This window comes from Bidens hawaiensis, unplaced genomic scaffold (genome assembly GCF_021521415.1).
Source record: "Bidens hawaiensis isolate Kalapana, Puna unplaced genomic scaffold, B.hawaiensis_p1.1 tig00050616_1, whole genome shotgun sequence".
NCBI lineage: Eukaryota > Viridiplantae > Streptophyta > Magnoliopsida > Asterales > Asteraceae > Bidens > Bidens hawaiensis.
In genome coordinates, this window is record NW_027499069.1 from 9,402 (window position 1) to 81,490 (window position 72,089).

General features: G+C 35.4%; 3 protein-coding genes and 3 pseudogenes across 4 annotated transcripts; 2 read left to right on the top strand and 4 right to left on the bottom strand.

Moving 5' to 3' along the window:
* Nucleotides 1-2,653: 2,653 nt before the first annotated feature.
* On the top strand, nucleotides 2,654-10,445 carry LOC143598642 (uncharacterized; annotated as a pseudogene).
* A 2,325-nt stretch (nucleotides 10,446-12,770) lies between these two features.
* LOC143598639 (uncharacterized) lies at nucleotides 12,771-15,561 on the bottom strand (annotated as a pseudogene).
* Nucleotides 15,562-29,471: 13,910 nt separating this feature from the next.
* On the bottom strand, nucleotides 29,472-36,081 carry LOC143598643 (uncharacterized). Its single transcript, XM_077076808.1, has 6 exons — nucleotides 35,779-36,081; nucleotides 35,218-35,321; nucleotides 34,127-34,385; nucleotides 30,464-30,773; nucleotides 29,755-29,832; nucleotides 29,472-29,643 (listed from the first exon to the last, which is right to left on the bottom strand). The coding sequence occupies exons 3-6, from the start codon at nucleotides 34,366-34,368 to the stop codon at nucleotides 29,593-29,595; spliced, it is 681 nt and encodes a 226-aa protein (XP_076932923.1). The 5' UTR covers nucleotides 34,369-34,385; nucleotides 35,218-35,321; nucleotides 35,779-36,081; the 3' UTR covers nucleotides 29,472-29,592.
* Nucleotides 36,082-38,152: 2,071 nt separating this feature from the next.
* LOC143598644 (vacuolar-processing enzyme-like) lies at nucleotides 38,153-41,317 on the bottom strand. The gene is made up of 8 exons (XM_077076809.1): nucleotides 41,150-41,317; nucleotides 39,903-40,067; nucleotides 39,661-39,817; nucleotides 39,498-39,583; nucleotides 39,227-39,426; nucleotides 39,097-39,145; nucleotides 38,591-39,007; nucleotides 38,153-38,516 (listed from the first exon to the last, which is right to left on the bottom strand). The coding sequence occupies exons 1-8, from the start codon at nucleotides 41,315-41,317 to the stop codon at nucleotides 38,334-38,336; spliced, it is 1,425 nt and encodes a 474-aa protein (XP_076932924.1). The 3' UTR covers nucleotides 38,153-38,333.
* A 3,190-nt stretch (nucleotides 41,318-44,507) lies between these two features.
* On the top strand, nucleotides 44,508-45,938 carry LOC143598640 (short-chain dehydrogenase reductase ATA1-like). The gene is made up of 3 exons (XM_077076807.1): nucleotides 44,508-44,796; nucleotides 44,919-45,178; nucleotides 45,379-45,938. Exons 1-3 carry the CDS (start codon nucleotides 44,612-44,614, stop codon nucleotides 45,927-45,929), a joined length of 996 nt encoding a protein of 331 aa, XP_076932922.1. The 5' UTR covers nucleotides 44,508-44,611; the 3' UTR covers nucleotides 45,930-45,938.
* Nucleotides 45,939-46,148: 210 nt separating this feature from the next.
* On the bottom strand, nucleotides 46,149-47,970 carry LOC143598641 (putative protein phosphatase 2C 61; annotated as a pseudogene). Its single transcript, XR_013147150.1, has 4 exons — nucleotides 47,660-47,970; nucleotides 47,352-47,487; nucleotides 47,005-47,227; nucleotides 46,149-46,361 (listed from the first exon to the last, which is right to left on the bottom strand). The product of XR_013147150.1 is annotated as a putative protein phosphatase 2C 61 (transcript).
* Nucleotides 47,971-72,089: the final 24,119 nt, after the last annotated feature.

Sequence of the window (72,089 nt, forward strand, 5' to 3'; positions counted from 1 at the left end):
TAAAGATTGGGTCGGTTCTTAAACGGGTTTGATTCTCCAAAGTGTGAACTGGTATACGAATGTACGGGTTGGGTCTGTTTAGAAACTAGCTTGGCCCAAACCAATTTAGTGATGCGATTACCGGTTTCGACTTGGTTGTTTTCAAGACCTCTATCGACAGACACTTTACCGAAGATAAGTAAAACTATTTACTAAGCGGGTGTTTGGCCTAGCTTTTTTAGCAAAGCTTATACTCCCTCCGTCCCATTATAAGTGTCATAGTTTTATATTTTAAGTCTCTCTTGCTTAACTTTGACCGACAATATTTTTGTTTGTGTTATATAATACTTTATGTAAAATATATGAATGGATTGAGTTTTAAATGTATTTTACATTGTTATAATTTTCATCAAGTATTATATGACACAAACAAAACTATTTACGGTCAAGGTTGCGAAAGAAAGACTTGAAAAGTCAAATTGGGACACTTATAATGGGACGGAGGGAGTAGCTTTTTTAGCTTTTTTTATAAAATAAGCTTCATTTGGTGTTTGGTTTAGCTTTTTTAGCTTAGGCTTATAAGCTTATATAAGCTAATTTGTATAAGCTTATTTGAAGATAGTTTTTTAGCTTATTTGAAGAAGCTTATTTGTTTAAGGGGGTAAATTACTCATTTGTCTTCAAATGGTGATGGATTAATAATATTGAAGTAACTTATTACTATAACAAATTAAAAATGATGGATTTAACAACTTTTTAAGATGTATAATCAACTTGTAGAATATAAGCTAATCCAAACACTTAAAAAAAGCTTTTCAAATGATATAAAATAAGCTATAAGCTTCAAAAAGATATAAACATAAGCACAAAAATATAAGCTAGGCTAAACACCCCCAAATACCGTACCGGTTTTTTGGGTCCATTACCGCGACCACTTAAACTAAATTATTACGATACCGACACCGAAAATATGAAAAACTGAACACAATTACAGACATAGATTGTTCATTCCTAAATTGAACCGCATAGACCTCCTTTCTTCATCATCTTCATCTTCCCGAAAACAACACCGATCGCCTCAAACCCTAGGGGTTCCAATGGCTCTCCTAGCTCGACTATCCCACCGCCTGGCCCTACTCGCGTCATCCCAACGCGCCGCCGCATCGATCCACACCACCCTCCCGTCATTATCACACCTTCAATATTGAGTTCCTTTAAGTTCATTTATGTTTGTTTGTTCATTAAAGGTTTTTAATCTTTTTATTTACTTTTCTAATCTTATCATATAAGATTTAAGTAATTTTATTAACCATAAACAAAAATATATATGAGTATTATGTAATTAGTTTATATGTAAATATAACATATCAATATGAATGTTAAAAAGAGACACCAACACAAACTTGGTAGCTGGACCGAAGCGCTACTGACCTTGACCAATTTAGGTTAGCCAAATTAAATAAAATATTGCTTGTGTTTGTTCGTTTGCGTTTATGAACAAGTTCATATCCTTGATGAACGAACACAAACAAGAAATTTTGTTTGGTTAGCTGTTTGGGAACCATTCATTTACAGCACTAGCTCGTAATGTAAGTCGTAGTTTGCTAATTGTTTTGAAAGGCAATTAGTAGGCTGTAGAGATAAAGTTTCTGAATTGTATTGTGTATACTTGTTGTATAGGGTTTCAGGACTATGGACTGTATACTGTTTTATGTTTGTGGGTCTTTTTTAAAAAAAGATGCTACAAATATAGGAGATTTTAAAGGAAACTGGTAGCAAGTTAGAAACTTTTGACCGGTAAGCTTTGTTTGTGGTGCTTGAATTATGTGTTTTGGTGTCTTTTAAGAGCAGATTAGTGGTTTGACGTGATTGACAATGCCTTTAGGACTTAGGAGTGAGGAGGACTTTACTCACAGTAGTCATAGTTGAGTGCTTTTTAGTCGAGGTCCTGTTTGCAGTTTTGATTTTTGGTTATGTTTGCAGTTTTGTTCATGTCCTGTTGTTGATTCTGATCCTGTTTTGATGATTGTTTTTGGTTCCATACTTCCAGTGATTCCACTCATGTTTCACATCTTACACATTTTTACTACGTGTTTTAAGGAGAAGGCCTGGGAGAATGATTTTAAATTGTTAAGGTGAATATTTTTATGATGAATATTGGAGGTTCTGTATAATGATTAGGCATTTACATCATTTGAATTATGTAGCTGTAAATCTGTGAACTTTCATTTCAACATATGATATTTAGGTGGTTCTTTGTATATGTTTATATAATTATTATGTGTTATTGATAATTGAATAATCAAAACAGACCATTAGTGTAATAAGATGTGCTGCATGAGATATAGGCATATAGCTTAGATGTGCTTCTGTAGGTTGGAGTTGCATTATTGCCTCTAGTGATCCTGAATTGTTAAGAGTGTTTGGATGATTTTCGTTATTTAAGCATGTAGTAGATAAAATGACCTAAAAGACTATCTTATATTCACAAGTATATTATGTTGAAATATCAAAAAGCTTTTCTATCATCTAGTCTTTTTTTTTTCATTATATATCATTAATACGAGCATTGTTGCAAGGGGGTATGACTAGATGCCTGAGCCAAGGTGGGTGATCTCAATGGGTAGCTGTGCAAATGGCGGTGGGTACTAGTGTACTACCACTACTCCTTTTGTATTTAAGAAAAAGGTAAATCATGTATTAAAAAAATGCATTATTATAATCTTCTATTATCTTCAAACTGTTAATCAAATCTTCATGTAACATGTGAAAGTGAGAATGTTGTAAATATGTTTGTTTGTGTTGGAAATTATTAAAAAGTTTTAAGTGATCACAATTTCATAGACATATACTAGGGATGAGCTTGGTACCGCACAGGTACCGAAAATATCGATCCTGAAAATCACAAATGCTTGGTACTTGTGTTGAAATTTTTAGTTTGGTACCGGTATTGAAGGTAAAAATTCGGGAAATACCGGTACCATATCGATCCCGAAACTCAAAACTTTGGTACCGGTCGAATTTGCTCATCCCTAGCATATACCCCATTACACTATCTGAACTCTTACCAATTGCTCTGGTGTTTGTGAAATGTATTACGTAAGATGATCGGTCAAATTTTTTTACTAGGACCACTGTTGACTAAAGGCTCCTTTTTGTCGTTGACTTCCAAAGTTAACAACACGGCTTTGGGAGCATTTATATATAATTATATATCCAATAACACTTGAGAATCCATAAAGCCACACTCGTTCAGTTTGTTGATAAATAAGCAATAAACAATATTAATATTTATATAATGTGGCATACTAATACTATTGCCCATCTTTTTCTTATGATCCTCTTTTTCATGTTATCACAAACCACCGCCACCCATTTCAACAGTTCATCATTAGAAGGAAAAGCTTTGGTTGCAACTAATTGGTGGCCACAATATGTAAATGCTTCCAATCATTGTACTTGGTATGGAATCTATTGCAATGAAGCAGGAAGTGTCATCGAGATAAACATTTACAGTCGTGAGAAGCAGCTTGAAGGTAATCTGGGAAGCCTTGACATGTCTTCATTTCCAAACCTTGTTAGCCTCACTTTAGGCAACTGTAGTCTTGAAGGAAGCATCCCACAGCAGATTGGTTTGCTCTCAAATCTCACCCAACTTTCACTTTGGGGGAATCAACTCTCAGGTAACTTACCTGCTTCCCTTGTCAATCTCACCCATTTAAAATTCCTTGATCTTAGTAATAACCAACTTACGGGCCCAATCCCACCATCTTATGGTTCCATGCTCAATCTCACAGTCCTAGGCTTGAGCACAAACCATCTCAATGCATCCATCCCAAACGAAATTGGTAATTTGCAAAACCTAATAACATTGAATCTGGGTGACAACAATTTCCAAGGTCCAATTCCCTCAAGTTTTGGTAACCTAAGCCAGTTGGAGTATCTGAACCTTGGCAAGAATTCCATTAGTGGTCCCATACCTCTAGATATCGCAAATTTGAGGAAATTACAACAAGTCGACCTTAATCATAATAGTCTTGTGGGCCCTGTTCATCCTGAATTTGGAAATCTTTCTTACCTTGATTTTTCATCAAACCGGTTGACGGGAAACGTGTCATTTCAATATCCTTGTCATCTACTGCATCTAGACCTCTCTATGAATCTGATGACAGGAGATATCACTAATCTAAGTAGTGAATGCGTTGACTTGAACTACTTGGACATTAGTATGAACAAACTTACTGGTCCAATACCAAAGGAAATTACTAATTTACAAAACCTACAAATGTTGAATCTGGGTGTCAACAGTCTTGACGGTCCACTTCCCTCAAGCTTTCGTAATCTATGTCCACTGAAAATTTTAAACCTTAGCATGAATTCCATAAGTGGCCACATACCTCCAGATTTAGCAAGTTTATGGAACTTACAACATGTTGACCTTAATCATAATAGACTTGTGGGTCCTGTTCATCCTGAACTTGGACGGCTTTCTTACCTTGATCTTTCATCAAACAAGTTGTCAGGAAATGTATCGTTTCAGTGCAATGCTTGTTATTTAAGGTATCTAAACCTCTCTATGAATCATATGACTAGAGCTATCACAAGTTTGCTTGTTTGCAATGACCTTAGAGGACTTGGACCTTAGTAATAATAACTTTGTTGGAGAAGAACTTCATACTTTTGATTTCGGGCATTTGAAGTTCTTAAATCTGTCTCTGAATAATCTGACTGCAATCATGCCTGATCCTTCTTCAGTACATGATAGAAATATTGGATGGCCATGCAATGCTTTATATGGACAATCAACCTCGGAAGAACATATTCTAAAAAGCAAACAAGTCCACCATTGGACCACTTTTGTTCCCATAATCGTGGGACTTTGCTTATTGCTTCTTGTTTACATGTTCTACAAAATCTACATGGCTAGCGGAAAACATATCCAGCCTAAAAGAAAGAAACATGGAAATGTTTGTTCAATATTGAATTATGATGGTACGATTGCGTATGAAGACTTCATCACTGCTACAGAGGATTTTGACCTCAAATACTGCATTGGAACCGGTGGCTATGGTAGTGTTTATGAAGCCAAGCTGCCTAATGGTAAAACATTTGCTTTGAAAAAACTACATCGTTTTGAAGCCGAGCAACCTGCATTCGACCGGAGTTTCAAGAATGAAGTCCAAGTGTTGACCAACCTAAGGCACAAAAACATTGTCAAGCTCTATGGTTTTTGTTTGCATAACAAATGCAACTTCCTTGTATACGAATACATGGAAAAGGGAAGCCTATTTTGTGCCTTGAGCAACAGTGAATTGGCTGTTTTAGTAGACTGGATGAAGAGGGTGAACATTATCAAAGGTGTAGCTCATGCTTTAGCATACATGCATCATGATTGCAGCCCGCCTATTGTTCATAGAGACATATCAACAAACAACATTCTCTTGAACTCAGACATGGAAGGATTTGTTGGTGACTTTGGAGCAGCCAGATTGCTAGACCCGGATTCCTCCAACCAAACGGTAATCGTAGGAACTTTGGGATACATTGCTCCAGGTATATTTCTGTTTGATCTTACCCCTCTTATTATGTTTTGAAAATTTTGTAACAATGCTTTGGTATATATGATCTGCAGAACTTGCATATAACATGATTGTAACGGAGAAATGTGACGTGTATAGCTTTGGGGTGGTGGCACTTGAGACAATTGGAGGGAAGCATCCCGGAGACCTCTTGTCATCGCTGAACCATTCAACTAGTCCTGGTATAGTGATGGAAAAAATTCTGGACAATCGACTCCCTTACCCAACCAACATGTCAATATTAAAAGAAATCACGCGCGTTTGCAATGTTGCATTAGCATGCATTCTCACAGATCCAAAGTGTCGACCGACAATGAGAAATGTGTCTCAGGAATTATCATGTGAGAATTAGCATGCATTCTCACAGATCACTAACTATATATATATATATATATATATATATATATATATATATATATATAATTTTATCACGAATGTACTTACATGTGCTACTCAATCTATGGCATTCCATATTTAGCATATTGTAGGGCCCAAATATATGTATGTTATAGAGACAAAGTGATGGTAGCAGTTTATAGAATCAAGAACACATTGAAAAAGGGCTGACCTAAAGCTTAGATGACTAGTAGCTATTGCACTTTAACATTGATTACTAAGTAGATCAAATACTATAAAGACACTAAACATATATTTGGTATGCAAATTTTGCACCACATCATATGTTTTAAAATATTTTAACCCCTAGTGGAACCCAGCCTATGTAATATAGAATTGATGATGATCATAGAATTGATGATGATCATATACATGTCTGCACCAATTGTAAAGCTTTTACAAATAAATATTACCTTTTTGTCCCTGGAGATTTGTTTTAAGACCATTCTATATGCTAGGGGGCATCGAAGCCCCTCCACAGTGTCACGTCAGCGTCACGTAAGCACTGCGGGTATCGAAACCCTAACCAATAATGCCTCACTGTGGTTTAAAGCCCATTGACGCCTCTATATGTATACACACATGGATGTGTGTGAGAGGTGTTGAGAGAAAGGCGCCCAACGTTCCCCTACCCACTTCGCCCAACCTTCCGCGCCCCCTTCCCGACGGTGTTTCGCGCCCTCCGCGCCCCAAGGCCGCCCTCCACCGCGCCCATAGCTGATGGTCTAATAAAGAAAGCCTATCAATTGTTACCTGGACACATTTGACCTGATGTAAAATGACTCATTTGGACCAATAGTTAATTTCCCACATCGTCCATTAAGTACAGCTACAACATGGTTAATAGAAGTTGTTAGTTATTTTAGTGTCACTGGCCATTTTGTGTAGTTGGAACTTATACAAGCCGGTCAGTGCATAGTGCACACATGTATTGTATGTACTACTAGTTTAATTCTAATAAAGTTACGGGTCAAATGATATTGTTTTTCATTATTTTATATTAATATTATGTATATTAATTTAAAGTTTATATAACAGATAGTTTTGTAACCAACGGAAATCGGTTGACTTCTGAAAAATTGATTTGTGCATTTATCCTAATAAAATGTCCACATATTTGATTAATCAATTTTGAAGTGAACAGAAACTTTGAACGTAAATTTTGATTGATACTCTGGATCAAATTAAATGGAAGAGATTAGCACTTTCAGGGAACACGGAAAAATTCATACATATATTTTCGTTCGTGACTTCGATTTGGTGCCTGGAATCAAAGTTTTGTTTGATAAATTATCCGAGATTAAAATTAATGAAACCCAGGCAATTAGGGTCGAATTGTTAATCCAGGAAAGTGTCTCTAACACGATCTATCAAATTATCCAGGTTCGGTTTGTCATCTGTGTAAAGGTGGTTCAAGAACCATCCCATTAGGTACTGTATCAAGATAATACCTTGATGATCCATTAAGTTCAAGCACCATCCAAAACTGACCAGAGTGGGTTTTCAGTGAACAATCATTTAGAATTGGAATTAAATTTGATGAAATGAAATTGCCTATTCGGGGTAAGTTTAAATAAAAGGGATAAAGCCCATGACTAAAAGTGCATACATGCATGTAGACAAATCGGGTTCTCTAATACCCAGTTTCTGGTATGAAACCGGGTATTGGCAATATCTGTCCGGGTTAGATTCAAGTTAGGGTCCAGGTATGGTATCTAAAAATAATACCTTATGTGCCGGGTTCGGGTCGGATGTAGAACGGGTATTTGAATACCATATTTCCGGGTAGTGAAAAAAAACTTATTTTTGGGTTTTTTTCGGGTTTTTTCCGGATATTTTTCGGGGTAGATTTTTAAGGGGCTGCAATTTTTTGGTGCATTGTTCGGGTATTTTTTAAGTATTTTTTGTGTATAGATCGACTATTTAAAAACTCGGTTTCAGGTATTGAAAAACCCAGTTCCGGGTATGGAACCGGTTATGATTTTCGGGTATTACTGGGTACAAACCATGTCCGGTTCCAGGTACAAGTTTTAGTACAAAAATGCATACCATGTATGTACCATACGGGTAGGGTTGGGTACAGGTTCGGATAGTAAAAGTCCGGTTCCGAGTTTTTTTCGATTCCGGTTCCGAGTTTTTTTCGCTAAAAATATTAAAATCTTTTCGTTGTTTAATTGAACACATTATTTGATCGGTGCTGCCATCGCCCATTAGCTAGAGTAAGTAATAGCATCTATACAATTTTTTGTGCACCTCTGCATGTTATATTACTATGTAACTATGTATGTGAGTGTGAAAGCCCAAATAATGGCCCAGTAGGAATGAATTCTATAATCTATACAGTGTTTACTCTAGCTCACGGCAGCACCGATTAAATGTGTCTCAATTAAACGACGAATTTTTTTAGCGATAGAGCAGACTTTCATTATTCTTATAAGAGAGGGCAGGCCTTGGAGCAATTGTTTAAGATGGCTACTTTGCGACCATGAGGTCATGGTTAATTTCAAGTCGTGGAAAACAACACATTTAATAAAGTCGATGTAAGGTTGCGCGCATACATTAAATCATAAGCGATCCTGCCACGCGGAAATGCAGGAGCTTAGTCAAGATACACCCCTTTTTCAGTATTCTTTTATGAATACACTTATGTCATCTACCTATGCTATTAAAGCAAAACCATTCCACATATCATTCAACTATAGTACCCAACTAGGATGTCAACTAATATTACTATCATATATAGAATTACTAACAAAATTACAAATGTAACTTTAAATGTTGTATTAAATGAGGTTTTCTAAATATTTATGAATATAAAAGATATTATCATTATTTATATCTTATGAATCCATAAGATATGTTATTACATATATTATTAAATTTAACCTTTTTTGTATTTTTTTTAACCACCTGTGTATTACGCGGGCTATATCCTAGTTATTTTATAAATTAAAACTAACAATATCACAAATCATACAAAGATATTCATGATCATCTAAATTTGCTTTGTATTTCACCAATATTGATTAACTTAGTGGGGAAGGGACACTCATGAGTACTACCCATATACCGCATAATCTTGCATTGACACTTCAATTCTACCCTCAAATACCAACAAACCACAAAATTATTGGTAATATCTACCCACAAATACCCTAAAACGTTTTTTGTTTTCCAAGTACAATAAATACCAAGAGTGAATCAATTTTATGTGGCAAATATATATATATATATATATATATATATATATATAGAGAGAGAGAGAGAGAGAGAGAGAGAGAATTTGATAAGGTAAGGAAGTTGAAATTTGTATTCATCAAACCCTAAGGATTTGATGACATGGCAAATTTTATATATAATTGTATTTTTTATTTTGTTTTATTATACCCTGTATTACAATATATAAAATTAAATATTATAAATTAATAATGTAAAACAAACTCGTAATATGACAGAATGAAAGCTAGTTTATAAATGAAAAAAAACAATCAAGTGAATACAAATTTGAAAGTTTCAAAAATGATTGGTCAATTATTTTCGTAATAAAGACACCCTTTAGGGATTTCCAAAATAAAAGTAGAATCTTGTTGAGTAAAATATCCTCTTTGCCGTTGACTCCCACTTTACACGGCTTTGGGGATATTATAATGGCGAAGGGAAGCTTATTTTGTGCGATGAGGGACAATGAATTAGCTGTTGAAGTGGACTGGATGAAGAGGGTGAACATTGTCAAAGATGTAGCCCATGCTCTAGCGTACATGCATCATGATTGCAGCCCTCCAATCGTTCATAGAGACATATCAAGCAATAACATTCTCTTGAACTCAGTAATGGAAGGTTTTGTTGGTGACTTTGGAGCAGCCAAATTGCTCGACCCGGATTCGTCCAACCAAACAGCCATTGTAGGGACTGTGGGATACATCGCTCCTGGTATTTCTACGTAATCTTAAACCTCTTTTATGTCTATTATCATAAGAATTTTGCTAATGATCGATTCTTTGGTGTATATAATAATGTAGAACTTGCCTATAACATGATTATGACCGAAAAATGTGACGTGTATAGCTTTGGGGTGGTGGCACTTGAGACAATCGGAGGGAAGCATCCTGGAGACTTCCTGTCATCACTGAACCATTCAACTTGTCATGGTATAATGCTGGAAAATATCTTGGACGAGCGACTCCCTTATCCAACTAACAGGTCAATCGAAAAGGAAATCATGCGTGTTTGTAATGTGGCATTAGCATGCATTCTCACAAATCCAAAGTGTCGACCGACAATGAGAAATGTATCCCAAGAATTATCGCGTTGAGAGCATCATTTGGGCTACCTTCCAACTTTACCATATTGAGAATAAACCACAACCATACTCGTATGATGATTGTATTTATATATCTCACTTGCATACTGTATCTCTCTCATTGCCACATTCACCAAAATTATGTAGGTTCCAAGTGTATGTTTCTATATCATTCCACATCTTTAGAACTACTCAATGTCTTCTTCAAAGCTTTTATCACCCCCAACATGATAAAAGAAAATTCCTTAACTCACTCACGAGATATAAATAAGCTTCAAATTATTTATATGTGGCTAACAAATAGGGTTCACGAAATGATAATAATCAGCCCGGCTAGGAGGTGGACCAACAGTGGGTGCAGCCTAGGGCCCATTATAGAAGTTTCTTTTTCCATATATTTATAAAAAGTTGTAAAATAACAACCTTTAGTTAAGTTTAAACTTAAATCCAATCATACACACGTAACCCAACAAGTTTTTACCCCCATATAGTTTTTGTTTATTGTTAACTAGATTTTCATCCCGGCGCGTTGCGCCGGGTCAAATAATAAAACCTTAACATTGAAACTTAGGTGTTGGTAAAACCCAAGCGTTACCGGTGAGTTAACGTGAATTCAGTTAGTATCGATTACATTCTTTATAGTATAGGCACCACTGGTAAAATTTTAGCGTCCAAATATATATACGTTCATCAAATTAAAATATACAAAAAATAAATTATTTAAAACGAAGTTTGTTTCTTATGTAAACCCGGGCGATGGTAAAATCCAAACATTGTCAATCCCGAGCATTAAAGCAGTAACTGGACACGAATTCGATCGGTTTCGGCTATGTTTGTTATGGTAACAGAGCTACAAACGAAAATAAATATAAAACTTGAGTGGACTATAGTGGGGTGGTGTAAGGCTGTCAGCCGGTAAATTCGGGTGTTGGTAAAATCGAGCGTTGTCGGTCCGGGACGTTGAGACGTTGAGTCTATGCGAATTGGGTCGGTTTTCGTCACGTTCGTTATAATACCAGAATTAAAACAAAAAAAATAAAAATAAATTATCATTCGGTCAACGTCCATTATGTTCGTCACGATACCAAAACGAAAAAAAAAAATTGTACGGACAAGTAAGGTGCCGCGGCCCAGTGCCGGCTTAGCGACACCAAACTTGTAGTTTATATATATTAGATAATGCAATAAGTGCCTATATATCATGAAAACTATATATAAGGACCCATTTTTAAAGTAACAGAGTAACATGACACTCAACATCTCGAAGACGGCTCTAGTATTAATTAGAGTTTGTACCAGTCTTGCCAACATTGAGCGATTTAATTTATTAAACCTAAATATTGCTACATAAAAACTTAACTAACTTACTTTTTTTTGGAAGGTAAATTTCATTAAGAACAACCACGAGCGTCCTCAAAGAAAGGAACCCCGGGCCACAAACCGAAAATTACACCATGTCTAACGGATATTTACACCAATCAACCCAAAGTAAACTTTTCAACTTAGATCTATGAGCAATAACTTACTTGATCTTACCAACTTACTTAGATTTACTTGATCTATGTAGTAAACTTTTCAACTTAGATTTACACGAGTTATTTCATTAAATAACTTACTTGATCTTACCAAATGAAATTCAATATTAAATTGCATTATCTTATTTATTTTACAAAAGTAAGAGTTTTAAAGTATAAGGCACCAGCAACACATGTGCAAGCCAAGCTACATGTATTTAAACATGTATACTTCAATTTAATGATGTTTCTTGTTTAAACATGAGAATTCGGGTGACCCAAATTTGACATTTTCACAATTTATTAAATAAAGTCCACACCAGCTGCTCGATGAATTGACTACTCGAAAAACTTTTAGGCTATCAGCTGGCTTTGTTAACTTGGGCTACACTTATAAGTTATAACTTAATTTTGTAAATTCCTGTTCCAGGTATGAGCTTATAGCTATAATGCTATATAGCCATTGTGAATAATTACTAAATATATAATACTTTGTATTCCGTTAGCAATTTACTACATTTATAATATATACTTTGTATCACCAATTTCTGATATAAAATGTATCTAGTTTTTGTGAATATTGACTTTCTATGGGAAACAAAATCACGGATTTTCTTTATGGAAAATAAACCAATTTAAGGATCTTTTTTGTTAAATATTGTATGAAACTAACCAATATATTAAAAAGAACTTAGCTGTTGATTTTTATAGCTACGAAATAATAAATTTTTATAGCAGATTGATTTATCCAGGATTAAATGGGATGCCACCTATCTGTATTTGACACTAACGCATAATACTATCTCTATACGGAATGAAGATACTACTCCGTATTGCTTAAAAAACTAGAAATTAAAGATGTCATTAACCCAAATTTCAAAGGAGGAAGTGACTTGCGATTGTTAAATGTTTCAAGTTTACAGCTTTATTTGTTGATGACACGAGTGTTATTAAGGGTTGTTCTCGATGTGATTAAGTTTAGAGATGACCCAAATAACGCCCTCAACACGATAACTCCTGACACACTTCTCTCATTGTTGGTCGACACTTTGGATCTGTGAGAATGCATGCCAGGGCTACATTATAAGCCCGCATGATGTTCTTTTCAATTGTCTTATCGGCCGGATAAGGGAGTCGCTTGTCCAATATATTTTCCAATCTTGTACCATGACCTATCGAATAGTTGTTTAGTGATGACAGGAGGTCTCCATGATTCTTTCCTCCGATTATCTCAAGTGCCACCACCCCAAAGCTATACACGTCACATTTCTCAGTCACAATCATGTTATATGCTAGTTCTGCATGACAAATATATACACCAAAGAATTATTAGAAAACTTTCAACTGTATTAGACATAAAAGAAAGGCAAGATTACCTGGAGCAATATATCCCGTAGTTCCTACAGTTACTGTTTGGTTGGAGGAATCAGGGTCAAGCAATTTGGCAACTCCAAAGTCAGCAACAAACCCTTCCATTTCTGAGTTCAAGAGAATGTTGTTGCTTGATATCTCTATGAACGATAGGCGGGCTGCAATCATGATGCATGTATGCCAAAGCAAAAGCTACATCTTTGATGATGTTCACCCTCTTCATCCAGCCCACTTCAATAGCTAGTTTACTGTCACTCAAGGCACAAAACAGGCTCCCGTTTTCCATGTATTCATATACAAGGAAGTTACATTTGTTATGCAAACAAAAGCCATAGAGTTTGACAATGTTTTTATGCCTTAGGTTGGTTAACACTTGGATTTCATTCTTGAAACTCTGGTCGAAAGTTGGTTGCTCGGCTTCAAAACGATGGAGTTTTTTCAAAGCAAATATTTTACCGTCAGGCAGTTTTGCTTCATAAACGCTACCATGGCCACCTGTTCCAATGCAGTATTTGAGGCCAAAATCCTCTGTGGCAGTGATGAAGTCTTCATATGCAACTGTTCCATCATAATTCAAAATCGTGCATACATTTCCATGTCTATATATTTCTGGCTGAATAGTTTTTTGGGTACCCTTGCGGTTGATGTAGCACACGTAACCAAGAAGCAAGAAGCACAATAGCATGATGATGGGCAGAAAAATAGCCAAATAGTGAACTAGTTTGTTTCTTGGAATATGTTCTTTGCAGGTTGATTGTCCACTCAGCGCATTGCATGACAAGCCAACTCCTCCATCCTGGACTGAAGGACCAGTTGGGCCGACATCAGTCAGATTGTTATTCAAAAACTGATTTAACGTCTTCAACTCTGGGAACACCAACTTGCTAAGTCCCTTTCCAACAAAATTATTACTAGTAAGGTCCAAGAACTGTAAGTGATGGCAAACAACAAGGCTTGTGATAGCTCCAGTCATGCGATTCATAGAAAGGTCTAGATGTTGTAGACTACAGGAATTTTGAAAGGACAAATTACCCGACAGCTGGTTTGATGAAACATCAAGGTAAGAAAGTCTTGACATGTTTCCATGAACAGGGCCCACAAGACTATTACGACTAAGGTCTAGTTGTTGTAAGTTCATCGAATTGGCTATATCTGGAGATATTGAACCACTTATGGAATTCCTGCTAAGGTTCAAAAGGTTCAGTCGGCTTAGATTACCAAAAATTGAGGGAATTGGACCGTCAAAATTGTTGTCAGCCAGATTCAAGGTTTCTAGGCTTTTCAAATTAATAATATCCTTTGGGATAGATGAAGTCAGCTGATTTGTGCTCAGGTCTAGGACTGTGAGATTGACCATGGAACCATATGATGGTGGGATTGGACCCGTAAGTTGGTTTTCACTAAGATAAATGGATACTAAGTGGGTGAGATTGGCGAGAGGTACAGGCAAGTTACCACTAAAATTGTTGCCATAAAGAGAAAGGTATTCCAAACTGATGAGATTGGATAGGGTAGCAGGCAATTCACCGCTGAAATTATTATTAGAAAGAGCAAGTTCTTTTAAACGGGTTAGATTAATGGTGAGCCAAACAGGTAACTTACCACTGAAATTGTTGCCAGAAAGATAAAGATTTTCCAAACGGATGAGATTGGTGAAAGAAACTGGAAGCTCACCACTTAAATTGTTACTAGAAAGAGAAAGGAGTCTCAAACGAGTGAGATTGGTGAAAGAGTCGGGCAACTTACCTCTAAACTGGTTCATATCAAGATGAACATATTCCAAATGGACGAGATTGGTGAAAAGGTTAGGTAAGTTACCACTGAACTGGTTAATAGCTAGATCAAGGTGTTCTAAACGGGTAAGATTGGCGAAAGATATAGGCAACTCTCCTCTAAAATGGTTATGAGAAAGATCAAGGTATTTCAAACGGATGAGATTGGTGAAAGAGTCGGGTAACTTACCACTTAAATGGTTAAAACCAAGATCAAGGTATTCTAAACGGGTGAGATTTGTGAGGGAAACAGATAAGTTACCTATGAGTCGATTACCCCAAAGTGAAAGAGAGGTGAGATTTGAGAGCAAACCAATTTGTTATGGGATGCTTCCTTCAAGACCGCAGTGTTCAATAGACAGGCTAACAAGGTTTGAAAATGAAGAGAAGTCGAGGCTTCCCAGATGAGGTCGATCCCCAAGACCAAGGTAATGATTGAGTAGGCGTATCTCAATGACACTTCCTGCTTCATTGCAAAAAATTCCTTCCCAAGAACAATGATCATCTGAAGCATTTACATCTCTCCACCAGTTAGTTGCAAACAAAGCTTTTGCTTCTAATGAGTTCTTGAAATAAGTTGCATAGGCTTCGTTTGATAACATGAAAAGGAGAATCATAAGATGAGTGAGAATGTAGGATGTATGCTGCATTGTTTATCAACAAGTGAAGTAATTGAGAATGAAAACAACTGGGATCGCGCGGGCAACGTCTAGTGTGTATGTATTAGTCAATGTGAAAGTTGAAAGTTTGTAAAATAAGATAAGCACCTATCTCTAGCTTTATTAATTAATTGTTCAGGATTGGAGTTGGGTTTCACATGGCATTCATGTCTTTACCTATGGACGCATTCATATCCTTTAATAAACAATTGGTGCTTCCAAACACGCTTTATAAACCTCTTAATTATATATATATATATATACATATTGCAACTCTTTATTATATATATATATATATACATATTGCAACTCTTTATGGCCGGTGTGCAATTGTTTTTCAAGTTTACTTTATTATATCATATTAAAGTCTAGTATTTGCTTATTTCCATAATTAAAGAAGTACAAATTAAGTGCATAACAGTGAAACATATGCATGCATGCATCATGTTAGTATTTTAATGTAAATTAATGGATAAACTGGTTGAGCAATGTAATTATAATACACATTAAGAAAGTTAGGAATGTGCCAAGTACACGATTGTTTTAGTTTGTTATGATGTTAGGGGCGAAGTCCCCTGGTTAGCAGGGTCCAAGGGACGGAAGCCCCTGGCATTGTCCAAGAGGCAGAGGCGGCAGAGCCCCTGGCATGAGGTTAAGCTTGAAAAATTTTTATTTCTTTAACAAGTGTTTCAGTAAAAATTCGTCATAAAATGAATTTTATAAATATGACACACATAATTATAAGTTTTAATATGAAGGTAATACTCCCTTCGTCCCATTTAAATGTCATGGGACCCAAAACACATAAATTAAGAAATGTTTGATCATTTTATTTTATGAGCTGTAAAATGACAATAATGTCATTTAAGTTTTTATGGCTAAAAACCATTAGAAACATCTAGTATGTAATAGTAAGTGCACAATTGAAAATTGAATTTATATGTATAGAAATGACATTTATATTAGGACAACCAAAAATAGAAAAATGGACATTTAAAATGGGACGGAAGGAGTATTAACTATATTCAAATTTCAAAATATAATTGTAGAAGACATTTAACTTGAAGCCCTAATTGCTCTAGAGATAAAGGAGCATTCGTTTCTTTTTCGTCGTATTTTTTTTTTCTTCTGGTTCATGATTCTCACGAAATTAATACTAAGTTCTTGTCTCGAATTCTGAGTTTTTTCGATTAAAGTATTTGAGAACCACAAATAACTTTTAATCCGAAAGTTTTCATATGAATCTTTGAAAATCCAAGTGCATATTCCCAAAATCCCCAACACATCATACATCCTCAATTTTGAATTTACATATTAGGCCTCTGTATTTTGTTTCTTTTCAAATCATACTCACTTGATTATTACTGTACTTTTATTTATAGAAACATGCGATCTTTCCATATTGGTTCTCTTAAGTTATCAAACTCGTTCAATCTCTTTTTATTTTGCTAGAACTGTAAACTAATTCAAAGGAAAATAATATACTACTGAAATTAATCAACAGTAGGAGATGCTAACTAATATCCACATATTTTCGAAGAGCATGTCTCACGTAAGTTTTAATCACACTTCGTTTGTAGTATATGTAGTTTACCATTTCTTTATAAACCAACAGTTTTATTTATAAAACACATTTTATCACTAGAACAACTCAACATGAAATGAACCAGAAGTATGCAATAGGAAAGTGGGTCGCTTTTTATTAAAAATAAGTAATACAATCTAACAAAGATGCTCTCCTTATTCATGTGAAAAATGTAATTATCCTTACTTGAATATAGAGGTGCACAAATCGGGTTTTTCAAATATCTGGTTTTGGGTATGGAACGGGTTCGGGTATGACCAGGTATTAGAAAATCGGGTATTGACAATACTCAGGTCAGGTTCTGGTCCGGGTATTGCCTCTAAAAACCATACCCTATATATCAGGTTCGGCAGGGGCGGACCCACATAGTTCCCATCGGGGTCCCGGGACACCAATGTTTTTTAAAAATTACTTAGAGACGGTATATTAAATTTTGTAAGGACCCCATAAAAATTAATACTTGGAACCCATACTATTAAGGCTGAACTGGTTTAGTGGAAAGTCCCTTGTTTTATCTTTGGGAGGTTGCAGGTTCAAGCCTCACCATACCCAGTTTTTATTGTTTTTTTAATATCATAGTCAATATTAGTTATTTAGTTAGGATATTTGTGTTTTTTCTTTAGTTTATCCCATATTTTCGGGTATATTTGGTGTATAGGTTGGATTTTTTAAGGGGTTGCACTTTTTAAGATTATTTTTCGGGTATCGAACCAGTTGCAGGTTTCAGGTATTACCGGGTACAAATCGGGTCCGGTTCGGGTACGTGTTTTGGTACTGAAATGCATACCGTATTCGTACCCTACAGGTAGAGCCGGGTACAGGTTCAGGTATTAAAAACCAAGGTAAAAAAACAGGTTCCGGATTTTATTTTCGGGTTCCGGTTTTTTTTTTCACCTCTACTTGAATATACTATCATCCAAACCAATCTATTTAACAAACATGGGCGGATGGACTTGAGGCCCAGTACGGGCAAGGCCCTTGACTCAATTGCAGCCCACTAAGGTAAATATTTTAAGTTAAATAAGTGCATCCATCGGTCATAACACCGTATTCCCCCAAAGTCGCGGTCACACCAACTTATCTACGGAAGTTTGATTCTCTTTTCCGACATGATTCATGTCCATAATTATTCAACATATCCTTTTGCCATGTCATCACTTGTGTACGTATTTGACCCGTCTTACTTGATTATCCTCGTGTAATTTTTTACCAAAACAACTTAGAGACCAGAGGCCGATTCCAAAATCCTAATTGTGACCTCTAAAAGACCGGAAGCTAGAGTATTGAATACGAGAAATCGACCAAATCCTGGTTGTGACTTCCAAAATCCTTATAATAATGTTTTTTTTTTGTTTTGATTTTTTTTTTTTGTCTTTTAGACTTTGTGTGTTGACCGAAGATTTAAATCATTTATCATTAAATGGTTTTCATGTTGTGAATTGTGATATATTGATACATACATATCTTTTACTTTCATTGACTGATTTAGTTAATTAGTTGCATCATGACTTCGTATGAGATAGTGAGGGCAAACGATTTAGGACTTTAGGTCATTATTTGTGATATTTGAAATTTATTAATTTTAATTTGCAATATGTGTATAATGTATTACTATGTTAGTGTGATAGTTGTATATAATTATTAATTTTGTTTTTAAATAACAGGAATGTGCCTTCTAAAGAACAATCTGGTGTTCAAAACAAAAAAAAAAATAACTAGATGATGCAATAAAAAAAGTCTTAGTTTGCTGTCTATAATGCTTGGAGAGCTTGAAGAATTATTTGTTAGTTGTTATGTCTATTGTTATAATGTTAATGTCGTTTTAAAAAAACTAGCTTAAATACTTCGTTACTCGTTGAGGTACACGTTCTTTTTATTTTGGCTCGACAAGACATAAATTCTCATAGACGAGCCTGTTGCTTGACACCACTAAATTCAACCCTAAAAATTTGAAGCACATTATGTATGCTCTAAGGATGTTATTCTCCATCATATTAATTATATTCAAAGATGTATCGATTATCTAATAATAACTTGAATGTTGAACCTATTAAAATTTTATTATTATCATTTTGTAAGTCGTAAACAAATGAACAAACTTTTCAACTTGCTACAACATATTACCAAGTTGGGTTTTTTCCATTAAGGATAAGCCCTGAGTATTTATTCTTATCCGAGTAGCTGGCTATACACGCAAGTACTGGAGTTGATTAAATGCCTAAGGGTTTACTCCGAGTACTTTAACTACTCGTGAATATTATGCTCACAAGTAGATAACCCGAGTGTTTAAAGAAAAAAATATTATTCAAGTATAACTACTCATGAGTATCACAAGTGTTCGAGAAGAAATTATTATATGTTCAAAGTGAAGACTTGATGGTTTAATGTATTTATCAAAGTAGGTTAGTTTGTTGTACCGTTTGTTAGTTCATGAAATCATTTTCAGTCACTAACAAATTACATGTTATCAAGTTAAGGGCTTTGATCATGTTCACTGTGCTCGCTTCGTTTCTTTGATTCTTTGTTCTTCATTTCTTGATTCAATTTTGTCGTCTATCATGTTTGATTCGAATTTCGGTTCTTCTAATTTTTCAATTGCAAAAAATTCATCTAATCTTTTGTATATGTATCCATCTGATCATCCTGGTATGATTTCAATTTCCAAACCGTTCGACGACAATGGATTTGGTGTTTGGAAGCGATCAATGTCAATCGCTCTCTCCATCAAGAACAAACAATGGTTTATTACTGATGAAATCTTTCAGCCTTCTACACCTCCTCAATTCTCTCTTTGGAATCATTTCAATGATATGATCATTTCACATATTTTAAATTCTTTATCTCATGAAATAAGGGATAGTGTTTTGTATGTTGAAAATGCAAAACAGTTATGGCTTGAGTTAAATGATCGTTATGGTCAGGCAAATGGTGCCACGATTTATCACATTCAAAAGAATTTAGGGCAAACCACTCAAGGCAATTATGATATTGCTCCATATTTCGCTAAGCTCAAGAACAGTTGGGATTGATGTGTTGTGTTGTGCGTGTGGTGAAATAAATATGTGAAAGATGGGGTGATTTAGCTTTTTGCACAAGATCGTATTTTAAATTTATAAAAGTGATTTCTACAAAGACTAAACACACACAAAATAGGCAAGTGTACCTATCGTATATGTAGAATAGTATTGGTAAGAACCAAGTATCGATCCGTGGACACAAATGTTTCTAATGATGAATCGTTGTTTTACTTTAATCGAATGTTGTAATCATTTTAGGGTTAATTTTTGAACTTTTTATAAAATATAAATACTTCTATATAATATATAGGTGACCAAGACGAGAGATTCTAAACGAGTAGTTCAATTACGTGAAGGTTACCATCTAAGATCAAGAATCCACTCCATTTTAGCATTGATAATTAATATTCAAAATGTGGTAAACTTGCCGTAGCAATATATGATAGATAGCTCCTTAAGCCTTAAGTGAGCATCTTTGGCACAAAGGAGGTAACATGCGCATTTTAAAGTCCATCCTTTCCTAATGTCATGCTACCTCAAGAATGTCAATTTAAGTTGGCAAGTAGTTTCGTAAAGTAGAAAGATTAGGATTGACTTCGATTTCTCAAATACTAATTCTAACAACTTCAGGTGGTTGTAGTTAACTCACACAACCCCCCCTGGTTGATTTATGTATGTTATAATTACACATTCCGTTAACATATGACTTCTTTAACTAGCATGATATCCTAAGCAAAGCCATTTTCGGATTATCAAGACTTAGAGAAATACATCATAACTTATATCTCATCATTTCTAAGTACAATATAAGGATCCATGTTTCGATAATGTATCAAAGTATTTCTATTTTTCAAGAACATGAATCGATCATGAATGATTGCCAATAGAATTGACAATCACCAACTTTGAATTAGTGAATTAAGATGGTGAAACATTCTCATCAATAGATGTAAGATAACCATGTACTTTACTCGACTACACCACATATTTTATATAATTATCAAGTTAAACAAAGCTTCTTCATAGATATTAGATGGTAAATGGAGTTTAGCTCATAATGAGCATGTTTATGAACATTATGATGGATGATAATAACAAACATATGATTAAACTAGAACAATCTAACCAAGTGTGGATGAATCTTCCTTCTTAATGATGATGATGATGGTTGATGATGATGGTTAATGATGATGACCTCCAAGCCTTCAAACTCTTCACTAGAACTTCAATGTGAGTGTTAGTGTGTGTTTTTATAAATGAAAACCGGATAGAATTCTTTTCAAGGCACACCAAATGAGTGCAACATGAGTCACTATTTATAGGCAATTTGGAGTGAGAAGCACGGCCCCGTGCTTACATAGGCACGCCCCCTTGCTTTTTAGTGACATGTGCTAATTCTTTTTGTCGTTTCTGGAAGGTAGGCAAGGCCTCGTGCTTCCTGAGGCACGCCCCCGTGCTTTTTAGTGACATATGCTAATTCTTTTTGTCGTTTTTGAAAGGTAAGCACGGCCCCGTGCTTTCAGAAGCACAGCCCCGTGTTTTCAAAAGCACAGCCTCATGCTTTCTGAAGCACAGCCTCATGCTTTCTGAAACACAGCCCCATGTTTTGTTGTTTTCTTGGGTTTTCTTCGGTTTTTCTTTGGTTTTTCATTCGTTTCTTCGTTTTAAGCTTGGATTTACCTGGAAATACATTTTAACATGATAAGTAGTTATTTTAACTATATTATACGTTAGAAGTTGCAGTTTTTAGAGATTATTTGATGCTAAAAAGATGTATATTTTTATATACATCATGGATGAACTGAATGTTATTAGCCTTTTTCCACCTTGTACTTGTGGTTCTGCTCATTTGTTGGCTAAAAGAGATGAAGATAAGAGGTTAATGTTGTTTCTTATGGGCCTCAATTCATGCTATGATACTGTCATGGGTAATATCTTAATGACGCGACCATAACCATCTCTAAATCAAGTTTATGCTCTTTTTACTCGAGATGAGAAGCAAAGGGATATACATGCTACATCTATTTTTCATATTGAATCTGCTGCTATGCATGGTAATTCAAATATTCATTCTACAAGATATGATTCCAAAAAGCCTGTTGTGTGTTCAAATTGTAAAATGAATGGGCATTCTATAAGCAAATGTTACATATTAATGGATTCCTAAAGGACTTCAAATTTACTAAACCTAACTTTGGGACTGCTAATATGGTTGCCAATGATGAGTTAGTTATTTGTTCTACCAATCCTTTTGCCTCAGCAGATTCTATAAAACCTATAATTACTCCTAAGCAATATCAAGAATTGATGAATCTGTTGCAGAAGTCTTAGCTATTCAAAGAATCTTCTTCACAACCTGCTTTTTTTTTATTAGTGCTAATTTTGAACGTATGATTGCTTGTAATTCCATTATATCCCAAACTACTTGGATTATTGACACAGGTGCAAGTGATCACTTGTGTCATAATCCAAAGTTGTTTATAGATCTCAAAATTGTTCCCAAACCTTTCATTATTGGTCTTTCTAACGGCCATATTATAATAGTTCGTAAGTACAGGATTGTTACTCTCAACATTGTCTATCTCTTCCTAATGTGTTTTCTGTTGTTCATAGTCTCATTTCTGTTTCTAAACTTTGTGAGGATACTAATAGCATATTATGTTTTGAATTAGGTGACATTTTAGTGCTCATGGTTTGTCCAATTACGCAACTTTAATACCGTTTTTGAATTCATTACAAATGGCTACCCCACTTTTTTAAAACTTGTTATTTTGTACTTTTTTCTAACCCAAACTATTTTTTCCGTTAAGTTAGGGGTAAATTGCTAATTTATTTTATTTACTTATTTTCTCTTTTGAATTAGTGTCATTTTCATACCTAAAGTTTGTTCAATTCAACAACTTTAGTACCTTTATTGAATTTATTGCAACTGGATACTAAAGTTGCAATAGATTCAAAAAATGTATTAAAGTTGCGTAATTGACAAAATCACATGTTAAAATGGCATTTAGCTCAAAGAGAAAATAAAAAAAATAAACGAAATTTCCAATTTACCCATGACTTAATAGACTAAATAGACGGGGTTAAAAATAATACTAAAATGACAATTTTTAAAAAGTGATGTAGCCATTTGCAATAAATTTAAAAACGGTACTAAAGGTGCGTAATTGAAAAAACTACAGTTACTAAAATGACACTGAACTCTTATATTTCTCTCATAAATGTTGCTTATTACAAGTCCCTTCAGTGAAGAAGCCACCGGTTCTTGGTGATCTTCTTGATGGACTCTACATTCTGAAAGCTAACAACAAATCTTCTACATATCATAGTCCTTTTTTTACAACTTCTCATTGTAATTATGTTGTTGTTTGAAGTAATTTCAGACTCTAAGTCACAAATCGATGAACTTGAGGGACTAATATTGACAAGCTGGTCATAATTGGTTGTGTTTCCTAATTACGTTATGTTTCTTAATTGTATTGTAATTATAATAGGCAATGTCTTTGATACAAGTTAGGTTAGTCCTATATAAACATGTCATGGTTAGACATTATAGAGTGTGGTGGTGTGAGATGCAACCGAGTTAGGGTTCATCCAAGTGGCACACACGAGATGTAACCGAGTTAGGGTTCATCAAGAGTCAAACCGAGTTAGGGTTTGATAGTTTGTAATCAGTTTTTTTAGTTAGTTTTCTGATAAATATAAACAAGAGTTATTTGTTTAGTTCATGTTTGATTATCGATCCGGGACTTGAATTGGTATAAGAGCCAAGTTCAAGAAATTGATAATCGGTCGAAGGCGAGCGGTGGCTTGAGGAGGAGTTATCACCGGCGCATATGGAATCAAGTTGGGTTTCCGAATCGTGGTTACTGTTACGGTGGCGCAACGAGTAGGTTTTTAGTACAACAAATCGGAAACAAGTTGGTTTCTGATCGGGTTGATCGGCGGCTAAGGAGTTACGAGTCGGCGATCGGATCGTAAGTGTTTACCGGTGGTAGGTAAATCGGACCTACGGGTGGAGTACTAAGAAGTGTTCGACGGCAACAATATGATTTGAGCATCGGTACGTTGATTGGCAATTTTATTTTCCGGTTTATTGGTGTTGTGATTACCAAGGAGTTACGAAAGTCAGGAGGTTTTTTTATTACTCGGAAAACAAAGTTAAAAAGAATAAGGAAAAACAAAAGATTTAAACAAGTTGGTTTATGTTTGTTTTCTTGGTTTTACAAGCTTGAGTTATTTTTTTTATCGGTTAAACAAGTTGGTTAAACCGGGTTTTTATTTGGATTGGACGAGGTGGTTCAGTCGGAGTGTGTTTTTATACGGGTTGAACAAGTCGGTTTAATTCAGTTCGTAATTTATTGGGTTAAACGAGATAGGTTTTAACTAAGTTTTGAATTATTTTGTGAGCAAGCGGGTTCGGTTTTGAGAAAAGGTTCGGGATTGATTTGGCTGAGTAGTTCAGAAGGACTCGAGCAAAGGGGTTGGACAAGGCGGTTCAATTCAAGTGTGTTTTTTAATACGGCTAGGTATTGATTTGAACGAGGTGCTCGTGTTTTGATTCGGAGACAAAACAAGATCAAAGAAGATTGATGTTCGCTCGATTAGATTACCGGAATCGCAGCCAAATGAGTGGTTATGTGTTTCATACGGCCGAGTGAATGGTCGGGGGGCAGGGTCACAGAGGTAGTCGAGTTCGGGGGATCCGAAGAAAACATCTATAGATCAAGAAAAGTTTTGGGGAGATCTGGACCAAGATGGTTGTGAAAGCCGAGAAGGTCAAGATCATGGGTCAATCAAACGGGGCAGAAGAGACATGCTCAGAGTTGAAGAACCGCCTATTTCGAGTCAGAAATTAGGGGGTGATTGTTGGAAGTAATTTAAGACTCTAAGTCACAAGTCGGTGAACTTCAGGGACTAATATTGACAAGCTGGTCATAATTGGTTGTGTTTCCTAATTACGTTATGTTTTCTAATTGTATTGTAATTATAATAGGTAATGTCTTTGATAACAAGTTAGGTTAGTCCTATATAAATATGTCATGATTAGACATTATAGAGTGTAGTGGTGTGAGATGCAACCGAGTTAGGGTTCATCCAAAAGGCACACACGAGATGTAACTGAGTTAAGGTTCATCTAGATGTAACCGAGTTATGGTTCATCAAGAGTCAAACCGAGTTAGGGTTTGATAGTTTGTAATCAGTTTTATGAGTTAGATTTTCTGATTAATATAAACAAGAATTATTTGTTTAGTTCGTGTTTGATTATCGATTCGGGACTTGAGTTGTTTCCAATTCCATTGGCATTCTAGACTTGTACATTTACCTGTCTACAAGATGATATTTTTGATTCTTTTGTGATATTTTTCCAAAAGCTAGACAACATTACTCATTTTTTTTCAACTAGTTCTAGATCTACTTCTATCATTTTTTATCTTATTCATGTTGACATTTGGGGTCTCTATCATACATATAATGGTGGTAGATATTGTTTTAACAATAGTGGAGATTTAGTCGTACTACTTTGACCTATTAATTAGTAAAAAAAAAGGCAATATTTTTTCTATACTTCACCGTTTCATAGAAAGGTTGCTACTCAATTCAATATTCATATAAAGAGCATTAGATCTGATAATGCCCTTGAATTACGATCCGCTCCCAAATATGTAGAATATTTTCTATTAAAGGCGTATTACACCAAATTACTTAGTGTTCATGTTCCTCAACAAAATGGTGTTGTTGAGAGGAAGCATAAACGCTTGTTAGAAACTTCAAGAGTCTTGTTATTTCAATCAAAACTTCCTTCAACATTTTGGGGAGTTTGTGTTTCAATCGCTACATGTCTTACCAACAAATTTCCAACTTCCATTCTTGAGAACAAAACTCCCTTTGAGGTCTTAACATCTGAGCATCCTTCGTATAATCATCTTAAAGCCTTTGGGTGTCTTTGTTATGCTTCAAATCCTAAACCTAGTAGATACAAATTTCAACTATGTGCCCTACCCTGTTTATTCATTTCATGCTAACAATATCTTTGTTTCTAGGGATGTTGTGTTTTTTGAGCATTTATTCCCTTCCGTCTCTATTCCTACTTCTTCTTCCATTTTTCCTTTTTTTGATAATTTCTTAACTTTCTTTAAGGAAACTATTCCTTTGGTTCCTCACTCTGTTCATAGTTCACCTTCTTCTTTTGATCATTTTTCTTCTGATCTTCATCATGTTCCTCATTTCCCATCTTCTTCTCCTTTTCCTAATTCTATTCTTGATCTGTTTTCTACTTATGAAATTCCTGTTAGGAAGTCTACCAGATAGTCTAATCCTCCTCCTATTTGCAAGATTATGTTTGTAACAATGTTTTTGGTCCTTCTACTTGTTGTCATTCTCTTATCAACAATTGTTCAATCAATTTTGTCTTATCTATTGATCTGTCCATTTCAAGTCAACACCTTGTGACCAATCTTGATATTTTGAAAGAACCAACTTCTTACAACCAGGCATTTCAATTTCCTGCATGGCAGGAGGCGATGAATAAAGAGTTCACTGCTCTTGAAAACAACAATGCTTGGACTGTTGTTGATTTTCCTAATGGCAAGAAACCAATTAAATACAAATGTGTATATAGATTAAGTATAATGCCAATGGGAGTATTGAGAGATACAAAGCTCGTTTGGTAGTTCGAGGTGATACTTAGAAAGCATGTATCGATTACAATGAAGCATTCTCTCCAATGGTAAAAATGACCACAATCAGTATTCTATTGCCATAACTACTAAAATGAATTGACCAATTTTCTACTTGATGTCAATAATGTTTTCTTACATGGAAACTTAGATCAAGATATATACATATCACCTCCCCTAACCATGACCTTACAATCTAATCAAGTCTTGAAACTTCGGAAATCTCTTTATGGTCTTAAACAGACCTCTAGGAAATGGTATGGTAAGCTTTCTTTTGTCCTCAAGTCCAAAGGTTATGTTAGGTCTTCCAATGATTACTCTTTGTTTACCAAAACTATAGGTTCATCCACTGTCCATGTTGTTATCTATGTGGATGATATTCTAGTTACTGGTAATAATGATGAAGAGATAACTCATCTTAAGTCTTTTCTTCATGCCATATTCCAGATTAAAGATCTTGGTTTTCTTAACTATTTTTTTAGGATGGCGATTTTAAAACATAATGACGGGATTATTATGTCTCAAAGGGAATTTGTTGTTGATCTCCTACAAGAGGTTGATACTACACTACTGCATATCACTCTTACACCACTTCAAGTCCATTTACAGCTTAAACTTATTAAAGGAGAGGCTTTAGCTTATCCTTAAAAAGTACAAATAATTTGTTTGCAAGTTAAACTACTTAACACATACTTGCCCATATTTGGTATTCAATGTTCAGTTTCTAAGCCAATTTATGCAAGATCCTAGACTTCCTTATTGGAATGCAGCTTTACAAACTTTGGCTTATGTCAAAGTCACTTTTTGCCAAGGGTTATTTTTCATTAATTCTCCAAGCTTTGATTTAAAGGCTTATTGTGATTCTGATTGGGCCTCATGTCCTAATACAAGGAATATGTTAGTGGTTATTTCATCTCTTTAGGCGGTTATCCCATCTCTTGGAAGTCAAAGAAGCAACCTGTTGTTGCTTTAAGCTCAGCTAAAGCTGAATACAGGTATATGAGGGGTGTTACTTCTGAATTGGCTTGGCTTACTCACCTTTTACATGAGCTTAATGTTTCATCCTATTCCACTTAAATGTGATAATCAGGTTGGCATTTACATAGCCAAGAATTTTGTTTTCCATGAAAGAACTAAACACATCGAGAAATTAATTGTCATTTTGTGCGAGAAAAGTTACATGAACTTAATGTTTCATCCTAGACTTCCTTCACATGAGCAGCTTTCAACTAATTTTACCAAGAGTTTAGCCACTCCTCAGCACAAAGAATTGTTGACCAAGTTGGACGCTTTGCTTTCAGCAACTTGAGGGAGGATGATGACCAAGTTGGGTGTTTTTCACTAAGAATAAGTCCCGAGTACTTATTCATATCTGAGTAGTTGTCTATACACACGAGAACATGTAGGGAGTTTAAACCGAGTACTTATTAAGTCATGTGTAGTTAGATGAATGCTATGGAAGACTAAGTGTATACTACTAGTAGTAAATGTTTTATTCACGAGTAGATAGCCCAAGTGCTCGAAGAAAGAAATATTATTCAAGTATATAATTGCTCGTAGCTGGGGGTGGCAATCTTGACCCATGGATTGAATGAGTTGTATCAAAATGTATAAGATGGGTCAGAATTGATCAAACTAAATGGGTTGAGATTTCAAAACCCCTCACCAAAAAATTCAAAAAAATAATTAAAAAATTATAACTCGCAATATAAATAAAAAACTTAAAAAGTAAAAATACCAAAAAGTTTTTTCCGTTTTTCTCATTCCATAAAAAAAACTCGAGAAATGTCAACCCGTTTTGACCCGTTCAATCATTTTCTTTTTTTAGTTTGACTCATTTTGACTCATCTTATACATTTTATTTTAATACACCCATAGGTCAAGATTGCCACCCCTACTCGTAGCACAAGTGTTCGAGAAGAAATTCTTATCTGTTCGGAGTGAAGACTTACACTTCATTCTTGAGTTTTTTATTTAACGGTTTTGAAAAAAAAAGATAAGAATATTTTTCTTTTTTCATTCTGGAGTGTTTTTTTTTTAAAGAAAAGAAAGATAATGAAAAGAAAAGTTAGGGTTTTTTTTTCAAAGCTTTATAGCCAAATATGGTTTGATTGTGAATGAAAACTTTATAACCCATTACAATATTACTAAAATCTTTTCCTTTCAGTTTAACTCAATAATGTAATTAACACTTTATTTTATTTTATTTTCTTTTCTTTTAATTCAATAATGCATTTTAATTATATAATTTTATTTTCTTTCTTTCCCCATCCAATCTTATCATTTCTTTTTCTTGTATTTTCAACTCGAGAATGTTGTGTTAATGGTTTAATGTATATATTAAAGTTAGTTGGTTTGTTAAGTTAGTTGAGATTTTTAATTGTGTATATAGGATTCTTGTACGGTTTGTTAGTTAATCAAATCATTTTCAGCTCGTAGTAAATGAAATCATTTTCAGTTTGTTAACAAATTACACAACATTAAACTAGCGTTTATAAAGAGGACGAATTGAAAGTTATAAAAAGAGCTGAAAATCGAGATTTTAATACTAAAAAATAGCCTAAAAGTATACAAAGAAGCTACACTTGCTTTTAAAAGGAGAAAATCGATGAAAATACAACAAACCTCAATCTTTCTCCTTATCCTCACCTTAAGAAACAAACAAATGTCTACAGATAACATAGTACAAAACGAGAGTACATGACATTTGTTCCAATTTTCTGTAAACTAAACAAAACCTTTATTCGGATTCAGACTCCATGCCTCCCATAGCCTTTAATCCTCTCGGTCTCTGTGTCATAAAAAAGAATAACGTTAAGCTGTTAATTTTATTTATATAATTTCTAGATAAGACCTATAAAATATCACACGACTCCAAGTCATAAAAGAGATAAAAATATACCTTTTTTGTGACCTTTTTCTCTCTAACTTCGTACCGTTCCAAGGTAAGATCACACAACCACCCACCGGGGATAACAGACTATTCAACAAAACCAAACATCCATTATTTAACGTTAGTTTACCAATTTGATGTCCCACAATAATAAAATAGAAATAAAAATAAAGAAAGTTGACATTGACACAAAAAATAATGTATTTTTGTATTTTAATTTTATCCGATGGTCCCATGGTGTAACTGCATCATCTAACAGCTTTAATTTATTGAAAGTTGAAACTATTCTATTCTCCGTTTCTTATTTAAAAAAAAAAACATTTTCTTTTTATTCTAACTTTCTTTATAATTTATAAGTAATTGTTCTAGTGATATCAAATCCAATCAGAAAGTTAGGACGAATGTAGGTTTAAAAAGTTTTTGTTCAAAAAATAATAATAATAATAAATAATTAAATATAATCAAACACGATAATTATAACAAATGTCTGGTTCGGCCATTTTTTATACAGGGCCGAACCAATAATAACAGTTAATGAAGAAGCTAAATCGTTCAGTCTTGTCGGACCGGCCAATTTAGCTTCAAAACTGTTTGATTAGTTTCTAACGGTTTTTTTTATCATGGCTACAATTAATAATTTTAAATTTATAAATTGAATTTTTTTTTTGGTTGGTGATAATTGAAAAAAATAATAATTTGCAGAATGAGAGAGACAAACGTTGATGGTTCGTTGGATGAATTTGGCTCTCTTTTTGGGTCTTTGAGGAAGTTTAGATCCTTTAATCGCCAAGAAATCCTCTTCCTTCTCCTTATTCGTCAATCCGATCACAAACTTCGGTGGCCACACCACCGGCACCGCTTCATTTCCCGGCGACCCACCACCCTTTTTGCTATCATGCGCCGTTTCCGATGACCCCGACCCACCACCGTTATTATTATTATTATTCTTCCCGTTATGATGCGCACCTCTCTTATCGTGCACACCGTTGCTCTGTCCCTTCATAGCAATTGATGAACTCTCACAATTCCTACAAATTTTTTTATAAAAAAATATAACAAAAAGAAAAAGATCAAGACCTGAACAATGATCACGGTTATATTTAGGAGTTTTATAAAATAGTATTACTTGAAAAGGTAATATTAAAAAGGAAAAGAAAATTAGACAGGTAAAGTGTAGGTGAATTTACGGATATAGCCCTGTAGATGTGTGGATCACGCAAGAAAAACAAGGAAGTCGGAGGGATGTTATGGGAAAGATAAGTAGAGGTGTTTGAATATTTGATTCATGGGTCAGTCACGCCTTAAAAAGAGGGGGTTGTTTTTTTACTTTTTTTTATATTTATTATATTAAAAAATAATAATAATATTTTAATTAATTTATTAATTTAATTTGTACTCATGGTTAGGCAATGAGAAGGACTGAGGAGAGATCTGGGTGTGGGTATGATAACATGCGCAGCGGCGTAGGGAAAGAAGACAGAATATTAATAAAAGTGAAGGGAAAAAGGTGGCGTTGGTTGTGAGCCGTGGGATGGTTTGAGGTTTGTGTGCTATGGGTGGACACGTGTAGGGATGTAAAAGGTGGTGAAGGTGAGTGGGATCAAACGGTGGAAAATGGGGTGATGATTGGAGTGAAGGTGGGTTATGTGGTTGGATGGATAACTTGTTCGGATTATTGTCCCCCTTCTCACACTTGCAAAATAGGGACCATGTGTAAAGTGGAGAATAAATAAAAGGAAATTTATATTAACCACTCCCGATTTAATGATTAATATTTAAATATTTAGATATTTAAATAACTCTCCTCATCATAAAAAACATTCTTTAATTAAATTATTATTTTAAGATAAATATAAGGTAAATTATATTAGAATAAAATATTTTACAAACTAAAACTATAGAATAATGTGTGATAAGAATTAAATTGTTTTTCTATTTTATTGATTTTCTAATAAACGAAAGTATCATAAAAATATTAAATTAACATAATCAGCGTATTAAATAGTATCTTAAAAGATATTATAGTATTTAATTTCTAATATTATGTGAAGTAAATGCTAAAGTGTCAAAACTAGAAAAAATTAATAATAATAATAATAGTAATAACAAATTATAGGTACCAAATAATAGATAAAAATGTGAGGGCAATTTCAGAATTAAAAAAAATCATATCATGTTAATGATATCAGAAAAAAATAAAGTAAATTGGAGACTTGTTAAAAATAAGTATAAAAAATTACAGCTTAAAATCAGAATTGATTGTATCATGTCAAGGGACCTTGATAGAAGAAAACTCAGTTGGAGACGTATAAAGATATAAAAGGTTGCAAAGAAAAATCAACATTAGTCATACCGTGTTATCACGTTATGGATAAAAGCAAAAAAAAAACAGTGAAGACGTCAACAAAATAAGTAAAATATAATGTCAGAATATATGGTCTTTTTCATCTATGAGGACATAGAAATTAGTTATGAGTTTTTATTGTAGAAAAACAAATATATTATTAAAATATAAGTGTAATTAACTCATCATTAATGTATGTCTATAAATATAAACTAATTAAATAAAGTTTCATTCTTGAGGGTGTAATCGAACCAAGCCACGGACAACTTGAAGTTGGCTTGCAAAATGCTTGAAGCTTAAACAAGCTCGAGACTAAAAATAAGTTTGTTTAAATTTATAAGCCCGAGTTTCAGTTATCAAACTCGAGTTGAGTCACAGGTCTAACCACGCCTATTAAGTATATTATAAACACATATAAATTATTTAACAAATAACAATTGAGCCATGTTCGAAGCTCCTGAGCTATATTCGTGTATGTATCTGCTTAATTAACTAGTAATATAGTTAATATTCTAAATTAATTTTTAAAGAAATCAGATTACCAAACATTAAGTCACTTTTAAGTTTCAATAGCTTTAGTTAAAAGAAAAATATAGCTTTACACGTCACTTTCAATAGCTTTAGTTAAAATATATATTTCGGAAAGATGCATTATTAATTTATTATTGACTGACTCTATAGGAACACGAAAAGAAAAGGAAAAAAACCCATGGTTTTACGACATTTATTAATTCCAAAAACTTAAATATGTTATAATTTATTTCAAATTAATCTTTATTCTAGTTTCCGGACGGTTGATCCTTAAACAGTCAAAAGTAATCAAGTTTACTTTAATAACTATAGTATTTAATATCAATATGATTCCAGTAACACTGAAAAATAAGTATTTTTATATCGTACGTTTCAATTACTTCGTTGGTTTATCTTTTTTTAAAGTACAACACATTGTCTTTCTTAACATGTGTATAGTTTATGTGTTAATCCTCAAGATTGTCAATATAGCAACTTCTGATTGTAATAACTAACAATTACGTATAAAAGGTTCCAAAATATGCATCATATACTTGTCTATTTTGCATAAAAAGAAACTAATAGTTTAATAAAAAGGTCATTTTGAGACACCAAAGAGTACAGGTTTGTATTTTGTATTTGTATCTTTATAGTTATAACAATTAGTTTAATAAACTTAGGTATCAAAGTAATATTAAAATATTATTGGATTAATCAATGAGTAATTAGTAATATTTTTTGAATATTTTAATTCAATATTTTTTAAATAATTTCACAGAACACACATATATTCTTATTTAATTATTAATTATGGTTCCTGGCTACACTTTTAATATTTTAAATGAGGGTACTCTTTCCTCATATGTCAAATCATTGTCTTTTTCTTTGTTTTATCTATATTTTCATTTTACATTCTCGTAATATATTATTATATACCGTGGCATCAAAGTACTTCGAGTATGTATAACTTTTAACATACGTAAAAATTGCCAAAAATAATACAGTAATAATAATAATAATAATAATAAAAACAGTATATAAACAACAAAAATGAATAAAAAATGTATTTTAAAGACAATTCATAAAATAAATAATATGTGTTAAAATTACATGAACTTTAGCTTAACTGGTTTTCAAGTAGAAATGAAAATTTGGGGTGAAGGCTACACAGTCTCAAATTCAAATCCGACTCCTACTGAGTTTACAATAGTGAATTTTCGAGCGACGAGTTTTCTCTTGAACAAGAGATGGTGGGCTTGGACTACCCATCGTTAACTACAATCGCAAACAAATGAGGTCGCCTTTTATTATTCGACTAACAAAAATTGTGTCAAAAATCAAAATTTATTGTTGCGCATCTATCATTTCTTTTAAAGTTACGTTTTGATTAATCCCACAAAACAAATAATCATTAAACTCTAATACATAAAAGTGTATAAAAAAACTACCTTGTCATTTAATTACGCTAATTATAATATATTTAATAATAACTATTTCACGTGCATAAACCAAAAATAACAAAATTACCTGAGAACCCGATGAGCCGGCGATGATGACCGTTGCCGGAGATTAACAACTTCCTTATTATTTTGATGACGGCGATCACCACGTGCCGTGGTGGATGGTTGAGCAACCGGCGGTGTACCGGATTTCATACAACGCAATCGTTTCCGATTGCCCCACTGCAACACGAAGTCTGAGGACGAAGACGGCGTCGTATTGGTGTTATTATTATTAGCATGAGATCTATCTCTCAAATTCTTCTCCATTTAATAATACTCGGTTCCTGTTACGTTACCAATTAACTAACAATGGTTAGTTTACATTTAACCACTTCACACTTTTCCTTAACCATAGTTAGATTATTAATATTATTTTATGAAATTAATCCAAAATCGATCGAAATTTTACATTTCGGTAGATTGATTGATCAAATTCCAGAAGATCAAATAATAATATTAAAATTAATTGGAATTCAGCTCATTTGATTATTAAAACCTTGTGAATTCAATGAATCAAAATTCAGTTAATGGAAAATTGTTGAATTATTAGGACGTTCATCGCTTTGGTTTTCGTTAATAATAACAGCAAGAATAGTAGTAATAACTAATAATAATAATTTTAATAATACTCGGCATTCAACTCAATTTGATTATGAAAATAACCATAATAATAATAATACTAATGCTCGGAATTCAGCTCAATTTAATTATGAAAACCTTTTGAATTGAATGAATCGAATTCAGATTAATGGTTTATTGGAAAAGTGTTTAATTATTAGGACGTTCGATCATAAATTTTAAAGCTAAGTGAGAAGATATGATGTTAAAGATGAAACAGAGTTTGGGTAAAAATTAGGGATTTTGACGCTGAATTAACGAAAACCAGAGCAATGAAACTGTAAAACAAGTGCAAATGAAATTGTAATTGAATTGGTACTAATTATTATTTACTTTGTTTCACGATCTTCATAACCTTTGATTTTTTTTCAAAACATCTTCAAACTCAATCTCAGTTTTCATAAATCGGCTTCAATTCAACCGTCAATTGAAGAAACATTACAACTGATTCATCAAACAAGAGAAAACAATGCGAATTCGTATCAATATCATACAAACCTTCAAACTTGCAATTTCTTCAATTCGCCTTTCGATTTCAAAGCTCAATAACAGAATCACGCAGCTCAAAGCTGCATCCACTTCCAAAAATTCATATAATCAATCTGCAAAACAAGTCAGAAATCATGTCAAATCTTCTGATTAATCGTTATCAACAATCCTTTGTTTGAAGTTGTTCGTCTCGGTTTCGTTGAATTCAAACGATCCACAGCTCAATTTGATTGTATAATTTCAGATTACTGTTAATTACAGAGCTAATTTGTTGGATTTTGTCGGATATATTTGATCCGGTTGATGAATCGTCAACCGGATCAGATGTATCCAACAAATTAGCTCTCTAATTAACCGCAGTCTGAAATTATACAATCAGATTGAGCTGCGGATCGTTTGGATTCAACAAAAACGAAACGAACAACTTCAAACAAAAGGATTGTCTTGTCATCAACCGGATCAAATGTAACCAACAAATTAGCTATGTAATTAACAGCAATCTGAGAGATTAAGCTGCGGATCGTTCGAATTCAACGAAACCGAAACGAACAGCTTCAACATTTGACTCACCGAATTCGCGTTGGAAATTTGTGTATACTTTCCAATTAACAAGACAAAGGTGTTGTGAATTGTGATGCAAATGACATATGATTTGTTTCTCATTTGGAGCCTCTTTATATAGCAGGCAGGCTTCATGTTCAGGTTTATCGATGGAGCTTAGAACAGAGGAGGAAATACATCTGTAGCCGTTGATTTTTAATCCAACGGTGAGGATGGCATCTTATACGCGTTCGGCAGTTACGAATGGTGTAAAACTTGCATTGCTTCTACCCCCATCCACACTCACACACACCTCGTATTTATTTTTATTATTTCTTTATAATTTATAATTGTATTTATATTGAATTATTGACGTCCTTAATAAACTTCACGGAATCTTCGGGTGTCGTTTCGTAAATAGTTTAATTTATAAAATTCAAATTTGTAATCATTTTTTAATATCGGGTTCAAATTTTTTGTGTATATAAAGCTAGTGGTGTGAATGAGTTGATTTGTTTGAGATCGATTCGTTAAAAGCTTAAACCGAAGCGAGTTTAAAGGAGTATAAGCTGTAACATAAAATTGTTTAATTAATTCGTTTTAGTTTTATTTATGAACCGAGTTTAAAGCCAAACTTGAGTATGGAAAGTTACAAAACGTGTTCGAGTATTAAAGATAGAGCTTAAGTTCTCATAAGGTAACCAAAACTAAATAAAGCTTAAGTGAGCTCGGGTTCATCTCGACTTGTTGATAATTATATGACTATTTAAAACCTATAGCGAAAAGGACTCATTAAATGTTTTTGTTAGTTAATAACTAAAGTGTTTTTTAATTAAATTTTTTTTTTTTCTTTTTTTTTTTTTGTTTGTCAAAAATTGGGTTCCAATATGTAGAAACATAGATATTACATCAATATAGCAGGTAAAATGTACCTTTTAAATTGCTTTAATAATTCTCAATTACATTTATGTGATTTATTTTTTTTAAACACACCTTTTGGATAACGATGAACATAGTCATGTTCTTTTAAGCGATTGAAAGTCGAGTTGGAAATGTGTAGATTTAGGAATAGAATTGATTGATGTGTTACTATAGTTCTAAAAAACTGGAGTTAGATGGTTCTGTAAAAAAAATAAAGATCTACTTTCTATAAGATTTATGTAAAATGATCAAAATTCCGTTAAAAAATTTGCGTCTTAAGTCACTTTACACAAACGAGCTTTTAATAAAAACTAATGGTGTCAAGATGTATAAAATGGTGCATCTCCCATTAGGCTGAGTATTTGAAACTCGTGGTGAATAATGGTATATTTTAAGGGTAAAATTATAGGGTGTGTGTTTGTCGTTAAAAAATGTAATTAACTCTAAATTTAAATGAGACAAGAGAGCTAGATTTAAAACGCATCATTAAGTAAAATAGTTACAACTTATCAATTAACTATTATTGAATGAAAAATATTAAGAATGAAAGACGTTTTTTATTTATGTTTTATGATGTGAAAATAAAATCAAGTCCTTAGTAGTTAAACTGAGATTAGAAAGAACTAAGAACCATAATCGGATCATAAACGGCAAACTATAAATGTAACAGATCTACTAGTATGATTTAGTTTGTTCATTGTTGCAGTCAAAGACGTTGACAACACTTTGTTGACGACTACGGATTGAATCATTTTGTACTCATCATATCAAAGAGTATTATATTTTTATGGAAATCCGGAACCGATTTCTAACCTATTGTTCGCATCGGTTCGTAATCGGCTTAATCTATTCGGGTTCGATTTTGCAATCGGCTTCACTTATATTGTGCACCACCACAATGTACATACACCAACCAACCTTCTGGTTTTTGTGGAATCTCATTACTCACATTATATTTGCCATCAACCTTCGGGTTTTTGTGGCCCACAAACCTCCACCTACATTTTTAGGTATTGCTTTACACAAACCAGACTCAACTTTTCTTTTTGTTATATAGTGGACGATATTCTTACAAGTTCTTTGGTAATCTACCCCACTACATTAATTAAAAGATAACTTTGATAAGTAATATAAAATACTGTACAGAAAAATCAATGAACTAAGTGACACCCTCGTGACCTTATCTATTATTAAATCAATATTTCAAGATCAAGTATTAAAAAACATTTTTGCCTATGATTGTAGCATAACTCATGGATTAATTTTTATAAACTTAAAAGCTAACTATCTTCTTTTTGACCCATACTAATGTCACCGTTAAACCCGAACCTGTTTGATTCGTTACCTGACCTGTCCATTTTAGTTCTTCCCTGATAAATGACTGAAATGCATGTTCATGTGAATTATTTACTTAATTCTATGTACCAACCATTTATATAATCCAAGCACACAAGAACAAAGCCTTACTCACAGATAACATAGAAGCTAGACAGAGATGTTTCATTGTTATATATACAAGTAAGCAACCATTCGAGGCCGGTCCTCTACCCAAAGCATACTAGAGAGAAACAGCATGTTAAAAACGGTAAGAAGAAACACCAACAAACCGAGTTTGAACGTAATATGAGTGTATAGTTGATTAGTTTCCCATATAATCCAAATCATTATGCACTGAAACCACTGTTAATTGAGCTCCAAGAATTAGATGGAAAGACAGGGCATGCCTGTGATGACGCCTCCATCATTTGTTCCTTCGTGATCCCAGCATTGCAGAAGTTTGCTATCGACCGCATATGTTTCATACCGTATTGTGATAGGGACCCACAATGTGTCTCAAACGTCCTCACCTGTAAACATAATTTAAGGAGAATTTCAGATATTTGACTGAAAAGTCAATTCATGATTTTATAACAAGACTTACAAATGTTTTAAGGCAATCCCAGTCATCAACTAAAGGTTGACCCGCGGGTCTGACCTCACTCATCACCTCCAGACCCTTTTCAATTCCAAACAAAGCCTTCCCAACGAGTTTTATACTACTGTCAACATGCATCCTGTGGGCCATTGCTTCTGCAAACTGTTTTCTAGATTCAATCTTTCTGTCAGAACCCTCAGGAGCCTTTTGATACTTATGCCAGAAATGCAACAGATCAGCATCGCGTTGGTTGACTGCATTTGAAGATGATCGTAGAGAGTTGCTATTAATATAACTGAAGTTTTCATTTGCAGGATTTGTACCCAAATACAAATACAGTTCATCCTTGCTAAGCTGCAAGTCTCCATATTGCATTACGTGGGACCCATAATTACCATTTCCATTTGATGTTCTTTCCTTAACCTGTGAGTATACATAATAAGTTGTAAAATGAGAGCGGAATTAAATAACTAATTAAACAAATTCATCATACTGTCTATCATAGCTCTTACCAGATGATATTGTTGCTGGATTGTTTCTGTTTGCAGATTGTGTACCTCACTGTCAGCATTAAAAAGGAATTAATTTAACTATATAAGAATCACTAAAAAACTCAACTCGTATTATATTGGTCAAAAGTACCTGTCTTCCATCCATGAGATACTGTACAAGTCACCCAAGCAAGTGTCGTATTCTTGAGGAGGACTCGGATGTTCTCCAGGACAGTAAGTACCCCAACTGTTCTCGTCGCTACCGGATGCTGTGGTTGCATAGATATTCAAACCTTGTGGAAGAAGACCCTCGAAAATACTTCCGGATTCACATGCTTCAAGGTAAAATACCTAAAAGAATACACATTATTCATTTAATCCACCAAAGTTGCTATACAATAACAAAACAAAAGAGATATTACCAAGCTTTTGTATGTTCCAGACGCGTGCTTTTTCTTCAAAACATCAATCAGATCCTTTGCATACAAGTAAGGACTTGTTGGCATCCCTGAGAATATGAAAACATTTTCTTGTAAAACCATTACCTAATCAGAATAATAGTTAGAAGGGGGGGGGGGAGCTTACCGAGCACACCTGGACCGCCATGATCAGAATAAAATATAAAGATGTGATCATTGGGCCCGCTGTTTACAACCTTTCCACTGCCACCTTTAACTGCAGTTTTATTTCCGAGTAAAACCGCAAAAAAGTTGTCAACAGTGACATCTTTCCCGGTGTAATCCTGTGAATAGAGTAAATGGGAACTGATGAGAATCAAACATAATTCACATTTGTGGAAATGAGTGAGTCAAACTCAAAATGTTGACCTTTGGCACTCCATGGTATACATCATCACCATTTGGGCTGTTAATAATGGTTCCAGGCCTGGGATTTTCTTCATTATTTGCAATGTCATCGTACATGAAAACCACAATGTTTTCATCCTTGATGCCACCATTTTTCAAGATTTGATATGCATGACATACATCAGACTGCAGCAGAAAATGAGTTGGTTTTAATAAATGAACAAACAAGTAAAGTAGAAACAAGAGTTGCTTTCAGCTATAGATCATTTACTAAACATATTAATCTAACTCCTTGGTAGCACAACTCAATATTATGTATACAGAACTCATCGACTATGAACAAAAAAGTAAAAGCACTAATCCTTCAATTACTTATTGGAACATATAATATATAGACCAAGTGCAGTGGAGATGTGGGAGGACAGAAATCCTTTCCACATCATCACCGTATTCCTGGGGTGGTAGAGAGGCGCCATGATGTGAAGAGCCAAAGGGGATGCTAATAGAGATGAGCTGGGCACCAGTACCGAAAGTACCAATACCAAAAATACCGATACCGAAAATCAACAAAATTGTGTACCGGTACCGAAAATGCTTGGTATGGTAGGGTACTGGTACCGAAGGCAAAAAAATCAGTAAAATAGTGGTACCATACTGGTACCGTACCCATCCGAAATCTCAAAAGGTGGGTACCAAATTGGTATTGAAAGTACCCAGTTCGGTGCCGGTCCCGGTACAATTTGCTCATCCCTGTGTTAACTGGCCGAGGGGTGTGGGGCCAAGGTTTTCTCCAGCTAATCAAACTATCTCACTCACATTTTTATAAAAAAGATAATAAATAATTATTGTTTTTTCAGTTAAACAATTACACATTTTTGAGTAAAAAGTTAGTGAAAGCAGAGACGCGGCCGGACGTTTTTCACTTTTAGTTAAACCACTACACATACACATAGTATTAACGTTTATTAGTATCGAGCCCACAGCCCGGTTCATCTCTATATATTATAACAGTTTATTATTAAAGAAATCGTTTGATAATCTTACATGGTATTGGAGCAGAGGCCAATGCAAGTAACCCTAAATAAAGCAAAATACGATCTAAAACCGGAAAACTACGATAAATAATATAATAAAAGCAATTATAGGCAATACATTTAACATCGCTAGTTGATACTTATGAAAAATCAAACAGCATGACTGGATAGATAAAAAAAAATAATAAGAATTATGTAATAATAGGATTAGAAATATAAGTGTATAACAACTACCTGATGCCTGTAATTCCAGTAACCGTTGGATCCGGCGAGTAAGACGGCCCACCGGGTACCATCGGAGTCAAGTCTCTCAGACGGTAGCCTCAGGAAATCGTTGACCGTCAGACGGGCGTGAGCGACTGTGATGATAGTGAGAAACAGGAGGATTGCGTACAGATTCATCTTCTTTCTTTCTTTGGAGAAGTATTGTTGGATTCCTCCTTTTGAATTTATAACCCTTTCTCTTTCTTCCTTCTAAAGCTTCCTATTTTATAACCTTTTATTATTATATTGTTTATATTATTTTGATTTCTTATTTATCGGCCAACACAAATATTTATTATTACGAGACAAATATCATTACAAGCAAGATACTCGTCGTAACGACATAATTACGAACTACCGCCCAATGGAATATGCAACTACCAACTACCCTTCAAATACAACGAGTACATCTCACCCAATAATTACATAATAAAGGAGAAACTGCACCACCTCTCTCATCTTAAAGCCGGATTCTTGCCAAGGTTTCTCACTTACATGTAGCTTAGGGTCTTGATTTAAACAAGTCGGCCTACCTTCGAACACCACAGTAAAATATCCTTTATATGTATTTTGAATTTCAATATTTTTATGTCAAATATTTATATTCACAAAATAATTTTTTAATCAAAGTTAATTTAGGGATAAACAAAGTGATGAGTAACATCCGGTATCGTCTGTTTAATCCATGATGGATAGCCTATCAGGAAATGATAGCTTTGTTTTTTGTTGCCCCAGAAGGTTACCTATCATAATACTACTTATACTAGAGCATGTTTAATTGTGGAGTTTTTATATGCTCCACAATCAACTAAGTGTCTAAGTTTAAAACACATTGATAATATAAGAGACGGGTCTTTACTTATAAACAAATGATATGTTCTGTTTATAACCGATGTTAAATTTGCCTAAGGTGTAAATGTTACCTAATTTGGTTTTAAGTAAAATATACTAAAGTGTATAAAATATGTGATATTTATTATTTTATATATTCGATTTTAAAAATCCGTATCTTAGTTTATAAACTTTTATTTTTATTCTTTAGCTACAATAGAAACCACATTATTACACGAGTTAGAATACGAAAATATTAAATAGTTAGTTATAAAGATTTAAAAATTGAAAAATATAAGTGGAAAACAAGTTTATTTATTAGTTGAAGAAAGAAAAACGAAAAAGGTAAACCAAGTATTTATGAATTAAGAATCAAAAACGAGAAACAAACATATTTATCAAATAAATACAGAGAAAGTAAAAAAAAAAGTAAGTGAAAAGTCACATAATTATAACAATAACACTCTTATTTACTTATCTATTAGATACAGATTTAATGAATTATTTAGACAACACGCGACACGCATATATTCTTATTCTTGTAAGTTGTACATTTATTTTATAAACCCTCATCAATCCTAAGCCCATATCGTGTAAGTAAAGAATTGGCCAAGTCCACACTCCACAAACACATGGAATCATTTGATAAAATAATGCACCAATATTCCATGATTGATTATCCTAAGCTTTATAATCCAATAATGCCCCAACATGAAAATCGACTACTAACCAATAATACTACCAGATCATAAGGCAATCATACAGGAGGGACCCTTCCCTTAAATGATTCGTGTTTGGCGGATTGAGAACCAACACGCATCTAAAAGTCTTATATGAACCAAAATCGAAAAAAAGTCTTATACGAACCAAAATCGAAAATAGTGTCGGACACATAAACTTCATGGTTGACATAAACATGACAGACAGTTAACCAAAATATTTTTTATATTAAAATTTATATTAATAACATAAAATATACAACTTGATACTTAACTAGTTAACTATCTTTCAACTATGATGTTATAATATAAAATAGAATGTCAGTATAACATAAGTAATTAATTTATCAGTTCAAGTTATGAAATAAAACCCTTTTTGTTTATAATTTATATAATCACACGGGGGTCAACAATCCAACCCAACACTTTTATCTGAATGTGTTCATAGGTTCGATCAAAATCAAACTTAAGCTAAACTAGAACTTTTAAATTTTTGTCCTAGATTCAAACTTTGGAGGGGTGTGTAAAAAGGTGAAAAACTTAATAAAAACCGAAACCTATGAGTTCCCGAGCATAATAAATGAAAAAAAATAATGATGAGAGAAATAAGAAGAGAAAACAAGGGGAGCGCAAGGGAAAGATTTAATTAACTAATTATCATGTTAAGGAAATGGAGAGAAAAGTGAAAATTTGATGTGTTAAAAAACATAAATGTTGGGCTAGCCCAAATGGAGAGAAGGAAATAAGCATAAATGCTTGTTCATTTCTCTCATTTACCGATTAGTTGGATTTTTGGTGATACTATTAAACATACATTCTATTGTCCCCTTTCAGGTGTCAATGTGAGGCTAGTCCACTTAGTAGAGGCACTTGCTTCTTAGAAAGGAGGTTCTACTAATATATGAAATCGATTAGTCTAAATTAAATCGACCACTTGACCCCCTAAATTGGACACTATGTGTGAACTAAACATACATATTTATATATTTTCTTTTGGTTGCAAAATATTGGACAACCCATGTCTAACATCTTTACATCATTAAAATTATTGGTTTATCTCCATTTTCTAATGCAAACACCACAAATACAAATTTTTGAAAGTTAATTGCTATGGTTGATATAAGTGACTTTGAACATGTTTTTGTGATATAATTCTGTTATCAAAATATATGTTATATTCTGGCACATATGCTTCTATAAAATCACTGCCATTTGCCTCACCAATTTGTTGTTGAAGTCATTTATATGACAGTCCTCTTAATAAATCAAGTTCATTTTGTTCTGTTTTTTCTACCAAGATTTGTTCTAAAGACTAAATAGATTCAAATTCTTGATTTTCTTTTTCGTGATCAAATTGACAGTTTGACATCTCTTGCGAGAACCAAGTGTCACAAAACTCTGGTGTTTATTTGCTATATAATCAGTTTTTCAGGTTGTTCTAGAGGTGAAATTTTTCCTTGAAGTTACTTTCCGCGAATAATTTGAAACTGCTAATAAGTAGACAAGTGTTTTTTTGTTGTATGCTGAGTGAACATGATGTTAATCAGGAAGTTAAAGAGGGACCGATAACCTGAATGTTAGACTCATATGTACTTGGATCAGTGAGAATGCCAAAGAGTAGTAGAAGCGGTCCAGATTTAAACATACATAACTTTCACTCCTTCTAATAATTTGTATTAGAAGATTTTTCTTGAATTTTATTTATTAAGCAAAGCATAGGTTGCCATCAACTAACAGTTTATTAGTTGGTACATTTGATTTCTTAACTGTGCTATTTAAAAGAGCAAGTAAAAACTATAATATATAAAAGAGTAATACTATAATCTATCATGATGCATGTTTAATGAATGAAAAGAAAGATTAGCACTATGATAGGTGGAAAATGGTTGAAGAGAATGGTAATTGCATGCAAATAAACATAAACATTCATGATTCATACAAAGAGAACCTATCTCCCTCCCTACTCATTTATATAAATGTAATACCTCCAATGATCTTCTATAACCCTCAAGCAATGGAGCAAAATGGCCATAATAATGGTGATGCCCACATCATTACAACAAAAAGGTTGGATTTTAATTTTTATTTCTTACCAAAAACATTTTAGATAATTTAAGACCTTTTTTATACAACTATGTATTAAAACAAAACTTTATGAGATTAAAAAGTAGCCTTTTCATATTGACAAGGTTAATGAACAAAGTTGCGGTGGTAACGGGTGGTGCAAGAGGGATCGGCGGTGCCACTGCGAAGTTAATGGCCGAGAACGGGGCACATGTTGTTATTGCAGATATTCTCGATGAGCTGGGAGCAAGCGTCGCAAATTCAATTAACGGTCGTTTTATACATTGTGATGTCTCGATAGAATCTGATGTCGAAGCTGCTGTTCAACTCGCTATTACGTGGAAAGGCAAACTCGATATCATGTACAATAATGCAGGAATTGGAGGTAAACATTTAAGTATTTTCTAGTGTTAGATACAAGTGACAAAATGGTTGTATGCTTGTTTAACATTCAATAAATAGTTAAATAACATGCAAACGTAGTCAGTAAAATCTCACTCATAGCAGAGCTATTGGTAAGGTCCCGGTTATTCAATAAATAGTTACATACCACCCAAATGATCTCCAAAATTTTCTTGTGCATAGATGAAGGAGGAAGCATCACAACTCTTGATATGAAAAAGATTCAAAAAGTAATTGGAGTGAACATGAATGGAGTTTTACACGGGACAAAACACGCTGCACGTGCTATGATCTCAGGCGGAAAAGGCGGTGCCATCATAAACTCATCAAGCACAGCCGCCATCATGGGCGGCCTTGGATCACACACATATACGTTAACCAAAGAGGCCATTCTAGGATTAACAAGAAGCTCTTCATGCGAGTTAGGCACGTATGGGATCCGTGTAAACTGCGTGTTACCTCACGCTGTCCTATCACCTATGCTAGTGGAATCGTATCGTGGTTTTGTTAAGGATATAACAGCCGAAGAAGTGCAACAGAAAATGGGCGAGAATGCGAGTTTGTTAAAAGGGAGATGTGGATTGGTTGAAGATGTTGCATATGCTGTTGTGTATTTGGCTAGCGATGAAGCGGGATTCATAACGGGACATAATCTTGTTATCGACGGGGGGTATACTTCTTCGTCGGTCGGTATGACTTTCATTTATCGCGAAAAAAAAGAAAGAATCAGATAAACCTAGCTAGTTAATCATATGACTAAACATTAGTGCAAATAATCTCTTTGGTGTTGTCTGTATTTTTTAAATGTTTTATTTCAATTTTTATTAATATAATCATATTGAAACTTTAATACCATATCAAAAACCTATTCTTTTCACATTATACATGAAAGAAATAAATAACATAGATGTAGGTACTTGTTCGTCACGAGTGTGTCAAAGAAGTTTTGTGTGTTACAAGTCTGAGTGTTTAGTTGCACTGTACAAGTCTTGCTTGTTTTTGTGGAAGAATAAACAGACGACCGAGCAATCATCCCTCTTTGATGACGGGAACTTCTGTTTCCATGCTGCGGTTGCGGCTACAACGACTTCTTTTGCTGCTGATTCTTCACTCTCAGCTCCCCACACTATTGATGCTACTGTGTTGTTGCTAAGCACATCCCACACCTGAAATTTGTAGATTTAGTAACCATGGAGAGGGCGGTTTGACCCGATTGCTAGTCAAATGGGTCAAGTTGCTTTAATCTAATCCAGGTGGCCAAACAGTTAAGTGGTCGTGGGTTCAAATCTCATTAGTGGCATTAATATGGGCTATTGGGCTGCTGTAAAGAATTAACTTATTGGTGAAAATGTCTTTCTAATTATATTTAATGCTTTAACTTATAGATTATATGTAAATACGATAACAAAAAAAATATTTTTCCCATCACTCCAACTTGACACGAAATATTTTATTCACAAACTTAGCAACACGTAGTAAAAAGTGACATGTTTTGACCCGTTATCTAACAACCAGTTCATCTCGACACCTTTTGATTGGTTTGGCTCGTTAACGTTTTTTTGTCTTGTTTTTTTAATATTACACAAATAGCATATAACATAAAGGATTAAAATTAGTTGTTGAAATTATGACCAACTTTTTTAATAAAGCAAGTTGGGAGGTTATGACAATTTAGATTCATTTAGCTTTTTAGTTTTTTAACATGTCACTCGTCCAGAATAAAATATAATCTGAAATCTGAATAGATCTACCATCATAAATGGTAAAAAGTTGTATGTAGCATGATGAGATCATAAGTACTTGACTTACCCCGTCACTAGCAAGAACGATGAATTGATCGTTTTGGTCAAGCGATGATATGAGACATCAGGAATGGCTATGATCCCATGGCTTTTAAGTACAAAATCCCCAAAAGCCCGCGACATAGCAAGGCCCGGTGAGTCATGATATGGCAACCACACTCGGTCTATATGTGGTTCATCTTTTAATGACATCACCCTACCATTTAACCTTCTAATTCGATCCCCCTCCGCTGCACAAAATTTAATCATTCATTAGCTTATGTAACAACACAACACAGCATAACATAACACAACGGTCTTGGCCAAAATTATACATCTAGTGATCTAGGATTATATTACGTTAGCAATACTTACCAGGTACACTTGGTTTGAGATCAGTGGTCAATTGCACCGGAGTAATTCCATTTTCCGCCATTTTACTCACTATTTGACCATTCCTTCTATGACCATCAAAAACACCGGCAAATACTCCGTTGTCCATTCCGTAATCCTTCATCAAATCAAAATATAAACATGTTATCATTCACTCGAGTTAAAATAAACCCTGCTACAAAAACAGGTATTTGTCACGGCCTAACCCGTAGCACATATGTCTTTTCATGGATGTGCTACGGATTTGGTTCGTAACTAGTAGTGCGAATGGGTTCAGACGAAAAATATACCTGATAAAGAATGGCAGCATCTTGTTTGAGTCCTTTAGATCCTTGATGAGTGTGGATTGAACCGATCTTTTGATCGGTAACTATGTCTTGATAATAAATAACATTTTCATGACCATAGTCTATCTCATGAATCTCAGGAGATGCTTTGGATATGCAGATACCCATTTCAAATGTTAATTATTAACAATCCTTCTAAATATTCTCTCTTTATAGAAAACCAAATGATATGTCGTCATGGGATGGTCGACCTGTCATTATTATCTTTTAGTTTTTAATGGATTATAAGGGATCCAAGCTTAAGACTTTTAAATTTCTTGGTTTAAAAAATAAAAAAAGCTTTTATTTTTGGGATTTATTAATGAAGTTAATTATATGATAATGAGAAATTGATTATCAAACGCAACTTTAATTTCAAACACAGCAACTTGTTGTCAAAACATCAATTATGCAACTTTTAATATTTAATAATGATTAGAATATTCATCTTGATCTCATCTTCCAAAAGTCAAATACAAATATACAATTAAGTTATTCACTCTACATTTTTGTGTTGTATTCTAATCATTTACATGAAAGATTAACAAGCTTTAATTTGACCTATCAAATGTATAAGAAACTCTTAATGAATTATCAAAGAACTCGATCATACATACGTTTTAATGATTCTTGAAGCCGTTAACTAAAGTAAGTCGCAATTGAACACCAACTAATGTAAAAGTTTCAAAGTAATCTTCTTCAAATTCAGGTTACTTTCAAGGTTATAACAACCAAGTTAAGGAAAAATAATAGGTTATTTGATAAATATTTATTTCAAAATAAGTTATAAGCAAATTCTTTTTTATAAGAGAATAGTTACGTTATTAACTTGAACTTGAGGATATTAAAATCAAAATTAAATAAATAAAAAGACGAAGGGCAACTCAAGGTTCAGATCAAAGGGTATCTTAGGTGTAGCAGCGTAAGCTTTCGGTTGAAAGTTGAAAGCTTGATCGTTGTCATCATCTCGCAACAATTTAATATCTGATTTAATTATTTTTAGAAAAAAATAATCCTAAATATAATAAATATATTTGAAGTCATGTTCTCATCTTAGTTGGAGGAAACACAAAACCGACAAGTCGACCAATATAATATGAAGGTGATCGCATTCTTTGGTTTATTTTAATTGCGTAAATTAATTAAGTGTCCTTGCATCTATCTACCTTAATTTGCAAGTTGGAGAGGCATAAATATTAATCTTTACAATTTACCAAGAGACATAAATTTTCAATATATATTTATTTTGTATATTATAAAATTAACTAATTACTAAACAAATGCATATTTATGTTTTGTGCTTATATAAAAGGATATAAAAAATTCATATGAAAGTCAAAAACGAAGATGATATTATATACACCATCCGAGGGGATAGAGGGTTAGGGAAAAGATTATAGTATTATACGAGGAATATAATAGGTTTTATCTCTTTAGAGGTTGAGAGTTCAAATCCTATAGTAAGCATGCTATGTGAATTTCAGTAGTTTAACTGAGAAATTATAAAAGGAATGAATAATGAGGCAATGAGATTATAGTAAGTGATAGATTCTTTCAACTACTACAAATAATTTAGGTTCCACCCATGGCCCTTCTTAGCACTTTACAGAGCAATTGCACTCAAAAGACGAAGAAGTGTACAATCATTTTTCATTGTATCTTTTCATTATCATATAGGGTGTTGTTAAATGTACCCCTCTTTCATCTATTTTTATTAAACATATCCCTCCCTCAAGTTTTACATTAATACAATTTAGACCTTTCTGTTGTTTCTTTTGTTATTTTGTTATCTTTTATTATCATTATTATTTTTATAAAAGCAATTTTTTTCTATTTTTATTTAATAATTTTTTTTCTATTTATCTTTTTATGTAAATTTAAAAGCCTTTAATAAAAACATATTTTTCTTACTTAGAAAAATGTTTTTTTTTCTTATCTAAAAAACGATGTTTTTCTTGTATAAAAAAATGTATTTTTTTTCTATACTTCTTTTAATCTTTTTGTAGAGTGTTTTTTTTTAAATTAAGAGATAGTTTACATTCTTTAATAAAAGATCATATTATTTTTTATAAATAAAAAGGTTTAATAACATACAACTTGATATAAAAATTGACTCTTTTCTCATATAACATTAATCTCATGTATCCAAACCTAACAAAAAAATCAAATTGTTTTGAAAACATTTTATAAAAAAATAAAAAATAAATAAAAAAACTAGCTAGATAAAACATACAAAACTTTTTAAACATGTAAAAAAATAAAAACAAACTTTTAATAAGATCTTAAAGAAGTAAAATAATAAAATCAATAACAAAAATATATAAAAACTGTAAAACAAAAATAAACTTAATGGTTTTTTATTTGATAATTTGAGAAAATTATAAAATAAAATAAGAGGGACTAACATGCCAATTACAAATGTCAAAGGGAAATGAAAGTTCAGGGGGGTGTATGGATAGTAAGACCATCCGTAGTGGCAACGTTGCCACTACGTTATGGACGAAAACGCAGGGGGTACACCGCCCCCCCTGCGTTATGTGAAGCTTGGATTCAGCTGCGTTGTGTATAAAACGCGGGATTGGCACAGAAATCAAAAAAAATATCCGTTGGAGCCGTTGGGAATTTTAAAAAAAAAATTATATTAATTATATTTATACAATATAAACAAACCAAACTCATTTTTTTAACACACTCCTTCCACTTCTATACCAATTTATATCTTTTACACTAATATTTCTATCATGTTTCCAAACAACAACCAAAATATTCTCGGTTTCAGCCAATATGCCCGTCAAGGCAACCAAAATCCACAACCGGTTCGTCGTCGGCAATACTTCGAAGGAATGAGATGGACAAAGACATCGAGATTTTATCAAACGAGCTATCCGAAGACGACCCGATAGTCCAATCTCTAAAAGCCAATCGACGAGCGAAAATTAATAAATGATTTAATGTAATTTTTAATTTTATGTTAATTTATTTAAATGATTTATTATTTAAAAAAACAAATAAAATTAATAATGACTGGGCGCCACGTGACGCATAACCCCTGGTAGTGGAGAGTTATGACTACAGCCTGTTTTTGTACAAAACCACAACTCTGACTGGGCGCCACGTGGCACATAACCCCTGGTAGTGGAGCTTTATGACTACACATGGTCTAAGGGAAGGGGGTACGTTTAGCCTGACCCTATCATATAATGCATGAACAACTTTAAATAACTGTTTTCAACTTTATTGGATTTCAAAAATCCAGACATTGTTCTAATCATAATTAAGAATATTTAGTTTGAAAAAAAAAAATAGAATGATCGTGTTTATGAAGAGGTCCGAAGTACTCCGAACCATATCTTGGCCCCTGGCAATAACATACACACGAATTGCATTATATTTCCATTAATTTTCCAAGTCATGTGGTCAATTTTGAATATGTGATTATGGATTTGTGGTCATGTTTATTAGAGTAGGTAAAGGGTCGTGTGTCCAATTTAAGAAAGTTAACTAAAGTCAACTTTGAAATGAACGGTGACATCCTTGAAGTTTCAAATTGAGACCAACATTTTCTCAGTATTTGTTTGAAGTTTAAACTGTTTTTTCAATTTTTATCGAGCAGTTGAGTTAGCTGGTGATAAAAAAAATATATGAAGTAGGATGTGTATTTCAGTTAGAAAAAGTTGTACTGATGACATCAGCATCAACCATGTAATTTACTCATCTGATGTATACCATATCCGACGCAACTTGCTGACAGTTTGTCTTTTGTTTTGATGTAAACCCTATTTTTTATGGCTAATATGCCGAAAAATTTATAAACAAAAAGATCAACAAGCGAACCACTATAAATGCTCATAGCAATTAGCATAAACATATGAAGAAAATATTAATATAACTGATACGAAGTTGGTTCAAAAGCTGGTAGGTTTATATTTTTACCTACAAGATAGATTAAGCGGGCATTAATAGTTTTTTTCTAGAGTTGCAATGCTCATAATTCCATAAACATCAACGAATACAACATAATGGACTTGGCAATGTGACATACGCATAGGTGGTTTCTTTCACTTTCAAACAAAAATTCATATAAACTGATTAGCCCAGATTCAAACTAAATGGATCAGTCACAACCCTCACACTACGGTTGCTCTACAAGATTTGATGCCTCGCTCCCTGTTTCCGATTTTCCATCACATAGTCCTCCGATAATATACTTATTACACCCGCTACTAGCCTTGAATTCCAGCCAAACACATAACTCCCCACATAACAATTAACAAACACGTACACCCTATAGAGATAGGGTATCAAGTTTACATTATTTACCTGATCGAGCCACACATGAAGATCATCCAAACCTAACATATTATATGTTTCCAGCCTAACCTTTGTCTATGATCTGCCCCCCATGAAAATTCTGACCCTTATCATGGTTAGTCTCGTTTTCTGGATTACCATAAACAGACTTCGCATAGGACTTTCATGTCTAAATGAATTGTACACGGTTGTAAATAGACACGAATGAACAAATAACTTATCATAGATGAACGAGCATAGATGGGTATGACCGAGAGAACATCAAGTAAAATTAAATGTATTTAAAAATCTATTAAAAAAAACTAGCGTAAAATTTAAAGGATGATACTTTAACATAAAATATCATTAAATTGTGCGTGTTTTTTTTATTTTCAAATCTATGATTACTTCTTTCATTATATAGAAACATAGATATTACATCAACATAGCAGGTAGGCGTGCAACAAACTGCGCCGCCACCCCCTTTTGAATTGCAAACCCTAACCTGCTAAAGACATACCCCCGCCCCTTTGGAGTCGACACATTGCTATGCACAACCCGTTGGACCCTGGTTAGGAAACGGATAGCTTCCGGTGCCAACGAGCCAAAGGTATCAAAAGCCAGAGGGACAAAAACATGTTGGTTCTCTTCGCAGGCTTTAGCATGTTTCTCCACCTTCTTCGTTTATGTCCTTTTCATTGCTTGCCCAACTACAAACCCATTATCCCTCAAACCAGCTAAGGGAGATACCCCTGTGAGGTCAACACAAGCGTGTTTTCCTCCGGCCCAACCAAAGACGAGCAAATCTGCCGGTCGTAGAGTGGATCTCCCTTCCGTGGGGTCTGTAAGGAAGTTTACGGGGGCTTCCTTTTTAGCTGATATCCCAGCTCGCCTTAAGATGTCCCAAAGAACGTCCCGCACCCAATCATGTCGGTATTTGAACCCAGGCATCTCCTTGCAATGAACCGCATGCTCTCCGAATTTATCCAGGCAAGCCTTACGGCAGATCGGACATGTTTCATCTTCTGGGTACATTGGGACCATCAAACGGTACTTAAGAATGGCCCTATACTCGACCGCATACATGCTTTGGCCTAAGCCATCAATCGGGATAACGGTCAGAAAATCTTGGGCATGAGGACCTTGTAAGCATTCAATAACCGCCTTCTGTCGGGGGACAATCCAAAAACTTCTCCCAGGCTCTGAGCGATTTTGCCAAAAAGCGTATTCGCCAAAGTTTTTTAGGCTTTGGTGGGGCGGTGTCCATATTAGAGAAACCGCCAATGTCAAAGTCTGGGAAAGTGCCATTTAGGCGTTCCAGGGCCTGCACGTAGTCTGAGTCCAGGTCAACAACTTCGCTATTCCTTAAGATGTGATTCTGTAGCTTCCAAGACTGAGCCCTCGACGCTACAAAAGCGTAAACCCCAACATCATGAGCCGAAAGAAGGCCTAAACCCCCTAAGCGCATCGGTAAAGATGCAAGTCGCCACTGAAGATCACCAAAGAACGGGCCTCCACATACAACTATGTCTTCGATGGCTTCTCGAAGCCCCTTTTCAAAACAGGATACCGCATCATCCATCATATGGGGGTGGAATGTTCGTAACCCAAAAAGCAACTTAGCAACCCCCATGCAAGACCTAATCAGGAGGAGTTCCTCTGGGTATCCCTAAGGCAAGGTAAGAGTTTCATAAGATCAACCGCACGAGATGCTCTCCGCCTCGCCAACTCCTTAATAAAGTAGGGATCTCGACTAACAGCCCCTCCAAGGAGCTTTACCCCTCTCTCTGGTCTACCAATCCCACTAGGGAAGAGCCCATCTTTGACTTTCACCCCATTACACGCTGGCCAAATGTAACATCCTGAAATTTTAATTATAAATAAAGAAAGTTATGTTTAGTGATTTCACGTTGTTAATTATTTAATGTCGAGTAAGGAGGGAGTTGGGCTTAGATTGCGTAAGATGGGTTAAATGAGAATGGGCCTCGGGTCCGTGGGCTTAGAGGGATATAAATATCCCATCCCAAACCCAATCTTTCATTTCCACCTTCTTTCTTCACACACTCAAAACACACACATTCTAACCGATCAAGATTCGAAGCCGAGACCCGAGATTTTGTTGATAGATCTGAGTTGGTAAGGTAAGAACAAATCCACCAAAGCTAATATTACTGAAAATGGTTAGGATTGGATGGGTTAACCGGACCCGAAACCCAAACTGCCCAAATCGGACCCCTAAAACGTCGATTTTAGGCCGATTTGATGGTTGGGATTTGTAGGCGCCGATCATACGATTCCGTGGGTACCAAAATCGAGTTATTTGGCTAAGAAACGAAGGATTTATGGGCAAACAGATCTGCAGCGCGATAACTTCGCCTGCAAGATTAAGTTCGCCTGATGAACTTCGCCTTCAAGCGTAACTTCGCCTTCAAGCGTAACTTCGCCTAAGGTTTAACTTCGCCTGAAGCCAAGTTCGCCTAAGGATAACTTCGCCTACGGCCAAGTTCGCCTAAGGTTTAACTTCGCCTGAAGCCAAGTTCGCCTAAGGTTTAACTTCGCCTGAAGCCAAGTTCGCCTAAGGATAACTTCGCCTACGGCCAAGTTCGCCTAAGGTTTAACTTCGCCTGAAGCCAAGTTCGCCTAAGGTTTAACTTCGCCTGAAGCCAAGTTCGCCTAAGGTTTAACTTCGCCTGAAGCCAAGTTCGCCCGAGGTTTAACTTCGCCTGAAGTGAAGTTCGTTTAGAAAATAAATTAAAAACCTAATGGAAAATGTGTTAAGGCAGTTATCGAAAATAAAATTTTTTCCAAGCTGACCTGGCAGCTTAACCCCAGCCAGGGGCTCTGCCCCTTGGACCCCGCTAGGGGCTGCCGCCCCTAGAACCCCGCTGCCAGGGGCGCTGCCCCCGGACCCCCGTTCGTTGTGGGTCATATATAGATAGAAATACAAAACGAGTAGTAGTAGTTAATTGATATGTGTAAATATTATACAGTTAGCCGAGCCCAGTTAAAGAAAGGAATTACGATCAACGGCGAGCGTAACAGGATCCAGGTGAGTTTCTAGCCCCATTCCTTGTTATGTTTTCGGGGCTGTGTGCATACTTGATGTGTTGTTAATACATTTATCCTAAGTGATAAGTGTATGCCATATGTGATATATGTGATATGTATGAATGATTGCTTGATGGTACGTGAACGATCTTCGGATATTGCACGTACTGTCATGTTGTAACGTTATAAATATGGTAAGTATGATATGTATGTTTATGTGTATGAACGTAATAAAGTTAATAAAAGAAGGAAATGACGGTTGTATGGTTGTATGGTTACGAAAAGGGTACCGAGCCCTAATAATACTCGAGGTATGATGTATGGTTGTATGGTAACGAAGAGGGAATCGAACCCTACTAATATTCGCAAACAAGGGACCAGACCCTTATAATATATGTGATGTTAGGGACCAGACCCTTATAATATCTGTGATGTTAGGGACCAGACCCTTACAATATCTGTGAGGATAGGGACCAGACCCTCATAATATCTGTGATGTTAGGGACCAGACCCTTATAATATCTGTGATGTTAGGGACCAGACCCTTATAATATCTGTGAGGTTATAGGGCGAAAGGCTCTTTAAAACGTATGATTATGAATGTAAAGAAAGTATGTAAGTAAGAAAGAAAGTATGTAAGTAAGAATGAAGGTATGAGTACTTATGTGTGTATGAAAGAAAGTTATGAGGTTAAGTACGTATGTATGTAATAAGGTATTGTATGGTATTGTATGATTAACTAGAACTCACTCAGCGTAGCTGACTTTTAGTATGCACGCAGGTGAGTAGGATGAGACAGCTGGCTTGAGTGGAGGACACATGGCAGAAGACTAAAGCCTGGCATCTGAAGATCTGATATGTTTTATAAGTTATGTTTTGATTTTGAAAGACAAGAGGAATGTTTTAAGACATGATTATGAATTGATATGTAATGTTTTATGAAAGTTTTATATTCCGCGTAAAGTTTTTAATTAACTCTGATATTTAGAACTGTGTTTATGAGTAAATCCAACACGAAAGTAGGGTTACCGGTGACGGGGCCTTACACCAAAAAATCTCGGTTTTCTTAATATTAAGTTGCAGCCCCAATGATGGCCCTTCCGAGCTGATAATGTCTAGAGCTTTAGCGACTTTGTTGGTACCACCAATAATAGTCCCATCATCCAAGTACCAAGCATGAAATGGGAGGTTACAGTCATTTTGTACCCGGAGAACAAGAGGATGTAATGCTGAGGCAAAGAGGAGGGGCCCAAGGGGGTCTCCCTGCTGAACCCCAGTAGTAGCCCCTATACAGTCATCACCAACGTACAACCTAGCCGGCTGGGCATAAAGGAACTGGACCCATAGATAGATAGACGGGCAATGATGATGAACCTCCCGGAGAAGGGCTGTGCGGTCGACCATATTGAAGGTGTTGGAGAAGTCCACGGTAAGCATAGCTAAAGTGAAAATTAATATACTTCACGAACATATATTAATGATCGAAGAAAACATGTGTTTATCTCCGTGTATCCACGAAATACTATAATTTGAAAGTGAAACATACATGATTCAAAATGTTGACCGAGTCAACTTTGTCAAAATGAAAGACGAAACCTACCGCTCTAGACGAGAAAATATGAGGATTTATAATTTGCCTCACATCATTCATCATTCTTGAACCAATCATATAGTCTATCGTAAGAAGAAGAATACTATATAGTTGATAACACTTATCAAATATATTTATGATAATCTATGTCAATGAGGATATATAGTAGATCACATAAATAATATGGTCTTGTTGTTAGAATTGTCAACGCCAACACTTTCTATATCACGAATAAAGATATATACGAACCAACTCAAATGAAGTTTTACACTACTTGTACACAAAATCATCCTGTTTCTATCTCACACATTCTAATCCTACAACAAAATCTACATCGTTGTTCACTATAAGACTAAAACTCAGGTAGATTACAAGTTCTTTAGTAACCATAACCCTTTCGATTATAATTTCATCATCTACCTTTCTTGACTTCTTGATGATACATTATAGTCTTTGTTATAAATGGGAGGTGGGTGAATATTAATTTTGTTATTTTAAGGAGTTTACATTCCAATTACATTCATAAATTTACAAGCCAAATACCATATAAATTTTATTGAAATTAATTCCAGTTCATTAGAATTTCAATCATTTTCACATATTTCAATCCTTTCAAAAAATTCTAGGAGACAAATCTTATAAGTAAATGGTCTATAAATGGTTTAATTAAACACGCAACGGAAGAGATATAAAATAATCAATGTCATTTTTATTTTAACTAAACTGCCGTTATATAATAACAGAAAACTAATAACGATTGAAAAGTCAATAAGGTATTATTATTATTATTATTATTAATAAATATTATTATTATTACACATATAAATAAATATATACTAGCTTTAGAATACATGTGATGCACAGAAAGCTCAAAAAATACAATTAAACTATATAAATTAAATGATTAAATTAAAAAAAACCTATATTTTAACAAATTAAATAGTTTAGCAAGTTCAAATAATATTTTCTAATGGAATATTTATACGAATATGTGGTGCATTCTCATATAATTTCTTCATAATCACGAAAAAGATGCACCTAATGATTTTATTAGTTGTAATTACAGTTTTTAATGGAATAACGAATTGTAACAAAAGATGATAAGATGTTTCATTATAAATGACATAAAAAAGAACATCCTATATAAAATTAGCATAAATAAAACACGCTATTGTATTACAGATCTGAACGGGATGCAGGGGCAAACCTATGTTAAGGGTAAGGGGGCGGCAACCCACCTTAAATTTTTATTTTTAGTGTTATTTGTATGTGAAAACCCCGATCGCCCCCTTAAAATTAGTGTTAATTTTCGATGTCGCCTCCCAAGAAAATAATTCATGGGTCCGCCTCTGAGGAGATGGACAAGAACTCCATGGATACATGCATATGGATGTTAAATGGATACGTGAGAATAAATTTGTTATTCATTCATAATTGCATCTTGTCTTTATCGTCTTAAACCTATAAATATCGTTCATTAATTTTTACCACATTCATTTCCTATATATACTGAAAAATGTTTATAAATTGATTTAATAGAAAAATGTAGATATTATTGAATTAAAGATATAATATATTTTTTTCATATCGACATGAATACCCACATATTTTTAATATCTATAATTTAGATAATTAGTTATTTGATTAAACGATTGATTGATATGTTTTGATTACACTGACATAAATAAGTTTTCATTAAAAAAAAAGAAAATAGTTTAAACGGAAAAATTTTGGCTAAATTTTAATCTCTAAATGACATGTGTCCCATTTATTTTAATTTATTAGAATAGATATATATACCAAACTAGTTTGAGGCCCGTGTATTACACGGGTAATTGTTGAAAATTTTAAACTTTTGACCATTAAGTGAAATACAATCAACAAATTGATCATATATTGCTAATACAATTACAAATAAATTAAAATTACAAAAATTACATAACTAAGATTACACAAATATGTTACAAATAGGTAAAAACTTCTTTTTACACTACATTTGTGACTGTATTAGCAGGTATGCATTGTTTATCAAAAATCAAAATTTTTAGTCCATGTCTGCTTATAACTTTTAGTAAAGTATCATATAGGCTTGCTTATAACTCTTACTATATATAGCTATATATAGTTGTCTGTGTGACAAAAAAGGTTCTCCAAGTACATACCAACTCTAGATAAATGATAATATATATATCCATGATACTAATAAAAAAAATATTCATACACATAAAATATCATAGTTATTAATCAATTAATATAATGCCATTTGAGAACATCTCCTCATGTTTATAAAAAAAACATGATTATCCCAAAAACCATGTACCTGAACTTTGATGATATATTTATCTTTAGAATCTTTACAATTTGAAATTGATTGATCATGATAAATTTGTTGTCATTAATATTCTCTGTATGACAAAATTTTTATTGACTTTATATATTACAATTAAAAATTGTATTATCAAGCAACATAAAAACCGAAAAGTTAAATATAACAAAATGATTTGTTTATTTCATATGAATGTAATTGCTAGGAAAATGAAAAATACATACTAACATTAAAACCATGTTCAAATAGTAGTGATTATTCTGAGTTAAATAGAATATTAGAAGATTTAAAGTTGCATAAAATGAATGTAGTGATTCTTATTTATAATTGTTGAAAGTAGCGCTGCCACCTTTACCCGTAACATGAAACCCAACCCAAGAAAACCCGTTCCTGAACCCAAACAACCTGACCCGAGAAACTCGAACCCAAGAAAATACTAACCCGAACCTGAACCGAAGTAATTCGGGTTGGTTCTTGGGTCCGAATTCTAGGTTTTGGGTCAACCCGAAAACTTTTAATTTTAAAATCATGTGTATTTTTAGGTATTAAAGGCTAAGCCTTAGCCGCTGACGTTATCATAATTTAGTCCAAGTCGATTGTTCTCATTCCACATATTATGAATCGAATTATATATTGTTTATTATTTTGAATATAAACCATAATAAACACTTCAAAATTCACTAATCGTCTCTTGTCAATCCATATGGAGAATACTTATTATATGTAGTAATTGATTTAGTTTGAATAAACCTATAATTTTAAGACAGAATTACAGAAGTTGTCCTTTATGTTTTTACCATATTTCAGTGGTTGTCCTTTATCTTTAAAAGTAACGTAATTTGTATTTTACGTTTCGAAATGTTACACCGTTTATCCTTTTGGCCTAACCCAGTTAGTTTTTCTCGTTAAGTTAGGTCATGTGCGTTGCACATGAGGGCAAATTCGTCAATTTACATACTTAATTATAAACATTCTAATATAAAAAATTAAATAACTAAACCCAACCCACCCCACCCCACCCCACCCCCGTATCCCCTTCTTCTTCCCTGCCCGCATCTTCTCCGGCGAGCCACCGCCGCCGCCGTCTTCTCCAATGACGAACACCATCTCCACTCCCACCAGAAACCACAACCAACAACTATTGTACTGAAACAACCGCCGCCATCTTGTCCGCCACCAACATCTGAATCACCTTAAACAACCCACCAGAAACCACAACCAACAATATGTGCAAAATATCATCACCATCATCTCTTGCCCTTGCCCCGATTGTGCAGGTCAGATTTCGTAATGGGATGAAAAGGGTTTTGTTAAGAGAACTTGGAAATGTCGGTATTACCGTTAAAGGTGTTAGATCTGAATTCTAAACGACGCCGCAAGTTAAAAAAAAAAACCCGAGATCTGAAATGGTCAATCCTCAATTCGTCATAACAGCAATGCGGAACGGCGCCAGATTTGACGAATTAGGTGGTTAGAGAAGGTGAATAAGATGTTGGTGGCGGACAAGACGGAAAAGACGGCGGCGGTTGTTTCTGTACAATAGTTGTTGGTTGTGGTTTCTGGTGGGAGTTATTGCTCCGAGACTATGTCTCATTCTCAAAATATATTTTATAACTCTAAGGCTATGCCTCAACCTCAGAATATTTATGTTTAAATTTATTAAATTGACTTTTATTGTCGGAAACTTGAGAATTTCTTAGCTTTGTATTTGCTCTTTTTTTGTTTAGAACTAGGGAGTGTGACAAGATTCCTCGCCATTGTGGGAATTGCCAGGCGACCGACACTTTAAGCGTTTAACGTAACCGGCTAAACGGTTACACCCTTTTATTGTGTTTAATTTAGTTTTAAAATATCTAGGCGGGTGTAAAACCCATGGGACACCATGGACACGCCGACTGTGACAATCGTCAATTTCAGGTTAACCTCGTTAACTCAACTCCGTTAATTCAAACTTTAAGATCGTTGAATCTATAACGCATACTTCATTACATTTAAACTAGGGTTTAAATGACGCTTAACACTTACTACATGTGTAGTAGTCTTTCGGGATTTGCACCGAAACGCAAACGATTGAGGAATAAACGAAGCACACTAAAACACTAATGATGTGATAACTATGTGTTAGGATTATGTGTTATATTATTGTAATGATTATGTGCAAGTTAGGATAGAATGTTCTAGAAAAACAACACTTGAAAGTAGAAGGACTAGAGTGTAACTTGTTTGTTTATAAATATATCACTAATAAACAAACCCTAACCTATTATTCTAAACCTACAACACCACCGATCGGCTCTCTCTCCCTCTCTTGACCCACGGCTGCCGTCCACCATCACACACATATACACATCAAATCAAGAGATTAATCCAAGAACTAGGTGCTAGGAAGAACGCTAGAGAGTTTTCTACGACGCGCATCACTCGGTGATCTAGATCGGATATTCTTCGCAAACAAACGCTAGAGAGTTTTCTACGACGCGCATCACTCGGTGATCTAGATCGGATATTCTTCGCAAACAGTGAGTTCACTTACCCCACTCTTAAACTGTTTTCAAACGTTTTTCACTTGGGGGAGATAACATACTCCGATAAACATATTTTCTGAGATAAACGCATATGAAAGATTTTGTTATAAATTATATATCACTTGTAAAGGCTAAGCGGCATACGTAACATTTGAAGTCCCACACATCGGACCGGTTAATATTTGGAATAGCGAGTCACTTTTGGGTAGTACTACTGGGTTTGACAAACCCCACCCGACGCTAAGCTCAACTGGAGGTTGAGTGGGTGTAAATTTTGGCTAACACTTACCATGGTCTGGAGGACCTGGTGACGGGCACTTGATAAACAGTCAGCTTCGGTCGCGAACCACTTAGCGATACTTGTTGTATAGATTAGCTACCTATCGATATATAATTTGACATAACACTATCTGGTAATGCAAAACACTTAAACGCTGTAACGTGGTTACACACTTAAACGCTGTAACGTGGTTACACACTCAAACGCTGTAACGTGGTTACACACTCAAACGTCGTAACGGGGTTACGCAACATTTAAACGTCGTAACGAGGTTACGCAAAACGCTAAACGATTTATCTTATTTTACTTGTGAACTCACCAACCTTGTGTTGACACTTTTAGTATGTTATTCTCAGGTAGCCGAGGCGGGCGCGCGGTTTAGGAGCATGCATTAATGAAAACACTTTTATTCTGCAAACTTAATTTTAACAGTTACATTTGGTTTTAAGTCGTCCTGCGTGACGCAACTTTTGAATTAAGGTTTTACGCTTCCGCACTTACTTTCATTTAAACGTTTTTCTTTGGTTTGGTTATAACTAATGATTCCGATCCTGCCAGTTCACACCCTCTGACGGTAAAACTCCGTTAGTGGATTTTGAGGGTGTGACAGATTGGTATCAGAGCCATTGGTTATAGCGAACTAGAAACTGCATGCATACTAGACTATAACCGCGACGACCCATTAGTTATAATGATACGCACTGCATAGGTTTGTGTAGTCTTGAAATCTTATTTCCTTATCTCCTTCACTCATACGCGCGCATATACCCGGCTTACCTGTAGGAATGTCGACGCCACCCTCATCATCATCCGATTCGATGACGCATGCTCACGGGAAGGAACCGCAGTTACCTACTGCCTCGCCACCCCGTGTAGTCCCGGAACTCGAAGCTCCTGCACCAAAGAGGTACCGCCTATCCGGAGGCTTGTATGACAACATCGTTAGCTGGGAATGGTACCCCAGCATGATCAGACGTATGGTCTACCGTGAACAAGTTCCCCCATTGCCTCACCCGAACCACCCTGCTTACCCTAACACTCTACCACCTATAACCGAACCTGTAGAGCGAGTTCTCGCAGCTGTCGTTTCTTGTTTGGAGCGTGATGTGGGTTACATGCGCTACACTAGAGAAAATGTTGCCAGACTGTTTAAAGATGGAACCGAGACTCAGGAGGAGATTGCCCGCATGGCAGCGGCAATGAAAGAAATGCAAGAGACTATTGAGCAACAAACCAAGGTTATGATGAAGATGCAAGCCGAGATGATAGACTTGCAAGAGCAACTCCAAGAAGCAAGGACCCGAACCGAAATAGCATTAGAACGTTGCGATATCCTACAAATGCAACTTGCCCAGAACGTAGCAGAACCTGAGGCAGAGCCCGAGGCAGAGCCTGATGTAGAACCTGAAGAAGATCCCGAAGAGGAGCCTGAGGAGGATCCCGAGGAAGATCCCGAAGAGGAGCCCGAGGAGGAACCTGAAGAAGAACCGGAGGAGGAACCGGCTGAGGAGGAGGCACATTCAGAGGTGTTCTCAGATGACGACATCTAGTGAGGATGACACTTAGATGGAGGGGTTGTCTCCATCCGAACTATTATTTTTCTATGATTTTAAGGATTGATTGGAAATACTTTGTAGCGAATACAATGGTTTTAATCATGAATTTTTAATTAGACTAATAAGTGGTTGTGATGTGATGTTGTTTTTTTTTCTTACCTATCTTTTATTACATGTATGGTGTGTTGTATATGAAAGAAAAATTCACGTTTTATACTATGATTCTAGGAAATGGCCGGAAGAAACGCTGGACGAGGACGTGGTAACATCAGCATGACTGCAGCTGAACTCCAAACCCTGCTGAATGACCATGTTGCTGCCGCTTTAGCTGCACACGTTCAAAATCAAACAGGAGGTCCGAATGGAGCATGTACCTTCAAGAACTACTTAGACTGCAAGCCCAGTACGTTTAAGGGCACTGAGGGAGCTATAGGCTTCCTGCGTTGGGCTGAGAAGGCCGAGTCGGCCTTTGAGATGTGTAATTGTCCCCCTGCCAGTAGGGTCAAATTCGCTGCTGGGACACTTGAGGATTCCGCCCTCACTTGGTGGAATTCGAACGTCCAGATCCTTGGATTGGAACTGGCTAACGCGATGAACTGGGAGGAGTTCAAAAACATGATGCGAGAGGAGTACTGTCCGAGGGAAGAAATTTCGAAGTTAGAGTCGGAGTTTTGGTCGTTGAAAATGGTGGGTTCAGAGATTGAAAGCTACACTACTCGTTCGCACGAGTTGGCAGTGATGTGTCCGCGGATGGTGGATCCGCCGAGCAAGAGAATAGAGATGTACATTGATGGGTTAGCACCACAGATTCAGGGTATGGTGACGTCTTCCAGACCAGCCACGATCCAACAAGCGATCCGTTTGGCTCACAAACTGACGGATCAGGCTGTGACCCAGGGTGCGTTACCACCGAGGGGTTCGACTGTTAAAGCCCGTGACAACCCGAGTAATGACCACGTCAGCAACAGTAACAACAACAGCAACCCGAACAGCGGGAAGAGAAAGTTTGACAACACCAGATCTTCATCCTCAAACCTCCCACCGCAACACCACTACCGTAAGCCCGAATTTACTCGGAGTTTCAACACTCAGAATCACAACAACAACAACAACGGTAGCGGGCAGGTTTCGAGCGGATATGTTGGGAAATATCCAAAGTGCAACAGGTGCAACTTTCATCATGTTGGTCAATGTGACCGTGTCAAGTGTCAAAGATGCGGAAAGATAGGTCATCAAGCGAAGGAATGTAGAGGAGACCTTGCGGCGAAGGGTGCTCCTAAGCCACCGATGACGACTAAGGGATGTTTTGAATGTGGACAGGAAGGTCATTTCCGGAAGGATTGCCCCAAGCTGAAACATAATGACAACAATGGGGGCAATGGAAGTGGCAGTAATGGTGGAGGAAATGGCAAAGGAAGAGCGTTTGTGATTGGATCAGGTCAAGCCCGCAGAGATCCGCATGTGGTGTCTGGTAAGTTCCCTGTAAACGATTGTTTTGCTTCTGTTTTGTTTGACACTGGAGCTGATAGGAGTTTTGTGTCAAAGGCCTTTAGCCAACTTTTAAACCTTACTCCAACCCCGTTAGACGCTAAGTTTCCTGTTGAATTAGCTAACGGTAAAACTGTAATAACAACTCATATACTTGCGGGATGTAAGTTGAAACTGTCAGGTCATGTCTTTGACATCGACCTTATTCCTTTTACGCTTAGTAGTTTTGATGTCGTTGTCGGCATGGACTGGTTATCCGAGAACCGAGCGGAGATTATATGCCATGATAAGATAGTCCATATTACCACCCCTTCTGGCGAGATCATTTCGGTCCGAGGCGAGAGAAGCGGCATGACCACCAGCGTCATTACCCTTATGAAGGCACAGAAGTATTTACGAAAGGGTCATCCGGCAATTTTGGCGCAGATTGTTGAGAAACCCGCGGAGGAGAAACGAATTGAAGACATACCGGTTGTGCGAGACTTCCCGGAAGTTTTCCCGGAGGATTTACCTGGACTCCCTCCTATTCGTCAAGTCGAATTTCAGATCGAGTTGACACCCGGTGCAGCACCCATAGCACGAGCCCCGTATCGGCTCGCACCGGCGGAACTTCAGGAGTTGTCCACCCAGTTGCAAGATTTGTTGGATAAAGGTTTTATCCGACCTAGCTCATCGCCATGGGGAGCCCCTGTCTTGTTTGTCCGAAAGAAAGACGGGACTTTCCGAATGTGCATCGACTACCGGGAGTTGAACAAGATGACGGTCAAGAACCGTTATCCTTTACCCCGAATTGATGATTTGTTTGACCAGCTTCAGGGATCGAGTTACTACTCGAAGATCGATCTACGATCCGGTTATCACCAGCTGAGAGTGCGCGAAGAAGATATTTCAAAAACGGCTTTCAGAACACGGTATGGTCACTACGAGTTTTCGGTTATGCCTTTTGGCCTAACCAACGCACCAGCCGTATTTATGGATCTCATGAATCGAGTATGCAAGGCGTACCTCGACAAGTTCGTGATTGTTTTCATCGATGATATTCTCGTCTATTCCAAGAACGAGACTGACCACGAAGAGCACTTAAGGATAATTCTGGAACTACTGAAGAAGGAACAACTGTATGCTAAACTCTCGAAATGTGAATTTTGGCTTCGCGAGGTTCACTTTTTAGGACATGTGATCAACGAGAATGGTATCCATGTCGATCCCGGTAAGGTAGAGGCCATCAAAAACTGGGAAGCACCTAAGACTCCGACTGAGGTGCGACAATTCCTAGGACTGGCCGGCTACTATCGGCGTTTCATCGAGGGATTTTCAAAGATTGCTCAACCCCTCACCGCTTTGACTCACAAGGGCACTAAGTACAACTGGAGTGACGCGCAAGAATCCGCTTTTCAACTGTTGAAAACCAAGCTTTGTAGCGCCCCTATTTTAGCTCTCCCCGAGGGAACGGAAAACTTTGAGGTACACTGTGACGCATCTATACAAGGTCTCGGTTGTGTGCTGATGCAACTCGAGAAGGTTATAGCCTACGCCTCTAGACAACTACGGGTTCACGAGAAGAACTACACGACCCACGATTTGGAACTCGGAGCTGTAGTGTTTGCTCTTAAGATATGGAGGCATTACTTGTACGGTACCAAGTTTACCATTTACACCGACCACAAGAGTCTCCAACATATCTACGATCAGAAGGAGCTGAACATGCGACAGCGTCGTTGGGTCGAGCTGCTTAAAGATTACGATTGTGCCATCAAGTACCACCCTGGCAAGGCCAATGTGGTGGCCGACGCCCTCAGCAGAAAAGAAACAGATAAACCCAGACGGGTGAGAGCATTGCAACTTACGATTCATGCCAGCTTACCCGATCAGATTCGCGATGCGCAACTGGAAGCGTTGAAAGATGATAATCTTCCATCGGAACTCATGCGGGGCATGAGCAAGCAACTTGAAACCAGATCGGACGGGGTCCGATATTTTGAGAACCGGATTTGGGTTCCACGATACGGAGAATTGAGAACTCTAGTGATGGACGAAGCTCACAAGTCCCGATATTCTATCCACCCTGGCTCAGATAAAATGTATCATGATTTAAAGGAACTTTACTGGTGGCCGAACATGAAAGCCGACATTGCCACCTACGTGAGCAAATGCTTGACTTGTGCCAGAGTCAAGATAGAATACCAGAAACCATCTGGTCTACTGCAACAACCGGAACTCCCAATGTGGAAATGGGAACACATCTCAATGGACTTTATTACGGGTTTGCCTAAAACACCGACGGGATGCGATACCATCTGGGTGATCGTTGACCGGTTGACTAAATCGGCGCACTTCCTAGCGATTAAGGAAACAGACAAAATGGAAAGACTGACTCGTGTCTACGTGAAGGAAGTAGTGTCGAGACACGGAGTGCCTGTCTCGATCATTTCCGATCGAGATTCTCGTTTTACCTCACACTTTTGGAAGTCGCTGCAAAGCGCACTGGGCACACGTCTCGATATGAGTACCGCATACCATCCTCAGACGGATGGGCAAAGTGAACGGACTATTCAGACCCTGGAGGATATGTTGCGTGCATGCGTCTTAGATTTCGGAAAAAGTTGGGAACCCCACTTACCCTTGGTAGAGTTTTCGTATAATAACAGCTACCACGCAAGTATTAAGGTAGCGCCGTTTGAAGCGCTGTACGGACGGAAGTGTCGATCACCACTCTGCTGGACAGAGGTGGGTGATAGCCAAATCACTGGTCCGGAACTGGTACTCGAAACCTCGGAAAAGATTGTTCAAATCCGAAATCGCATGGCAGCAGCACGAGATCGCCAAAAGAGTTACGCCGACAAGCGCCGAAAACCTCTCGAATTTCAAGTAAACGATCGAGTGTTACTCAAAGTCTCACCCTGGAAAGGTGTGGTTCGCTTTGGTAAGCGAAACAAACTCAACCCACGATATGTTGGTCCGTACCGGATAACTGAGCGCATTGGTCCGGTGGCGTACCGACTGGACCTACCAACAGAACTCAGTGGCGTACACGATGTATTCCAAGTATCAAATTTGAAGAAATGCCTATCTGATGAAACCCAAGTAGTCCCTTTGGAGGAACTACAAGTTGATGAACAGTTACGGTTCATTGAGGAACCAGTCGAGGTTTTGGATTGGGAAACCAAAACGCTCAAACACAGCAAAATTCCAATTGTTAAGGTTCGTTGGAACTCGAGACGTGGACCGGAGTTCACATGGGAACGCGAGGATCACATGATGAAAAAGTATCCTCACCTTTTTGAAGGGCTAACCAAACACCGAAAACCGCGAAACCCGGCAAACCGTCAAACATCACCGGAGGTATGAACTAAATTTCGGGACGAAATTTCTTTCTACTAGGGGATGATATGACAAACTGAAAATCTTTCTTACTTTTTCAGGCTCTCATAACGACTTGACTCAAATTTTCGGGACGAAAATTCTTTAACATGGGAATGATGTGACAATCGTCAATTTCAGGTTAACCTCGTTAACTCAACTCCGTTAATTCAAACTTTAAGATCGTTGAATCTATAACGCATACTTCATTACATTTAAACTAGGGTTTAAATGACGCTTAACACTTACTACATGTGTAGTAGTCTTTCGGGATTTGCACCGAAACGCAAACGATTGAGGAATAAACGAAGCACACTAAAACACTAATGATGTGATAACTATGTGTTAGGATTATGTGTTATATTATTGTAATGATTATGTGCAAGTTAGGATAGAATGTTCTAGAAAAACAACACTTGAAAGTAGAAGGACTAGAGTGTAACTTGTTTGTTTATAAATATATCACTAATAAACAAACCCTAACCTATTATTCTAAACCTACAACACCACCGATCGGCTCTCTCTCCCTCTCTTGACCCACTGCTGCCGTCCACCATCACACACATATACACATCAAATCAAGAGATTAATCCAAGAACTAGGTGCTAGGAAGAACGCTAGAGAGTTTTCTACGACGCGCATCACTCGGTGATCTAGATCGGATATTCTTCGCAAACAAACGCTAGAGAGTTTTCTACGACGCGCATCACTCGGTGATCTAGATCGGATATTCTTCGCAAACAGTGAGTTCACTTACCCCACTCTTAAACTGTTTTCAAACGTTTTTCACTTGGGGGAGATAACATACTCCGATAAACATATTTTCTGAGATAAACGCATATGAAAGATTTTGTTATAAATTATATATCACTTGTAAAGGCTAAGCGGCATACGTAACATTTGAAGTCCCACACATCGGACCGGTTAATATTTGGAATAGCGAGTCACTTTTGGGTAGTACTACTGGGTTTGACAAACCCCACCCGACGCTAAGCTCAACTGGAGGTTGAGTGGGTGTAAATTTTGGCTAACACTTACCATGGTCTGGAGGACCTGGTGACGGGCACTTGATAAACAGTCAGCTTCGGTCACGAACCACTTAGCGATACTTGTTGTATAGATTAGCTACCTATCGATATATAATTTGACATAACACTATCTGGTAATGCAAAACACTTAAACGCTGTAACGTGGTTACACACTTAAACGCTGTAACGTGGTTACACACTCAAACGCTGTAACGTGGTTACACACTCAAACGTCGTAACGGGGTTACGCAACATTTAAACGTCGTAACGAGGTTACGCAAAACGCTAAACGATTTATCTTATTTTACTTGTGAACTCACCAACCTTGTGTTGACACTTTTAGTATGTTATTCTCAGGTAGCCGAGGCGGGCGCGCGGTTTAGGAGAATGCATTAATGAAAACACTTTTATTCTGCAAACTTAATTTTAACAGTTACATTTGGTTTTAAGTCGTCCTGCGTGACGCAACTTTTGAATTAAGGTTTTACGCTTCCGCACTTACTTTCATTTAAACGTTTTTCTTTGGTTTGGTTATAACTAATGATTCCGATCCTGCCAGTTCACACCCTCTGACGGTAAAACTCCGTTAGTGGATTTTGAGGGTGTGACACCGACTGTACATTTGCACAATTTGTTATATTTTCGATATTTTGTTGAAACATTATCATCCGTGGTGATACACTAGATGTTTCAACTACTTATGCTCGATTTCATTTATTCGTTATTCAGTTTGGTCGGTCAAATCGCCATGTAACGCTCATGGGCCGACAAACTTAATTGATTCGTTAATGCGTTAATTGAGTTGGGTCATTCAAATTGCCATGTAACGCTCATGGGAGGCCAACTCACTCATTTGTTTTGGTTTTGGTATGCTAATAAGTTGGGGAAACAAAATGCCATGGAAAGCTCATGGGAAACCCAACACCTCGAAGAACATTCGTTAATTGTTTATTTGTTTAATTTTATATGAAACAATTTATGATTTGATTTAACTATTCAATTATCCTATTATTCTATTATTAAATTATTCAATTCCTTATTTACTAAATCATTTTTTAATCAAGATTTATTGATTCGATCTACTCATACACTCAAAACATTTTTATTCCCTGATCGGATACAAATTCTTTGTTTATCTGGATTCGGTTATCACGAGCCAAACAAAACAATTTACACTCTCTGAAATCGGTTTCACCTATTCATCTTATCACATTATTATAATATCAATACCTCAATTAATTTAAATATTATCGCACAATTTAAGAATCAAATGGCTTTCTTATACTCATGTTATCACATGTATAACTTATTAAACATATTTCAAGCATTTAACCTCAAATTCTAATTTGTTAAAAACATATTAAACTTTTATAAAACTTTTCTCTCATCAAATCAACTCATTGATTAACAATTTAAATTCTAACTTATCCTTAAGTTGTGAATGAACATCAGCATAACATATTTAAATTTCGTTTTACACAATAACTCATATGAAATCTACACAACTATCCAACATTCTCATTAAATCACATCTTTATTAATCAAAGAATGTTTTCTCAACATCAAACAATATCAATCATTTATTTTATATAACCACTTCATGGCCACATGTTAGTCAAGTAGATAGCTCCTGCGATCTCTAAAATACCAACTCAATTTTCAAAACATAAATGCAATCTTATTCATTAACTTTTTCGCTAATATATTCAATTCATTTACCCCTACTCATTCTCATAACAAACGCAAGTCTAAACATCAACTACATGCTGTCAATCAAAATTAACAATCAATCTCAACAAAATCATAACGTCTCAAACAAGACACGTTACGTCAAATTCCACTTGTTACGCTTCACTTGCAAACTATCACTATTTAATTCAATCCAATCCTCATATCGTTTTGTACCCGATGTAATCGTTCGGTTATCTTGTTCATACTTGCACGTACTACAAGACATCCCACAACGGTCTATGTCGTCGACTTAGCTTTATACACATGTTGCGCACGCCTTCTACAATTATAGAGACCCTAATCACCTACGCAATGCATTGTTCTTTACTCATTCACGCCGAGATTAAATTATACCGGCACCGTACCATACTTCCCATGCTCATTTAGCTTAAACCTACCAACCCTATGTCTCTCAGGCCTTCTTCATGTAACAAAGTCGTTCTCGCTTATTCGATTCTAGACCCGCAATACTTAATTTCATCAAGCTTACCTTAGTCAAACCTCGTTTTCACAAACCTATTCGAGGTGCCCCAAATAATTCGAACTCAATTATTTAAGTTTTTATAAGCTCAATTAACAAAGATGTTTTGAATTAAACCAATCGTAGTTATGTTTTCACAAAGAAGATTTTTATCGTCTTCATCATTTTCGTCTAAACGTATTTTGTATTCAATTATATCTTAAACGATTATTTGTCTAAATTTGTTATTTTGGAACAAACCCAACTTAGAAAATCCATCATTTTAAGTATCTCTTTCGCATACAATAAAAATTTTCTTGTCTTTTCAAAGATCAACATCGTTGGTTGCCGTACTTATCTATACGTTTGGTTTTACTTAATAAAAAATTATAGGATTTGGTTCATCAACATTTCGTCAACTAATCAAAATATTTAGATCCTGATAAATCGAAACAATTTTTTTATTTATTATTAATTTCTTTTCAATTATAAAAGACACAATTTCGACAGTCAGTTATTAGTTGACCATATTATTCAATTTGTCTTTTCTCATTTACCTTGTTTGCTTATTAAATTATTAACAATGTGTCAATTTCTACCCTCAACTTTGATTTTTAACATTTTTGTACGTCGTGTATTTATTGATCTCATGCATTACAATTTACCTTTCATCTTATAAAATTTTTTTATTGTTGAAATTGAATTGTTATA

What these genes read in the sequence shown, in the direction of transcription:
- LOC143598643 (XM_077076808.1), bottom strand. Translation starts at nt 34,368, where the DNA reads ATGGAGAAGAATTTGAGAGATAGATCTCATGCTAATAATAATAACACC. An exon ending in CCGGCTCATCGGGTTCTCAG is followed by an intron (nt 30,774 to 34,126) that starts GTAATTTTGTTA and finishes AAAAATTTGTAG; the next exon opens with GAATTGTGAGAGTTCATCAA. An exon ending in TCATCCAACGAACCATCAAC is followed by an intron (nt 29,833 to 30,463) that starts GTTTGTCTCTCT and finishes TTTGTTGAATAG; the next exon opens with TCTGTTATCCCCGGTGGGTG.
- LOC143598640 (XM_077076807.1), top strand. Translation starts at nt 44,612, where the DNA reads ATGGTTGAAGAGAATGGTAATTGCATGCAAATAAACATAAACATTCAT. An exon ending in CACATCATTACAACAAAAAG is followed by an intron (nt 44,797 to 44,918) that starts GTTGGATTTTAA and finishes CATATTGACAAG; the next exon opens with GTTAATGAACAAAGTTGCGG. An exon ending in CAATAATGCAGGAATTGGAG is followed by an intron (nt 45,179 to 45,378) that starts GTAAACATTTAA and finishes TCTTGTGCATAG; the next exon opens with ATGAAGGAGGAAGCATCACA.
- LOC143598644 (XM_077076809.1), bottom strand. Translation starts at nt 41,317, where the DNA reads ATGAATCTGTACGCAATCCTCCTGTTTCTCACTATCATCACAGTCGCT. An exon ending in TGGCGGTCCAGGTGTGCTCG is followed by an intron (nt 39,584 to 39,660) that starts GTAAGCTCCCCC and finishes TCATATTCTCAG; the next exon opens with GGATGCCAACAAGTCCTTAC. An exon ending in TCCAGCAACAATATCATCTG is followed by an intron (nt 39,008 to 39,096) that starts GTAAGAGCTATG and finishes GTATACTCACAG; the next exon opens with GTTAAGGAAAGAACATCAAA.